Here is a 60,948-nt window from a genome sequence, read left to right on the forward strand (position 1 = left end):
AGGGAATGGAGAGAGACTACGTGACTTGCCCAAGGTCACACAGGACGACTGTAGCAGAGCAGGGAATTAAACCCAGCTCTTCTATGTCCCAGGCTAGTACTAGTCATTCCTCCATCCTTCTACTTTTGTGAACCAGGATGCTTTCCTGAATCCTGAGGATGAGGACAGCAAGTGTCCTCCCAAGGAACATATTGCAAAACTGATGCAATATGGAGTCATTGTAATAATACAGATGTGACCCACTTCCCTCTCATTGTTCCCTTTTGTCTTCTTTCGCTTTGTAATTATTCTGTTTTTTTTTTTGTTTTTTTTTTGGTGAGGTGAACTGGGCCTTTCTTATTGCTCTAGCTCCATTTCCTAATGCTGTTTTCAACTCTTCAAGGCAGGTTCCAATCTGCGGGTCTGGGAGTGCAGAAATGAGCAGGTTGTGTCAAAAGAAGGCGGTGTTGGTGGGAGAAACACTTTTAGTCATGAATTCTTCCTTTTCAGCTGGAGAAAGATTGTAGTTGCAATAGGAAGCAATACTCTACAGAAACAATTACACCTTATAAGTGAAAAGGAAGTGAAACACAGAGAATAGATTCAAGAGAGAGGGTGCCGGAGGCTGGCTTTCCTGTTACGCGTAGGACCCTGTTAGCAATTGTCTGTGTTTGAAGGTCTGGGTGACTCAAGAGCCTGGCAATGGAATACAGAGCCCCTAACATCTAAATCGCCTCAGGTTTGTATCCAGCCCAGATCAGTAGTGACTAAAAGCTATATCTGATGGTCAACTCAGTCCAGTTCCTACTGGGCTGGTGTGCATCTCATAACAACCACCGTCAAAAACTGGCAACCTTGTTGGCCATCTCTACAGAGGCAAAGGACTGAACAGGCAGAGAGCCTGGACTCCTTTATCCTGCTACAGGTGATCCTTCCAGTTCAGGGATCTGGTGGTAGCAGTCTTTGGGGTTGGCAATCTAGTACTGAATTTTCTTTGTTTCATGCACTATGTGATTCTGTAGAAATTTACCTCAGGGTGTTCTTCATAATTTTTCATTTCCAAAACCCAAAAAGTCATAAAACTATATTTGTGCACTAATCACCAGCCAGACTTCATTATTTGAACAGAAATAATTTTAAAATTAGCCAAATAGAAAATAACATTTTAAACCAGCGAGTGTAAATATATATATCTAAAATGTTATTTTCCATTTGGCTAATTTTAAAATATAATAGATATAGACAATCGCCTCATAAGAACAGACACATTTATTTTAAACTTGTAAGAACATTGTACTTTTAGGCCAAAAAGTCTAGAATAAGTTTCAGGCCTCTGCACGTTTATACCACCTTATATATTTTTGCAAAAATGAATCTGTGATGGAAGTGCTAATAGGTTTTCTAAACAGACAATCTGAATGGGATTTTGCCTGATCATTGGTGCTATCATGGCTTGATGCCATGAACTGGAACAACAATATGTTTTTACTGAACCACTTTTCAAACATATCAAAGCAGCTCCAGTGACAATGGCTGTTGACCACCTAGAACATAGGATTCTGTCATTTTACACTTTTTTTTAACTTCCTTTCTTTGTTTGCTAAAGTAGTAATGATTTTTTTTTTAATTTAAACATTAAAAAGAAACCATTTTCCTGGTAAAGGTAGGATGTGGTTTCTGATCTTTTAAAACATGTTGCAGTCAGCTTTGCCCTCACAAAACACCTCTGTTCCTTTGCATTCCCGTGCTCAGTCTTAACTCTTCCCCACTGCACCCAGGCTGAAAATCCAGTTCTCTTCCAAAAAGAGACTGTAAAAGTGGCCTGGCAGAGTTCCACATTTATCACTTCTCAGTGATTTCTACACTAAGCATGCTCAGTTTACTCAGATAATGATGGATTTACTGGCAGCCTTGCAAGGTCAACCTGGGACCTGAATGTCAAGCTGCTTTTTTTTCTAGCTCAGGGATCACCACCAGGAATAGAGTATCTCTTCAATTATTTGTGCAACCATGTTATCATCAGATTCTGCCCTCAATCTTCTACAGGGTTATAAATGTGTAATGAGAGCGGACTTTGTCTCTGCAGATAGCACTTTGTTAACTAAGTCTGGTAACAAGGTACTCAAAGGAGAAAAAAAAACAGCCAAAATGATATTCTAACATGCGAGACCTTGGAGTTCCTAACTGGGACACAGCCCGAGGCCCTCCATTTTTAATCAGTCCTCACTCAGGCAAAACTCCCACTGATTTTGGTAAGACTTTTGCTAGAGAAAGGACTTCAAGATTTGTCCCACTAGCATTACTGAGCTTTGTGATAATAAAATTCAGGTTTAGTAAGATGTCACAATTGTAAATAAAACCATAACGTTTTTGTAGTGTAAAGGAATATAATGAGGAAATCACATCACCATCTATGAATATTGCAAAAACAAATCTACCAGGACTAGCAATAGCTGTGTCAATACAGTAACATACAGCTTTACACTGTAAAGAGGAACTAGATTTACTACTGCAGTTTCACCTTACAGTATAGACAAAATCCTGTTATTGTCATATGTGACAAAGTGGGAAATAGCTGTACTATTTTAATGGATATGGTGAATATCTGTGTGTTTGTTTATGATGGGTTACTTGCTATGGAAATGGATCAAAGGGATTGGTAGAGGAACCAAGCAAGGAAAGTAAAACAATGACACAGATGAGCGTCCTTGAGGAAAAAATAGGGAAGCTGTTAATTGGGAAATACTTCCTACCTGGCCCCATTCAGGTTAGAACAGTTTTGTATATTAAACTATTACAGGACCCCAGCCTACAGGGTTTGAATGAGTTGAGAGAAGCTGCTCAGGGAGCATCGGTGAGTACTGATAGGGATACAAGAGACCCTCTGTCAATCCGAGTGTATGTCTACACAGCAACTAGACACCTGTGACTGGACACCCGTGGCTGGCCCGTGCCAGCTGACTCAGGCTTGCAGGGCTTGGGTTGCAGGGCAGTTGCACTGCTGTGTAGATGCCTGGCTCGGGCTGAAGTCCAGGCTCTAAAGCAGGGGTGCCAGAACAGGGGGGACCAGGGGCCCATAGCCCCACACATTTTACCATCCATAAGGCAAGTAACAGGCAGGGGAGAGGAGGCAGAGAAGAGTAAGTGGGGGTGGGGAAAGAGTGGGGCCACAGTTCGGGCCCCAGTGGCCTCCCCACTTTTAGGAAGCTTTCACTGCTCCTGCTCTAGGTCCCTGTGAGGTGGGAGGGTCCCAGAGCTCAGGCTCCAGCCCGAGCCCGGACGTCTGCACAGCAGGGAAACAGCCCCGCAGCCCAAGGCCCGCAAACCCAAGTCGGCTGGCACAGACCAGCCATGGGGTGGTTTTTTTGCTGTGTAGTCAAAACCTGAGAGCCTGGGTCTACCACAAGCAGGCTGTAACTTGGTCCCCAAGAAAATAGAGTGGCACCAAGGCTAAGTCATGTCTACCAAGGGGCTTGAGGTGAATGCCAAGCACGGGGGAGGGAGCAGGTGTTTAAGTTTCTTGTTTTAAATACACTTTGGAGAGTGAATAAATCATACTTTGTTTCAGGGATGCTGCTTCCGTGTCACGGCACACTGCTCCTGTCCACAGGCTCCGAAGGGAAGCTATTTCAGGTGCCACGCCCATTGGGGCTGCGAGGTGTCACAGTTGGCAACTGGGGGGCAGAGCCGTAACTAAGCATTTTAGCGCCCAGGGCGTGCAGCCATATTTTCACCCCGAAGCGGTGACGCGTGGTGGGGGGCATGTGGGGTCACATGGCCCCCCACCCAGTTTTCTGCCTCCTATTTAGCACAGAGATTTTCAAACTGTGGGGCACACCTTCCTAGGGGGATGCGCCCCACAGTTTGCAAATGGTTGCCTCCTGCCCGGAGCCAGCAGATCGGAAGCTGGTAGGAGCCGCTCGGACCCCTGGCTCTCCACACTGTGGGAGCCGGGACACTGGCTGGCTTCCCAGCAGCCCTCCCTGCCCTGTTTTCCAAGCCAGGCCAGGTCTGCACAGCTGGGCACAGCGCTGAGCAGCGCCTGGCACACTCTTGCCTCTTCCCTGAAGGAGCTCAGCGCTGGCTGGTGACACCCTCTGGAGCTGGCCGCTGCCCATGGAGCCTGGCTGCCATGAGATGCTCCCTATTCCCTGGAGGACTCATTCCCCTGGGGCACCTGCCTCTCAGCAGCCCAGTCACACCCTGCTCACTGCCCAGGGACCTGCCATTGCAGCTGCTCCCCACACTCCCTGCTCGCAGAGCAGAACCGACCCTTGCTCCCCTGTCCCAGCCCCATGGCTGCCAGGATCTCGGTCTCACAGCCCAAGCTTTGAGCTCAGCCGTGCAAACCTGGTGCCCAGCTCAGGTGCTGGGGGCAGGCGGCTGCTGGCAGGTAAGACTCGCTCCCGCCAGCTCCCAAAACCAAGGCTGTGAGAACAGAGCGACCCCTAGGGTTACCATATTTCAAGTTCCCAAATAGAGGACACTGGAGAGGGTATGTGGGGGGTGCTGGAGGGGTGTCTGTGTACTGGGAGGGATATCTGGTGGTGCTGAAGAGGGTATTTGGAGAGCACTAGAGGGGGTACCTATGGCAGGGGTACCCACTGGAGGTGGGCTGCCGGTGCTGGGAGCGGATGGGCCGGCTTAACAGGGGAGCACCAGCTGCTGCTGCTGAGAGATGCTGCATGCAGGGCTCCTGCTTTCCCCCATTCCCCCCCACCCCTTCCCCACTTCCCCATCCTCTCCCCTCCTCTTCCTCTCCCCATCTCATCCCCTTTCCTCTCCCCCCTGCCCCTATGCTCCTCCCCATCCCACATCTGCCCCCTGCCCCATCCCATTCCCTTTCCTTCCCCACTGCCTCTTCCCTCCACCTCACCTCCTTCCCCCATATCCCCACCCTCTACCCCACTTGTCCTGCTCACCAGAAAACTTTTAGTGTACGCCAGCATGGTCCACACAGGCTAGTTAGTGAATGATACACTAGGTTGCCCTAGAATTCACACCTTTCTGGTATGGATGAAAGTACGTATAGACAAGCCTTCAGGCATGGAGGCCATGCGTTCAACAGTGCTCTTTGCTGCTGCTGCTCCAAAATGGAGAGGCACATTCTCCATCCCCTCTTTCAGCTCCTGCTACCGATGGCAACATACACATGTAACCCTTCTGCCAGGTGGAGCCAGCAGCAACAAGGGCCGAGTTCAGGATCTAGGGGTTCCTTTTCAACAATACAACACAAAACCAGCTCGAGCCCCCACCAGTGACCTGGGACAATTACACACCACCCTCTGCGTGCCTCTAAGAGGCGATACTTCTCTCACAAGCACAGAGTCTGAGTATAGCAAAAACTTTTAATAAAAGGAGGAAATTAACCCAGCATTAATTTGGGAAAACACCACAACTAGGGCTCATCAACACAAACCATGAGCAAAAGACCCACCCCCAAGTAAGATGGACAGTGTCCTTTTCCCCTCAGGGTGTTAAGTCCAGCAACCCAAAAGTCCCTTTAACGTGGCTGTCCCTTTTCTGTACCCCATGTACAGTGACTGTCCTTGGCCAGTGCAACCTTAGAGTTCAGAGGTTCATCCGCAGAGTTCACATCCTACCCAGTGTGGAAGGCAGGAGGTGGAGGGGGGGGGGAGAGTTAGGGGGCACCTTACATGCTGCACTGCTCAGGCACTCACTTGACACCCCAACGGCCAATTGCCACGCCTCTGAGGGCCTCTGTTCTGGCCCTCTCCACCAGCTTCTGTCCGTCAGCGGCCCTGCTAGTCATGCCTCTCCATGAGCCACCCTGCTAGTCATGCCTCTCCATGAGCCACCCTGCTGGTCGCACCTCTCCACCAGCCGCTCTGCTAACCACTTGCCACGCCTCTCTGCCAGCCACCCTGCTGGTGGTGCCTCTCCTTCCTGTGAGGTGCTCCTCTCATCCCAATCTCTGCCACTGCTGCTTCTCCTGTTCCTCAGCTCAAGCTCCCATTAAGAGAGGCAGCTACCCTGCCCCTTCTGTCCATCAGTTTCCACAGGTGCCAAGGTTCTTCTTTGCAATGAAAAGTCTGGATGCCTGTAAAAGCAACTGGAAATGAGGCATAGCCAGCACCACGGCCAGTTGGCTCCGCCTGGTGTACCTGCCGGTTTGGGCACTGCTGGCTAGATTCAGTGAGCACAGGACTGGGATTCAGGAGACTTTTGCTGTATTCCTTACTGTCACTGACTCACTAGGCCATCTTGGATAAGGCACTTAAACTCTCCATGCATCAGATACCTCATTTGTAAAGTGTTTAACTAATGCTTGGCCACCTTTGTAAAGCTCTTTGCAACCTATAGAAGAAAATCATTATGTATGGTACATGCCAAGGCTGTTATTACTCTATTTTAATATCCTGTACATTGAATTCTGTCACCACACACTTTCAAGATCTATGTTTTGCAAAGGGAAGAGAGGCCATTCCACCTTTCTCCCCTGACCCGTAGCAAGCCGTGCGGTAGGAGCTGCTGTCCAATACACACATTCCTCAGTGATGGGGAGAAGCAGCAGGAGTAGTGTTGGCTGTAGGAGCAAGAAAGCCCATGGCCTTTAGACACCTTCGCTAACATAATTACCATCGTATTGGCTATGTTTATTTCTCGCCCACTTACCAGTTCTCCTTTATAGCTGCATCTGTAACACTGGCAGATCCCGGTCAGCGGTGGCTGGGATCAAACATGGGACCTCTGGAGCTTAATGCATGAGCTGCTGTTGCATGAGCTAAAACACACACATCTTTTAGCCAACCCGGGAGCAGGCTCATGGGTCTTTAGCTGGTCTAGCTGCCACGAGAGGGGGACAGAGTGTCACACCAAGCAGGCATGGGTTACACTTCCACAGGGAGGGCAGGATGGAGCAATGATATGTTGAGGCATTAGTGGTGTTGCAGCCTAGCTGGGACATTTGGACGATGTGGTATGGGGGAGGTAGGGGAAGGACCGAGACAGTTTAACTAAATAAATTAAAGAAGTCACAACAAATACACCTTTCACCTTTTGTATTAATGTCATTTGCCTATTATTGTCTCTTATCTATTTAAATTGTAAGCTTTTTGGACAAGGACCTTCTTCCTGTGTGTTTGTGCAGCATCCAGCACAGTGTGCTCCCACTCTTGAAAGGGGTTCTTCCTGTGCTTCCACAATAAAAATAAGTGTGTGCTTATAACAAAAATTGTTGGCGTATGAAGTTGTGACTTTTCTTCTTGGACAAACGGCAATACTCCTGTGACTAACATTTTATCACAGTCACAGTAAAAAGTTTTATTCACTATGAGTTCTTTCCTTTTTGTTTCTTACTGATGACATCTGCCTAGATACATGTATTTTCTTGACCTAATTTTGTTGCACTCATTTTTTTACAAGGCCTTGGGTATATAAATATTTTCACCATTCTCTTGTCTACTTTCTACCTTTGTTACACTCACATGGAATGTTTTGTCCTCAGTGGAGTAACAGGACAGGCAGATACAGACAGACACACACACACACGCGCGCACCTTACATTTACTATTTTCTATAGTAAGCAAATAGAATACCTTCTTGGTACTATAATGGTCCAAGTAGTCCTTCCAACCTGAATAAAATCCTGAATGTTGGTTCTGAATATGAAAAATAAATTTGAGCATCAATCTTTTCAGTTATTAACCATCAGCTTCAAATACCTTTATTTAATATTTTGAAAACAAGTGGTGGGATAAGAGTGGTGGGATAAGATTGTTTGAAGAAGAGAAAAGAGTACTGCTATTCTGAACAATATCTATGTATTAATTACAAGAAAGTCACATTCTAAAAATAGAATGGAACCTGAACCTAGCACACCATCATTCTAAAATGTAACAGCTTAGACTATTGTAAAGAACAGAAAATGAATGAAAACCACAATAGGACAGACAAGTCATATTATAGGTGGGGTTTTAAAGAACATCTAGAGAAGTTGTGCACCCAACCCCCCTTAACTTTTAATAAAAAGAACAGGAGTACTTGTGGCACCTTAGAGAGTAACAAATTTATTAGAGCATAAGCTTTCGTGGGCTACAGCCCACTTCATCGGATGCTTTGAATGGAACATAGAGTAAGAAGATAGATAGATATATACATACAGAGAAGGTGGAAGTTGCCATACAAACTGTGAGAGGCCCATTTAACTTTTAATAGCAGTTGAGTGCCTGAGTCCCTTTCATCCCACCCCAGGCCTGAATACTTCACACATTTATATTTTCTACCATTTCAGTAATAATTTCAAAAGTGGCATTCTTTGGCATCAGCGTCACCTCAGCTTTCAAGGCATATCATGTTATTTACTGGAAAGCAGTCTGCTTCAGCAAATTTCATTTTTATTTTAAAACAAAGCCATTCCCATGAAGTTCAAAACACATGTAGGCAGCCTGTTTATGGAAAACATTACAGGAAGAAATCCAATATATGTGTATAGCAATTTTAAGAGGCATTTTTTCATTTATAATTAAGTGGACTTGTTGTGGGTTAATGTTATGTATAAGTGGCCAGAGATCAGAATCAACATCAGCAACAAATTAATGTATTGAATCCTATTATTTAGAAGGGACTGGACATTTATAGAGTTCAAAAGGAACATGGGGCTAGAAGGATGAATGGTAAGACTGCTACTTCAAAGTGCATGGCTTGAGTTAATATTTTTAATCATAACGTATGTCTGAGACTCAATCTCTGAGCCTCTCATGCTATATGTGGAATAGACAAACCATGTCACTGGGCAGAAATAAATCGCTACCACATAAAAGAATCTTTATATAAAACAGGGAGCCCCCAACTATCTTCAGTTCAGGGAGATCAAGTGGAGTGCCCCAAGGGTCGGTCCTGGGGCCAGTTTTGTTCAATATCTTCATAAATGATCTGGAGGATGGTGTGGATTGCACTCTCAGCAAATTTGCGGATGATACTAAACTGGGAGGAGTGGTAGATACGCTGGAGGGGAGGGATAGGATACAGAAGGACCTAGACAAATTGGAGGATTGGGCCAAAAGAAATCTGATGAGGTTCAATAAGGATAAGTGCAGGGTCCTGCACTTAGGATGGAAGAATCCAATGCACCGCTACAGACTAGGGACCGAATGGCTAGGCAGCAGTTCTGTGGAAAAGGACCTAGGGGTGACAGTGGACGAGAAGCTGGATATGAGTCAGCAGTGTGCCCTTGTTGCCAAGAAGGCCAATGGCATTTTGGGATGTATAAGTAGGGGCATAGCGAGCAGATCGAGGGACGTGATCGTTCCCCTCTATTCGACATTGGTGAGGCCTCATCTGGAGTACTGTGTCCAGTTTTGGGCCCCACGCTACAAGAAGGATGTGGATAAATTGGAGAGAGTCCAGCGAAGGGCAACAAAAATGATTAGGGGTCTAGAACACATGACTTATGAGGAGAGGCTGAGGGAGCTGGGATTGTTTAGCCTGCAGAAGAGAAGAATGAGGGGGGATTTGATAGCTGCTTTCAACTACCTGAAAGGGGGTTCCAAAGAGGATGGCTCTAGACTGTTCTCAATGGTAGCAGATGACAGAACGAGGAGTAATGGTCTCAAGTTGCAGTGGGGGAGGTTTAGATTGGATATTAGGAAAAACTTTTTCACTAAGAGGGTGGTGAAACACTGGAATGCGTTACCTAGGGAGGTGGTAGAATCTCCTTCCTTAGAAGTTTTTAAGGTCAGGCTTGACAAAGCCCTGGCTGGGATGATTTAACTGGGAATTGGTCCTGCTTCAAGCAGGGGGTTGGACTAGATGACCTTCTGGGGTCCCTTCCAACCCTGATATTCTATGATTCTATGATCATAGAATCATAAAATATCAGGGCTGGAAGGGACCTCAGGAGGTCATCTAGTCCAACCCCCTGCTCAAAGCAGGACTGATCCCCAATTAAATCATCCCAGCCAGGGCTTTGTCAAGCCTGACCTTAAAAACTTCTAAGGAAGGAGATTCTACCACCTCCCTAGGTAACGCATTCCAGTGTTTCACCACCCTCCTAGTGAAAAAGTTTTTCCTAATATCCAACGTAAACCTCCCCCACTGCAACTTGAGACCATTACTCCTTGTCCTGTCATCTGCTACCACTGAGAACAGTCTGGAGCCATCCTCTTTGGAACCCCCTTTCAGGTAGTTGAAAGCAGCTATCAAATCCCCCCTCATTCTTCTCTTCCGTAGACTAAACATCCCCAGTTCCCTCAGCCTCTCCTCATAACTCATGTGTTCTAGACCCCTAATCATTTTTGTTGCCCTTCGCTGGACTCTCTCCAATTTATCCACATCCTTCTTGTAGCGTGGGGCCCAAAACTGGACACAGTACTCCAGATGAGGCCTCACCAATGTCGAATAGAGGGGAACGATCACGTCCCTCGATCTGCTCGCTATGCCCCTACTTATACATCCCAAAATGCCATTGGCCTTCTTGGCAACAAGGGCACACTGCTGACTCATATCCAGCTTCCCGTCCACTGTCACCCCTAGGTCCTTTTCCACAGAACTGCTGCTGAGCCATTCAGTCCCTAGTCTGTAGCGGTGCATTGGATTCTTCTGTCCTAAGTGCAGGACTCTGCACTTGTCCTTGTTGAACTTCATCAGATTTCTTTTGGCCCAATCCTCCAATTTGTGTAGGTCCCTCTGTATCCTATCCCTACCCTCCAGCGTATTTACCTCTCCTCCCAGTTTAGTGTCATCTGCAAACTTGCTGAGGGTGCAATCCACACCATCCTCCAGATCATTTATGAAGATATTGAACAAAACCGGCCCCAGGACCAACCCTTGGGGCACTCCACTTGATACCAGCTGCCAACTAGACATGGAGCCATTGATCACTACCCGTTGAGCCCGACAATCTAGCCAGCTTTCTATCCACCTTATAGTCCATTCATCCAGCCCATACTTCTTTAACTTGCTGGCAAGAATACTGTGGGATGAGATAGAGCAGTACTTCTTAAACCGTGTCTTCAAAAATAGTAGCATCCAGAGAGGAAAACTGGGCTATGATTCTACAGTCCTTATAGAGAAAAAACTCCCCTTTTGAACTCAGTGCAAGTTTTGCTTCAATAATGACTGTAGTATTATGACCTGTGATTCTCTTTCATTAGTTTCTTTTGCCATTTAGCTTTACAATTATGTTTCCGATAATGTCTTTCTAGTTTCCTTGTTTTCACTCAGTGTTTCCTTCACTTATTTTATAGTTCTTCACCCTCTGACTCATTCTATAGTTTTTCTTTCCACTTTTTCCCTTCAGTTTTTCTTTCTGTGCAGTTCTGTTTCTGCCAAGAATCTGAACCAGAGCTGAAGTGAACTGTGACAGACCCAGACCAGTGGGGTACAGGAGTCTGGTAGAAGGCAAATACACTGGCCACTGGATGAACAGTTTTCTGTTCCCTAGAGCAATCAGGAACCTGCTAGAACCAGTTAAGACAGGCAAGCTAATTAAGACACCTGGAGCCAATTAAGAATATACTAGAATCAATTATGGCAGGCAGACTAATCAGGACACCTGGTTTTAAAAGGACCTCCCATCAGTTAGGGAAGGGCATGCAAGGAGCAGGGAGTGAGAAGGTGTGCTGCTGGAGGACTGAGGAGTACAAGTGTGGTCAGGCTTCAGGAGGAAGATCCTCCGGTGAGGATAAAGAAGGCGCTGGGGGGAGGCCATGGGGAAGAAGCTCAGGGAGTTGCAGCTATAGCTGTCATGCCGCTGATATAGGAGACATAGACAGATGCTATCCACAGGGTCCTGGGCTGGATCCTGGTGTAGGGGGTGGGCCCAGGTTCCCCCCATCCCCCCAACTCCTGATCAGACACAGGAGGAGTTGACTTGGTCTGTGAGCAACACCAGAAGGGAAGGTCAGATGTAAGTTGGAACCAGGAGGATTTTGCTCTCTTTGCTCCATGCAGAGTTGAGGCGTCTCTTCTCGCAGCGCTGTTCACCCAGTATGGGACCGGTCAGCTGCTTTAATGCAGTGCCTCAGCCTCACTAGCTGCCCAAGACTCAGATCATCATCAAAATAGGAATTTGTCATTAGTTGGGAGACCCTGCATCACTCTCACTTATGTTCCCTTCAGCTTCCTTGTGTGTCCTAACACTATCGCCTCCTCTGACCTGCTCCGTTCACAGCAGCACCACAAGCCCAGCCCCTCGGCTTTTCAAAGTGGAGAGATCTTTATAACACAGTCAGCAAGACTTGGAATGAGGTTTCCATCAGCAGTTGTCTGTCTTCCTACCTGCTTCATCTGTCGCAGACCCTCTGCAGAGCCTGATGACCCGTGAGGATGAATGGCAAAGTGTAATTTCATACACACCGACAAACAACATATTGAACTGTGTCACATTGGCCTGCTCACTTTCAGTCTCCACTGGAGACTGGTTACCTTGAATTAAACTATTACTGTTGATATCTCCTGTCTTATAACATAGTAACAATGCACAGACATTCTGAGGAAATAGTTGACATTTCAGAAATAGCCCAGTGACATGACTGGTTTTCCCCTCTATATTACAATAAACATTCTTGAAAACTACCAAGCCATGAGAACCTGTCTGTCACTTTTTCACTGAAGCAAAGGAGTAACTGTTAAAGACCGTGTGAGAAAACTATTCAAACATGTTAAGAAAGCAAACTTTATTGAATGGAAATATGATTTCTCCAAGTTTGCCCAGAGTTCCGAAAAATACAACCCTTTTCAGATTGCTTTAGGAATAAACTGCAGCACGTTTTTCTCCCAGCAGAAGAAAAAGCCTTGGGTCTTTCAGAAGCAAATAGTCAGATCCTCAGCTGTCCACTGAAATCAAGCTATGTCAATTTACACCAGCTGAGGGCTTGCCCCAGAGGCTCTATATCAACTCAGTGGGAAAATTCAGATGACTGCAAATAGGAGTTGCAACTGGGGACTTGAAGGGGAGGAGGGAAGATGAGAAATACAGTGAAAAATCTGTTTATACATTGCGTATCCAGGAGCAGTGGCAGAGGAGCCAGCAAGCAGAGCTGAAAATGGGAGTCTGAATGGGAGTTTGTCCAGGAAGTTTGGGAAGGGTGTGTGTGGTGTTCTGTTTGGGTTTTCTGGGGAGGAGAGTTGGTTTTTTGGACAGAAGCTTAGGAGGGAAGGCTAGAACAGCTACAGACACAGCAGTGGTAAGGATCCAAGGAATGGAAGAGACAAGGGAGATGGCTGGGATGTGGAAGCTATGGGATGTGGAGGGAGTACCTGAAAGATGCTTTTTTGTATGAAGTGCCACCTGATAGAAGAGGCCTGATATGCCTGGCTAGGGAAAATGCTTAAAGAAATGGAGGCTCTGGTGATCTTTGGTGGGATTCTACCTATCTCTAAAGAAGGAGAGTGAAGGTGAGACAAGACGATGACGATGAACAACTGGCTCAGGCAGTTGTGCTGTAAGGAGGGCTTTGGGATGTTTGACCACTGGGAGGCATTCACAGAAAGAGGATTGCTCTCATGGTATGGACTCCACCTGAGTAAGGAGGGAAACAGACTTGTGGGATGGAGACTGGGACAACTGATTAAAAGAGCTTTAAACTAGGAATTCAGGGGAGATGGTTGGGAGATGCTCATGTAATCTCCACTCCTCATTCTAATATTGAGCAGGAGGAAAATCAAGTAGGATAGGATACGGCAATGGAGAAAGGAACAACAGAGGGTAAGAGAATGGATAACAAGAGGAAAGACAGTGCCAATACCAGTGACACTAACAGTCAGTCAGGTAGGCAATACTGGCAGTATAACAACTGTGCCTAATCGGGTGAGGAATCTGGGCAAAGCCAAGCAGAAACTACTAAGATCTCTGTACATCAATGCAAGGAGCCTGGTATCAAAATAGATGAACTAAACCTACTGATTTAGGAAGTGAACCCAGATATTACAGGGATAATGGAAACATGGTGGAACGGTAGTCGTGACTGGAATACAAGTATTGAAGGGTATGTGCTTTTCAGAAAAGACAGAAATAAAAGGTTTCAGAGTAACAGCCGTGTTAGTCTGTATTCGCAAAAAGAAAAGGAGTACTTGTGGCACCTTAGAGACTAACCAATTTATTTGAGCATGAGCTCACGAAAGCTCATGCTCAAATAAATTGGTTAGTCTCTAAGGTGCCACAAGTACAGAAATAAAAGTAATGGTGGTGGAGTAGCATTGTATATTAATGGTGAGGTAGACTGTAAAGAAATTAGAAGTGATGGAATGGATAAAACAGAATCTGTTTGGGTCAAAATCACTTGGGAAGAAAGTAACAGAGGTTCCCTTGCAATAGTGCTTGGGGTCTGCTACAGAACCCCAGGATCCTGTTTGGGTATAGACAGAGACCTCTTTGACATTTTTAATAAAATAAACTTGTGTGATTATGGAAGACTTTAATTTCCCTGATAAAGATTGGAGGATAAGTGCTATAATAATGGTTGGGCGCAGATATTCTTGGATGTGATAGCCGACAGATTTCTTTACCAAATAGGGACCACACCAACAAGAGGTGATGTTTGTAGAAGACATCCCTGGTTTGAGTGATCATTAGTTAATTCAGTTTAAACTAAATGGAAGGATAAACAAAACTAGGTCTGCAACTAGTGTCCTTGATTTTAAAAAAGTAAAACTTAAAAAAATTAAGGGAATTTAGTTAGGGAAGTGGATTGTACTGAAGAACTGGAATTACTTTAAGTCAAAGTTGCAGAAGTTATCTGAAGCCTGTATCCCAAGCAAGGGGGAAAAAATTCATAGGGAAGGGTTGCAGACCAAACTGAATGAGCAGGCATCTCAAACAGGTTATTAAGAGAAAGCAGAAAGCCTACAAAGAATGACAGATGGGATAGCTTTCCTTACCGACCTCTCTCTTGGAGGTCAGGAAGTGAGAACTGCCAAAAATCAAGCAGAGTTGGACCTTGCAAAAGAAATTAAAACCGATAGTAAAAGGTTCCATAGCCATACAAATAAGATGAAAAGAAAGAAAGAAGAAGTGTGCCTGCTAAACACAGAGGATGGGGTGGAACTTAAAAATAATCTAGACATGGCCCAACACCTAAACAAATACTTTGACTCAGTTTTTAAACAGTGTAATGAGGAGCTTGAGGACAGTGACAGGGCGGCCAATGGAATAGAGGATATGGAAACAGAAATTACAACGTCCAAGGTGGAAATCAAATAACTTAATGGGATCAAATCAGGGGCCCCGGATCATCACCATCCAAGAATATTAAAGGAACTGGCACTTGAAATTGTAAGCCCAGCAGTGAGGCATTCCTCAGGGATCGGTCTTGGGACCAATCTTATTTAAGATTTTCATCCATGATTCTGGTACAAAAAGTGGGAGTGTGCTAATAAAATTAGATGACACAAAGTTGGGAGGTATTGCCAATATCGAGGAGGACCAGAATATCATACAAGAAGATTTGGATGACCTTGAAAACTGGTGTAATACTGTGTACAATTCTGGTGTCTCATGCTTAAGAAAGATTAATTCAAACTGGAACAGATGCAGAGAGGGGCTACTAGGATGATCAGAGAAATGAAGAACCTACTTTACAAAAGGAGACTTAAGGAGCTTGGCTTATTTAAGCCTAACCAACCATAGGCTGAGGGAAGATATGATTGCTTTCTATAAATACATCAGAGGGATAAATACGAGGGAGGGAGAGGAGTTATTTAAGTTAAGTGCCAATGCTGGCACAAGAACAAATGGATAGAAACTGGCCATCAACAAGTTTAGGCTTGAAATTGGGTGAAGGTTTCTAACCGTCAGAGGAGTGAAGTTCTGGAACAGCCTCCCAAGGGGGAGCAGTGGGGGCAAAATCCTAATGGGCTTCTGTCAAGGTTCCTTCCCCACTCTGAACTGTAGGGTACAGATGTGGAGACATGCACGAAAACCTCCTAAGCTTACTTTTACCAGCTTAGGTTAAAACTTCCCCAAGGTCAAACTATTTTACCCTTTGCCCTTGGACTTCCACTGCCACCACCAAACGTTTATCTGGGTTTATTTATTAGGAAAGCGTTGTTTGGAAATGTCTTTCCCCCCAAAATCCTCCCAACCCTTGCACCCCACTTCCTGGGGAAGGTTTGGTAAAAATCCTCACCAATTTGCATAGGCGACCACAGACCCAAACCCTTGGATCTTAAGAATAATGAAAAAGCATTCAGTTTCTGAAAAGAAGGATTTTAATAGAAGTAAGTAAAAAAAGTAAAAAAGAATCACCTCTTTAAAATCAGGATGGTAAATACCTTACAGGGTAATTAGATTCAAAACATCGAGAATCCCTCTAGGCAAAACCTTAAGCTACAAAAAGACACAAAGACAGGAATATCCATTCTATTCAGCACAGCTTAATTTCTCAGCCATTTAAAGAAATCATAATCTAACGCATATCTAGCTAGATTACTTACTAAGTTCTAAGACTACATTCCTGTTCTGTCCCTGGCAAAAGCATCACACAGACAGACTCTTTGTTTTTCCCTCCCCCCAGCTTTTGAAAGTATCTTGTCTCCTCATTGGTCATTTTGGTCAGGTGCCAGCGAGGTTATCCTATCTTCTTAACCCTTTACAGGTGAGAAGATTTTTCCTCTGGCCAGGAGGGATTTTAAAGGGGTTTACCCTTCCCTTTATATTTATGACAGTTTCAAGACTGAGCTTCATTAAGTTTATGGAGGGGATGGTCTGGTGAAGTTGCTTATAGTGGCATATGGCCCATCTGTGACTGCTAGTAGCAGATATCTCCAATGTCTGGTGAGGGGACACTAGATGGGGAGGCCTCTGAGTTACTACCGAGAATTTTTTCCCAGGTGTTTGGCTGGTGGGTCTCATCTATATGCTCAAACTCTAACTGATGGGCATATTTGGGGTCAGAGAGGAATTTCCGCCCCCCATGCCAGATTGGCTGAGACCCGAGGAGTTTTTCACCTTCCTCTGCAGCATGGGCCATGAGTCACTTGCGAGTTTGAACTAGAGTAAATGCCGGATTCTCTGTAACTTAAAGTTTTTAATATCAAGATTTGAGGACTTCAGTAACTCAGCCAAAAGTTAGGGGTCTATTACAGAATTGGGTGGGTGAGGTTCTGTGGCCTGTGATGTGCAGAAGGTTAAACTAGATGATCATGATGGTCCCTTCTGGCCTTAAAGTCTATGAATCTGTATTCCAAATCTGTTTGGGGAATGTTAAACACCTGAAACGTCCCACATGATGATGAAATTTCAGAAATATTTAAATATTGCTCGACAGTTTTAATCTTATTTGACTAAAATGTAAGGTTTGCATGATTCCATATTACTCTCTGAGCATTAATGCCAAAAATAGCAATTTTCTTAAATGGATCCTGGGATTTGCTGAATTTTTATTAAAATTTGATAGCACAAAACTTTCCAGAATACAGCAGCAGTTCATGGAATCAGCCAGAAACTGAGCAGTTTTCAAACTTTGCAGCGTTGCGTTTTTATTTTCACAGGCCTTTGAATTAAAGCAATTTCATGGCTCTAGCAGGGGGAAAGGAGAATGGCATATAATTACCCACCACCCGCCCCCTTTTCTCAACCTTTGTTCTGTTTGTATTTTTGACCAAAGTGGAGAAAATTGCCAATATGCCTGTCAACTTCAAGAACTGGGAAATTGCTACAATACACATACCACTGAGAAAACCCAAACTAATACAATTTGATGTAAAGCTACATAAATGCTATATAAAATGTCCACAAACAATGGGATGGAAATTAATGCTACTTATACTTTCAGGACTAAGTTCTGTTTTTCCCACACAAGTGTTCCAGCCCATGGGAAAGAACCACTTTCCCAACCCCTCACAACACAACCAGGAATGAACCAGTCAGAATACTGCCTGTAGTACTCCCTGAGTGCATCAGGAGACAGGCTAGTGCACCCTGTGGCACTTCATGCTTCATCAGGAGTGTGGCCAGTGAGGCTAAGGAAATGGCCAGGACTCTGGCCCTTGTGTACCTCTTGATGCCTAAAGGCAGACATGGTAAGGAGCACATATTGCAGCTCTCAAGAAGGGGTGCTGTTCATCATGCTCACCCAGTGCACCTGAGGAATTCTTCCTACAGCTAAGTCAGACCGAATACCTTAAATCTCCTCCACTCAGCTGCTCCAGTGCTGCACCTTAATTAATCCTTATTGTATGCCAGTTACTTCTAACATTTTTAGAAGATTTTCAGCAGACCTGTGCAGAAAAATGCATTTGCGATTTAATGTCTATATTTGCGCAATGGACTCTGCCAGTTGGGTGACTGCATCCGCAGATAGCTATTTAAGCACCAAAAGCACCATCAGCAGCAAAGGTGTCTGTCGTATTAATCTGATATGCAAATGTAAGTTTCCCTTAAAGGCCTATGTGAGAAATTGCCTGTTCCTCATAATATACTGCTGCAGTTGTGATCACCGGAAGTATTTAGCCTGAGCCCCTCTGATTTAAAGGCAAGGGAGCTTCTTGCAGAGCTTTTCTCTATGAGGGCTTCTTGATATTGGAAATCATCCTCCCCACAAGTACGAAATAGCTGGTGGCTTTTAAACTTCAGGACATGCTGCAAGGTTCATCTCTGATGTCAGATTTATGGGGAAAAGGGGAGAGGCCTGGAGGTCAAAATGTTTGGGGAGGAAAGTGAATATTTAAGTTCTTTATTGGTAATTATTTTATTAATTAGTTATTTTTTCGTTATTATTTACTCTGCCAGTAGGAAAGCTGCTTAATTTGCATATGTATTATTAGTCCAAATAAATAAATAAAATTGTATGTGGACCTCTTGCCTCCCTTTTTAAGGACTGCTCATTGCTGTTACATCAGAATGACCATGTCTTTGAAGCACTACTGCTTTGCATTGCATAAATCATGCAAATATTGATTTCAAAAAATGAAGAGTTTGCATTTTGAAAATTATCTGGATGTTTAAGCCCTGCCCATAAGGAGAATCTTGATAGACAGATTTCAGATCCTGGCCTAGCCCCCTCGCCATGCGTTTATCCAATGCCCTACAGAAATTCGGTTATAGCCCAGTTCCCTGCAAATTCTGCAAACCATTTTATAATTAATATAGGACTTATCTACACTGGCCAGGGAAACTGGGGTAGGCCCTGATTTGGCCAAACACATGCTTAAATTTAAGCACATGTTTAGGTGCTTTGCTGAATCAGGGACATTGTGCCTTTCTTGCAAGAAAAATGTTTAAATACGTTTCTCTAGAAAGATGCTAACTTGTAGAAGACAAAGCCTGAGCAGCTACATTTATCCTATGTGTGGGTGAGGTGGACCATTCCCAAGTTTATATGAGACTAAAGCAGACTGTTCTCACTGCAGACTAAGGCTACGCTGAACATCAGGCAGACACCTCTGGTCAGGACACTCTTGCGATACAGAAGCAACAGGAAAAGAAGTGTTTAAAAAATCCACACCAAGCAAACAGTACAGTATAGTCAAGTGTAAGTAAAGTAAAGTTGTACCCTTCCGTAAGCGATATGTTTCTCATTAAACCGTCAGTTCCTAGTATGCACTTAATCAATCATTCTGGGCCAAAGGAGTTGTAGGGGCTCACCTCTCGGTATTTGACACAACTATTAGATTTTAAGCAAATTCTGATTATAATTACTCAGTTCAGGCCATGGCCTAATAAGAAATTCTGCACTGGGCTTTCTCCCCCCACCCTTTTACTAGGTTATTAAAGCAAATCATCTGTGAGAATACTGGTGATGAGTCCAATCCTCCTTCCATTGAAGTCCAAGGGCAAAACTCCATTGACTTTAGAGGGAGCAGGCCTGGACCTCGATTTCCCTGTCTTGCTAAATCATTTTTTAAATTTAAAACTACAAGAATATCTAGTTTAAGTTGCAAAATGGCCCCAGGAATATTCTTGAAGTGAACTGCAACATCCCACATGCCAATAGCATCATTCTGTGGTTTTGTCATTTACTTTGTTGCGTTAAAAAAGAAAATCACAATAAAGACACATAACAAGAAAATAATATGGGTACAACTCAGACTAGCTTTGTGGAAATCAAAATCACGACACATTTCCCCTGGCAAAGGAATGAGAATTAGGAATGTCGGGGGTGTGGGGTTCAATGGGTTTGGTGTGGTAGAAGAGAATGGTTGTGTGATTCTGCTGTCCCATTAAAAATAATTACCAGTAAAACAAAGCAGTGATGTGACCATTCATTGCCAGTGTCCCACGGCAAGCACAAAGCCTCCAAAAGTCAACCAGAGCCTAGTCCAATAGAAGTTCTTCTGCCCTTCTCACTTGGAAAACTGATTAAATACTTGGCCAAAGCTCTTTTATCATCTAAAGGGCAGCATGTGGCCCTCCACCCCCAAATATTTCATTCCAATAGCTCAGCTACAGCCAGTATACATTATAGCTTAGAATTTTAAACATTACATTAATTTGCAGCAAGTCAGAAATACCATTGAAAGATTGCTGGCACTGCGGCTACTTCTAGTGGATGAGGGTGATGTAGGGAAATAAAACTAGTGGAAAAAGAGGAAAGCAAGGAAAATGCTACCTAAACCTATGTCATAAATATAAAGGGAAGGGTAAACACCTTTAAATCCCTCCTAGCCAGAGGAAAAACCCTTTCACCTGTAAAGGGTTAAGAAGCTAAGGCAACCTCGCTGGCACCTGACCAAAATGACCAATGAGGAGACAAGATACTTTCAAAGCTGGAGTGGTGGGGAAACAAAGGGTTCTCTCTGTCAGTGTTTTTTTTTTACTGGGACCAGAGCAGGAATGCAGGTCAGAACTCCTGTAAAAAGTCAGTAAGCAATCTAGTTAGATATGCGTTAGATTCTGTTTTGTTTAAATGGCTGATAAAATAAGTTGTGCTGAATGGAATGTATATTTCTGTTTTTGTGTCTTTTTGTAACTTAAGGTTTAGCCTAGAGGGATTCTCTGTGTTTTGAATCTAATTACCCTGTAAGGTATTTACCATCCTGATTTTACAGAGGTGATTCTTTTATTTTTTCTTTAATTCTTCTTTTAAGAACCTGATTGATTTTTCATTGTTCTTAAGATCCAAGGGTTTGGGTCTGTGTTCACCTATGCAAATTGGTGAGGATTTTTATCAAGCCTTTCCCAGGAAAGGGGGTGTAGGGCTTGGGGGGATTTTGGGGGGAAAGACGTTTCCAAGGGGCTCTTTCCCTGTTATATTTGTTAGACGCTTGGTGGTGGCAGCAATAAAGTCCAGGGACAAAAGGTAAAATAGTTTGTACCTTGGGGAAGTTTTAACCTCAGCTGGTAAAAATAAGCTTAGGGTTTTTTTTCATGCACGTCCCCACATCTGTACCCTAGAGTTCAGAGTGGGGAAGGAACCTTGACAACCTATTTCAAGAGAGACCCAGAAATAACATCTCATACAGCCCAAATCTGATCACCTTCAGGGCTCATGGCTAGGCTCATCTTTTTACCCAGGCATTTGAAAATGGGAGCTGGGTTGGGAATTGTAACTCTAGGGGTCAGAGATTGTTCAAAGAGGATTTGTGGTGGGTTATCTTAAACTGCTGAATTTAGGATAATAAGTAATTCTTAGCTCTTCTTCAGCTCTTTTCATCCATAGCTCTCAAGGTAATTTGCAAAGGAAGCCAATATCATTATCCCCATTTTAGAGATTGGGAAACTAAGGTACAGAGAAGCAAAGTGACTTGCCCAAGGTCATCCAACTGGTCAGTGGCAGAGCTAGGAATCTTCTGAGTCCCAGTCCAGTGCTCTATACACTAGGCCACATTGCCTGTGTTTTAAAGGTCCCAAGAGCATATGGCTAGACAACCCTTTTAGCATTTCTATGAATCAAACAACATTTAAGAAGTAGGTTTTATTCCTAAGAGAAGTGTAAGGCTCGCTCATTTTATGCAGTGGGTGTTTTGCCCGCATGAGGACTGCTGGCTCATGCTTGGTGTAGATTTTGTTTAAAAAAAAAAAGAGAGAGAGAGAGAGCTGTTACTGATGCATTTCATCCCAAGCATGGAGCAGAGTACTGTACAAGTTCATGAGGGGGATGCACCTGCAGCAACAAAATTGTGAATCCCTTACCGCACATGGGAGAAGTCTTGCTAACACACATACACACCAATGCTATTCAAAACAAAGCACTTCATTGGTTTTTCCACTAACCTATGTGCCACCCATAGGGAGGGGCTGCAGCGCCATCAGCAGTAGCTCCCAGCGGGAAGTTTACGGGGTTTATATTCATCCTGGCAATTTTTCTTTAAGTTGAACAACTTACCCTTCTTGGAGCGTGTCCATCGTTACTGAAATATTAGCAGCTTGAACTGCACACAAGGGTAGAGAACAAACACCGCTAATGAGCTTTGGATCCAAATTCTTCTCTCCCTGGGAGGTTTCTGAGGACCCCCACTATTTTTAAGTTAATATGTTTCTGTTAGAAGGGTTGAAATATGAAACTAGGCTTGAAGTAGAGAAATTATTTCCTGGTTATGTTGGGATTAATGGTCCCCCCTTTATTTAACACATGGCCATTGGAAGGGTTCTCTGTATGGTCCCCTAGGTGTGCAACCTGCTTCTTTGGCTTCCAACTACACAAGGGAGATTTTGAATGTCAGTTGCTTCACCTTTCCTCCCTTCCCCTAACCCCCCCACCCCCCGACTAAGGGGGTAAAAAAAGCAGGAAGGGCTATGACTTCATGGACGGGTGCACCCATTATACACACATGCTCCTCAGAACACCAGAGACCTTATCCATCAAGTACCTAGAAAGAGAAACAATGTAAATCAATCCATTGTTTAGAGAAGCGTGAAACTGCTGGCAGAAGAGCCAGTGCAAGCAGATTCTTATAGTACTTCTAACCAAATTCTTCATTTTCCCAGCCAGGTGAGGAGAAAAATCAGCGAAGGGTTTGTGCTTGAATTGCTCTCAGCCTTTCTTTCTGCAAGCTGAGCTCACTGGGCTTTAACAAAGCTCCATTTCTAACAAACATCATGGGGTTAAAAAAGCAAATGTGTGTGGAGGGGGGGCGGGGGAGCCATTTTCGGAAGAGGGCCAACAAAGACAGTATGGTTAGGAAGGGGGAGGAAAAAAATCTACATCCTTGGAAGAAAAAGTGTTGAATGCCAGCTGCACAGATCCTAAAAGAAGGAGTGTTTCTGATGCTTTTGTCTCCTTATATGGTAAAATGATACAGAGGGGTTTCACTAGACTCTGAAGGCAGCAGCCTGCTTCCACACAATACTGGCTGCAGAGCAGAAATCAGAAGAGCTGTCCTTCACAGGCTGTAGAAATCCCTGGTTACCTGTGCAGCTGTATTCTACAAGTAGGGCCAGGTGCTCTCCTTACATATTTGTTAATGGATGTGACTCCCTGTCCTGCCTGGTCCAGGGAGAAACATTGACTGCCCGCTTCTGCTCTGTAAGTAGATATCCCTTCCCCCCCTCCCGCCCCCACCATTGACTATACCTTAGGAGTTATTGATTTAAATAACAAAGGGTGCAGACTGAGAGATGTTTAATCTTAAAAAGTGTTCTGTATTGGATAAGGATAGGAGCAAGGGGAGATAGTTAATCCCCCCTAAAAAACACAGGTAGGGCTGTGAAGAGGCTAGGAAGAAGGGTTTTTCATAAAAGCAGATCCTTCTGTATGTCCATCTGTAAGTGATATCTTAAGCAAGGTGATGAGGCATTGAGCCATTTTATTGTGTTACTATTTTTACTATTCTATAGGCTATTGTATGTTTATCTGATCCACAGGAGAGGTCGTAAAAGTAGGAGCTCAGTTTTGTTTTGTTTTTTTGTTGAAAAAACACCTCCATTAATACTTCCTAGCCCAACAAAAGAGCTGATTATTTTTGCACTGTAGCAATAGCTGATGCACATACAACAAAGGTAGCTTTGCCTATTTGCTATCCCACACCAGGGACAAAATGTACACAGGAAAAGGGTGTACTTTTTTATTTGGAGAGATTTGATTGGAATGAAAAGCAATAAATAGCTCTGAATTTTTTCCTTTTGCCATATATATGTATAAAATGTGTATGAAACCACAATCATGTAGGTGGATTATCATGGATTTTTCTGTACACATAAGAGAGGAAAGATCATTTCAATAAATAATGTTAACTTTCATTTTTCTGCTTTAATTATTATTCTAAACCCTCGCCCTCTCCCCAAGGTAATATTTGGGTTTTGATATATTGTTCACAAGACAGCGTCCTATTTCCATATACATAACAAGGTTCATACTGAGACCCAGTTACAATTCCAAAGAGGAAAACCAATAATAGAAATATACACAAGAAATGTCATTTTGTTGTTCAACAACAACTAGAGGTATGCTGATTAAGAGGATTGATTACAAATAATAAGCGTTATAACTAGCAAAGTTGGATTAGGTAATGATAATGTGACAAAATCTTCCCTTGGATATGCATATGCAGTTTCTGTTGACTTCAACTGGAGTTGGCTTAGGCATATCAAACGAAGAATAAGGACCATCAAATAGCTTATTGCAGCCAATTGGTAGGGAATTTTGTAATTAAGTTTGCAGTTAAATTTCTATTATGATCCCTTATTTTCATTTGTTTCTACATTTCAGAAGCTCTCTCCTTTAGGGCTAACATCTTTGATTTCTTTTTCCTTAGCCAAATTATGACTTTTTGGCTCCTGAAAGTTTGAGAAAAATTGATTCAGCCATTTGGATTTGAAACCCCGGCCAGCACCCCCTTCCCCCCGCCTCACTTTTTTCACTGTATAAAAATTATTACCCGTTTCCCCATCCCGGGCAGATAACTGAAAAAGGGTGGGCTTTGAAAGTTGGCTTGTAGGTAGAGCTCATTTTAGAGTTCTGTATAGCCTTGACCAAGTTTGAAAAACAATTAGCTGGATACTAATAAAATTATAAATGATTGGAGGGTGGGGGAATTGCTGTTGAGCAGGTGTCATAGTGGAGAAAAAAGTGGGAGTACTTCACCATAATCCCACAACATCTGGATGTTTTATACTAAAGTTATTAACAGTGAAACAGCTAACAATGTTAGTATTTACACTGTTATCATTAGGTTGAGAATTAACACTTCATTGAGATGAATAGGGCAGCTCAGATGGTTCAGCTCTTGCTGAACATTCAAATCTTCCATGGTCACTATGGGCTTGCATATTTTAGCAATCATAGGGCTAGATTTTCTGTTTAAATGAAGATTTACATTCTGCAGAACATGATGTGGTCACCAGACAATTAGCAGTGTTCATGCCACTATATACAAGCTAGGTTCCACCTCTGCTATGATTTTTTTTGTCGATTATCACTGCTTGCTACTTATACTCTAGGAGAATGTACATAGACGCTCCAAAACACAGTTCCTGTCCTGAAGACAGGGTCAGGCAATCAGGGTGGCTGCTTTGGATGCCAACACTTAGAGGTGCCAAATCCGCATTTTGGGGGCAGGTACGGAGAGGGTGCTTGACAGTTCTGCTTGGATTTTTTGTTTGTTTGGGGTGTGAGGGAGGTTGGGGTTTTTTGCTTGCAGCACCTTTCGGGTGAGTGGGAAGCACTGAACACATTTTCCACCTTTGGCAGCAAGACACCTAGGCTAGCTCTGACTGAAGAGTTTTCAGCTAAGATGCTATCAAGGATACTGGACATAGACAGGGCCTGTACCCTCTGGCTTTCCGGCTTCCTAACTAGGGTGTTATGATTTTTAAGCGAGCTCAATGAAGCCTGGTTGTGAAATCAACATGGACATTTTCCCCACCCACAGAGACAGGCACTCAAGCACAGGGACTGGAGCTGTAACAGTTTACATGATGAAGATTTTAAATGTCTCATAGAAACTTGCATGACACTGTCCTAAAAAAAAAAATCCACTAGGTTTGAACATCAGGAGCTGGAGAAAATCAGGATTATGACAAAAGTTACAGCTCTTGCAATTATAAGATCTCATGACAAATTTTGTTGCAGTCTGTAAAGTCAAGCTTTAATTTCAGAAAAAAATTAAGATCCAGTTCCAAAACCCATAACCACCTAAGTAAGTCCATTTGGCTCAATTCTCCATTAAATAAGCTGAACCTTGTGTAGTCATTTACTCCTGTGTAAGCTGGGTGTGAAACACTGTCATATTCGAAGGACAGCATGTTATCTCCAGCTCACACTGATGTAAATACCTACACCAGATGGAAGGTGGTAGGCTTTGAAGTTCAACTGGGACCATTTAAGAAGAGGTCCTTGCTTTTTCTTCCCTGTAAATGAGCCATAAAGCTGCCTTAATAGCAGCTGGGGGTTCCCCCATTCTGGGAATCCCCAGCAGGCATAAGGTCTGCTCAGTGCCATTCCTCCAGCACCCAGAGGCTGGTTACAAACTCATGTAGGTCAGAGCAGGCATGAGGCTGTTTCACCTTGTGCTGGGGAATAAGCTGGTCCCGGGTAGCTTTAGCATATGGGTGGAGGATAGAAAGATGGCAGCTCAGTCAGCCCCAAGGACTGGGGACCTTATTTACATTTTTTGCCTGATTTAAAATTGCACAATTAAAATTATGTTGCATTTACATATACTGAGTTATTTGTGATGCAATTTTACCCCAAATGAGGGTAGAAGATAGTAGGATATTGGCAGCCTCCAGGGAATAAATCAGAGGTACACCAACAGCCACAGAGAAATCAGAATATCAAAAGTATTTAGCTATGTATGTGAGTAAGTATATAGAAAAAGGTTTAATCAGGAAACACTGCAGGTTTCCTTCAAAGCTGAATATTCAAGTACCCCTGCCTGTCACAAAGCTAAAAAATGATGGTTCTTATTTCATTGTTAATTTGCACGTGCCCCTCTCTATAGAATAGTTTATTATAATAATTAGGCTGCTGAGTAGTAACGTACACACTAATAATAATACAAGCAACTTGAGTGAGTTTAACACTGCAATAAGAATGTAAACTTCTGCATTTCAGGGCTTATGTGAGTTAATGCTGCATCACCATGAATGGAACAAGTCACTCTTTCTCCCTCTTTTTTAGTATAGTTTTTCATCTCATCCCAAAGTCTTCTTCATTATGTGTTTAATTCTTAAACATTTTTGTTCAGCAGAATAGATGATCCATTATTTTCAAAGTCTTATAATTTTAAAAGTAGACACAGAATTACTTGAGGTGTTAAAATGGATTGTAACTTTTTAAAATAACTTACGTTGAGATAAAAAACCCGCACAGAGACTCAACTGGGATCTGGACATCCAGCTGATATGTCATTAGACTTCTAGCCTACGTCGTAGGAGGCTGGGTTCAAAGACCATGGTCTGACAGATGTCTGGTGTGACCATGGACAAGTGACTAATAGTCTCAACACCCTGTGAAGTAGAGAAGTACTATTATCCCCATTTTACAGGTGGGGAACTGAGGCACAGAGAGAGTAACTACATTAACAATTGTGAGGTGTTCAGATATTATGGTATTAGGGGCTATATAAATACCTTGATATATAGATAGATCATTGTTATTTAATGTTTGTGTAAAGTACCAAACTGAGAAACCTTCTATTTATCTATTGGAGAGGTAGAGTGATGCACCCTTCCATGCTTTCCCTGGTTTTGCTGAATGACTTCTGGGAGGTCTTAAGAATGCTTTTTGCAAGCTCCAAACTCTTTGTTTTATTCTTGGAAACACACCCCCAGGCGCATGAAGCAAGGAACAAATCCACAGTTAAAAGATAAAGTTAAAAGTGCTTTTTTCTATCAGCACTTACTGGTCAAGATCACAGTCTGACTACAGTCATGGGGTTTGAGGCTGGGCATGTTCTGAAAGAGAGCAACAGCATCTCTTAAGATGCTTTGGTTTCTCAAAGGCACAGTACTGAATTTTCCCACTAAACCCTTGGGTCCTGCTTACAAGAAGATCACTGTACCATGGTATTAGGAGGCTTCCCTCCCTTCCCCTTCAAAAGAAATGACAAAAGAAAGAAGAGGTGGACAACCAGCCAATTGAGAAAGAAAGTTAGCAGCAAAGTTTACACAGAGAGTGGTTAAGCACCCGTTAACAGAGTTAGTACAGCTGTCATTATACAGGATACACAGGTCACCAAATGGAAGAGATTGTTGAAGTCATGCTTCCCCATGATGAAAGGAAGTGCAGAAGAGGAAGCTTCTGCCCACTCCCCTCTAGGAGTCAGTGACCTTCAGAAAGATGGGATGTCTCTATGCTTGGAATGGGGTGTTGGTACTCAGGTTAACATCGAAGTATCCTTGAAAAGTTCTTCTTCTTTTTCCCTCCCCCTCAGCCAAGGACGGGAAATGTGCACCTTCATGGAGGAGAAGTACAACACCAGCCACTCTGAGACACTGTGCTTGTGGAATACGCACAGCAGTGCCCACTACTGCACCTTTCCCCAGGGTGCAGCACAGACCAGTGCCCCGCATCGATCCATTTGTGAGTCGAGTGTCATTGCCGGGGCTAGACTTCCTTGGTCCTTACATGTTAGGGATGCAAGGTCCAGGACTATACCTAGCCCTTGCCCAGGGGCAAAAAGCAGGAAAAGCCCCTTCTGCCCTCTTTCCACACTGGACTAGGTACAATCTCGCCCCAGGTGTTTTAACTCTCCTGTTGTCTTTATTAGCTCTGTAAAGCAGACTAAATCTGGAAACCTTTAGAGGACTGCATGCCAGGAAAGAGAAGAATCACATGAAAGCGACACTACCACATACTAGAAACACGGACAGTTAATTGCCAAAAATGCCACAAAATCAGCCACCTCTGAGACAACACACAGGAGCACGTGCAGAGAACTGAGATCTTTCACTAAAGATGCATAGCCTGACAGACCTTCAACTTCAACATATTTTAGCCATTTGTGGTTCCTCATACTGAAGACCAGACTAACCCTCCTGAGAGCCACATGGGTGCTACCGAAAGCCCTAAAATAGACTTTAAAAAAAGCAATGGTGTGCAATGACAAAGCCCAGCAAACACGGAAGTCCACCTCCTCAGCCAGTGCAAATCGGCATAGCTCCATCTGGGCCAGAACAAGTTACAGCAAGACAGTCAGCTCCTCTTCCTGAGAATCAGGCATAACACTCACCATAAACGAATACTCCTTGCCCAATGGCTATTTAGAACTCAAATAGGCGCTCAAAGGTGAGCAATCTTATCTCCTTCTCCCCATCAGCCAGCCAGTCCATAGAATCACCCTAGTTTATTGTACAATATCTATTCCATATTAGGGTCCATACAGCTCAATTCAGGTGGATTTCCATCTGCCCTTTATGCCTTCTTTTCCAACTAATGCTTCTGGCAAATGTTCATTTAGTCTCTTCTTCAAATAAACAAAAAAAGTAATAACATTAGCCTCTGATGCCTGCATAGAATTATGGTCTTGGTCAGAAAAATTATTAGATCTTGGAAAATTCGCAGGCAGATGGTGCAACAAGATGATTGATAACGATTGTGCCCATAACTGCTAAGTTACGGGAAAGATCATCTCTTGGCAGTAAATCTGTTGTATAGTTCAGACTGGTACATCGTAACTACAAAGGACATCATAAATCTTTACAGTTTAGCCTTTGGAACATTAACATAAATAGTTTCCAAATGCTCCGTGTCTGCATGGACTTTGTCAGTGGAGTTGGCAGACAGAAATCTTCCTTTTTTGAATGAAGGAAAATAAAAGGTTTGAAAAATCCTACATGCACACAGCGGTTTTTTAAAAGAATCACATGTGTGGGAAGTGTCTGAACACCTCCAAGGAGCACTTAATTTCTAAACAGAGGGTTAGCAGAATCTCATGCTCACAGGAGTACAGACTGTGGGTGGAATCCTGGCTCCACTGAAGTCAATCGCAAAGCTGCCACTGATTTCAACAGTGCCTGGATTTCATTCCATATCTCAGTATGCCATTACAGTGAGAGTTAAAAGCTTTGAGTCTCTTAATATAATTTGTCTCCTACATTTTATAGTGAGGATATTTCCCTCTTGCTTTTACCATTGTTTTTCTTTTTAGTGTTTCTCAGTGTGGCAGTGTAAATTTTAGTAACCACTTCTCTTCTAATGAGCTTACTCAATGGAAAAAGGAAAGGAAGCACATTGTAAAGTTAATGTATTAAATTATTCTTTGATTATTGTCTTACAATCACTGCCCTACTTGGCATGGCAGGACCTGGACATATTAACATTCTGGGCATGCTGAAGCGTCCATCTTTTTTTCCAGGCCTGTGAAGAAAAGGTTGCCTGAGAATTTCTGTATTCCTTTGGAGCTTTATTTATGATGTGGATCATGGCAGAAGTGAGATTTTATGATGGGATAGGCTTGTTTATTACTAGGATTTTGATGAGTACTGATGTAAATAGCAACGGTATTATTATTAATTTGTATTATGGTAGCATAGGCGCTGACTCCATGGGTGCTCCAGAGCCGGAGCATCCCCGGTAAAAAATTAGTGCATTCTTAGTGCTCACCGGCAGCCCTCCCCATCTGCCAGTGGCCCGGCCGATCAACTCCTCCCTCTCCCAGTGCCCCCTGCCCGCCGCAATCAACTGTTCTCCGGCATGCGGGAGGCGCTGGCAGGAAGGGGGAGGAGCGGGGATGAGGCATGCTCGGGGGAGGGGGTGGAACTGGGCAGGAAGTGGGAGGGCAGGGGATTGAGACCCATGGGGCTCGGAGGAAGCCGGCACCTGTGTATGGTAGCAGCTGGAGGCGTTGTTGTGTTACGCACTGAAGAAACACAATAAAAAGACAGTTCCTGACCCAAAGAGCTTACGCTCTATCCATGATACCAGCCAAGAAGAGGGAGTTCTAGATAAAGAGTGAAGCAATCTGATTAGTTTATTAAGGCCTGGTCTACATGAAGAAATTAGGACAGCATAACGATGTCGCGCAGGGGTGTGAAAAAATCCACACTCCTGAGCGATGCAGTTAAACTGACCTAAGCCCTGGTGTAGACAGCACTCGGTCAATGGGATCTAGCTGCTGCCTCCTGGGGAGGTGGAGTACCTAGGCCGATGGGAGAACCCCTCCTGTTGGCATAGGTAGCGTCTTCACCGAAGTGCTACACTGCACTGCTGCAGTGTTTTAAGCGTAGACAAGCCCTAAATAGCGTCTAGGCCAGAGGTGGGCAAACTTTTTGGCCTGAGGGCCACATTGGGGTTCCGAAACTGTATGGAGGGCTGGTATAGTGTATTAAATTTCTCCCCATAGGAATGTGTTACTTATGGTGTACTACTTATGGCTGCCAGTCCTGGTGCTCTGAGCGGCATAGTAAGAGGGCGGGGAGCGAGGGGTGTTGGATAAGGGGCAGGGAGTCCCAGGGGGCAGTCAGGGGTCAGGGAACAGGGCGGGTTGGATAGGTGTGGGAGTCCCAGGGGGCCTGACAGGGGGCGGGGGTGTGGATAGGGGGCGGGGAAGTAAGGGGACAGGGAGTGGGGGGTTGGATGGGGGTGGAGTTCCGAGGGGGTGGTTGGTGGCGGGGGGTCCTGGGAGAGGGCGGTCAGGGGACAAGGAGCAGGAGAGGTTGGATGGGTCAGTGGTTCTGAGGGGGGCAGTCAGGGAGCAGGAAGTGGGAGGGGGCAGACAGGGGATGGGGGGCCAGGCTGTTTGGGGAGGCACAGCTTTCCCAACCCAGGTGTAGTGTATTAAATTGCTCCCCATAGGAATGTGCTACATACGTGCACTACTTACGACTGCCAGTCCTGGTGCTTCATAAGTAGCACATTCCTACGGGGAGAAATTTAATACACTACACCTGTCCGCTCTTAGATTCATAGATATAAAGGTCAGAAGGGACCATTATGATCATCTAGTCCGACCTCCTGCACAACGCAGGCCACAGAATCTCACCCACCCACCCCTACGAAAAACCTCTCACCTATGCCTGAGCTATTGAAGTCCTCAAATCGTGCTTTAAAGACTTCAAGGAGCAGAGAATCCTCCAGCAAGAGACCTGTGCCCCATGCTACAGAGGAAGGCGAAAAACCGCCAGGGCCTCTTCCAATCTGCCCTGGAGGAAAATTTCTTCCTGACCCCAAATATGGCGATCAGCTAAACCCTGAGCATATGGGCAAGATTCACCAGCCAGATACTGCAGAAAATTCTTTCCTGGGTAACTCAGATCCCACCCCATCTAACATCCCATCACAGGCCATTAGGCCTATTTACCATGAATATTTAAAGATCAATTAATTACCAAAATCATATTATCCCATCATACCATCTCCTCCATAAACTTATTGAGTTTAATCTTAAAGCCAGATAGATCTTTTGCCCCCACTGCTTCCCTTGGAAGGCTATTCCAAAACTTCACTCCTCTGATGGTTAGAAACCTTTGTCTAATTTCAAGTCTAAAGTTCCCGATGGCAAGTTTATATCCATTTGTTCTTGTGTCCACATTGGTACTGAGTTTAAATAATTCCTCTCCCTCTCCGGTATTTATCCCTCTGATATATTTATAGAGAGCAATCATATCTCCCCTCAACCTTCTTTTAGTTAGGCTAAACAAGCCAAGCTTCTTGAGTCTCCTTTCATAAGACAGGTTTTCCATTCCTCAGATCATCCTAGTAGCCCTTCTCTGTACCTGTTCCAGTTTGAATTCATCCTTCTTAAACACGGGAGACCAGAACTGCACACAGTATTCCAGGTGAGGTCTCACCATGTTTTGTTGGTCTTTTGTTGGTGAGGTCTCACCACCCAGTACAGTTGATGGTGTTACTGTGTTAGCAGCTCTCGGTTTCTGTAATTTCAGATAACGGAGGACAGACTTTGGGAGGTGGAAATAACTGGCCTGGGCCAGTTATTTCCACCTCCCAAAGTCTGTCCTCCGTTATCTGAAATTACAGAAACCGAGAGCTGCTAACACCGTAACGCCATCAACTGCCTGTAATCCTGTACAAAATATGTGCACAGAGAGTTCAGTGAGGAAAATATGGTCAATAATAATTCATGTTGCTAGTTCCAGTTTCAGGGCTTTTGATGAACTGATTGTTTGTCTTTTAACTAAGCGAGGAAACTTTATTTTCACTTCCATCTTAAGGAAAATCAATTCTTCTGTATTTTCCACAGTATGCATCCGCTGAAGTGAGCTGTAGCTCACGAAAGCTTATGCTCAAATAAATTGGTTAGTCTCTAAGGTGCCACAAGTCCTCCTTTTCTTTTAGGTAAGGAAGATGGTCATTTCAGTTATTAGGACCCAAACCATTTAAGGCTTTATAAGACCAAAAGCAGTTTAAATCTTCATCTGGTAACCAACGGGCAAACAGTTCGAGTATGGTGCACAGGTATACTGCAGTCCACATGGGAAACCACTTCCCTGGCAGACAGTTACACACTCTGAAGTAATTTTTGAATGGTTTTAACCCTTATCCTATAGCTAGTACTGTAATTAAGCAAAGGTTATTAACATACATCAATTGAATTACTATGGTTACCTGTGGTTAGGCATCTACAATATTTCCTCAAAAAAATACTCTAAAACTGGTAGGTACAGACTGTCTTCTTGCAACGCTTGTGATTGTTCCAAACCAATGAACAGAATCTTATGCCATCCTGTGACTTAAGATCACCGTTAGTTTACTTACTTATGCTAGCTTATTGAGTAACTGCTGTTATGCAGGCTGAAAGGCCTTATACTTATGGTAACTGCTTAAGCTATTCTTATAGCTCTAGGCCTACAGATCTCGCATTTGTGCTATCAGTTCCTTACCCCTTTATCTTATGATTGCTGCTATAATTACTGTACAGCTACAGGAGCATAACTGAATTCCCAGGTTGCAGTCTGCACACCATTCTCAGGACTTTTGGCAATGGCCAGGCCACACCTCACAGAGAAAGCACTCTGTCTCCCCATCATATTTGACTCAACTACAGTACAGACCCATTTACGCGCGGACGTCGGGAGTCAAGCCATCATGACCACGTGTTAATGGACTGTGGGTTAAGAGGGCCATACTGAAAAAAGTATCTATGATTCACTTAGAAAAAAACACCGTTATTTTCTGCTCTTTCTGGCTCGCATTTTCTCTCTCTCTTATGCAGTCTGTCATTCGCTGCAGATGAATGATTTCGATATTTTCTACATTTTGCTCCTCCATAAATCTTACAACAGTTTTTACAGCACTGAGGTCTTCTGAGGGCGAAATTTTGACCTTTTCAACGACATCCTCCTCCTCCTCATCATCGTCATTTAGGGCCTGCGTTATTAGAATTCTCACCATCACTTTTGCGGTCTGACGTAGCCTCGCAGCCCGTTAATATTTCTTCTTCGGACAGAAATTCTGAAGTCGGGCAATCTTCATCCATCTCCAGCCACTCGGTAATGATTTCCGGTGACATATCCAAACTAAAATTTTTTATCATTTGAAAGAGAAGTTTACCTTTATCCTCTTTTGTCTGTGTGCGTGTTTGTAGGACATCTTCTTCCAAAAATCCTTCAAAGTCTGGCTCTGAATCAGTGCCTCTGCTGGAGTTTTCCGAGTCTGAACCGTCTTTGACAGAAAAGGCATCACCGAGAGCCTTTATCCAGCAGTTTTCAATGGACTTTTGTTTTACTCCATCCCAAGCTTTCTTAACTAAATAAATAATTTCCTTCATGTTTAACTGTTTCAAGGATTCGGAAATGCCTGAAGACGTGCATGACACAATCTCCGAAACCAGTGATTCGGCTGGAGGATGGGATGGACAATTGTCAAGTAGCAAAAGTGCTTTGGCTTAGAGTTTCTTCAACCGCAGATGCTTACGAACAGCTGGAACAAAGCTATTGTGGAACCAGTTGTTGAAAAATGTGTCTCGTCATCCAAGAATTTTTGCTGTTAGCGTATATTATTGGTAGTTTGGCTCTATTGAGATGATTAAAGCAGTGAGGGTTATGAAAGCGGCCAACGAGAAGAGGGGCAAGCTTATGGCTGCCCATCTTATTACTACAAAAAAGAAGAGTTACACGATCTTTTATCTTCTTAAATCCAGCTGTTTTCTGTGTCTCGTAATTAAAGGCTAAAGTCTTATCGGGTAGCAGTTTTGCAAATAAAGTTGTTTCATCACAATTATAAAGTTGTTCTTCATGGTAGTCTTCATTTTGTAAAGTAGATTTTAACTCGGCAGGAAACGCGTTCGCAGCTGATTCATTGGCTTTCTCCAGAAATAGATACCTGCGCTATGCCCTGATGCTTTTTAAAACGACTTATAAACCCCTTGCTGGATTGGAATGATTCATCCCTCATTACATTTCCATATTTTGTCGCTTGGGCTTGAAGGATTGGCCCACTTAGCGGCATTCCTTTCAGCCTTTCCTGAGCAAACCCCATGTGCATGGCTGTGTCTGTTGTGGGATTTGCTGAATAACACACATGTTTTCACTTAAGCCCCGCTGCAGAATCGATATTTAGTACAAAGCCATTCCATTTAGATTCATTTTTTAGCCATCCTCGGAGAGTTGCTTCGGGAGTCCCAACATCTTTTGAAACTTTGGCCTAGGTTTTTTTAGTCGATCTATTGCAGCTGGCTTTTCTTCTGCAGTGTAGGAACGCTGACACTTGCCCTCTGCCATTGTATTAGGCCTACAGTTAAAATTTTCTAATGTAGTATATAAATTACTATATAAAACTACTATATATTATATATCTCTCTAGTGTGACAATGACTAAGCATGTGTGATAAGTCTTTTCCAATATTGGTAAAGACATACAACACGTTTCCACTCCGCACTTCCTGTCGCTTTCTAGGTCAGTGAGTTAGTGAGCAAATTTGTAGTGCTACATAGCAAGTTCCTGTACTGCGTGTTAACGAGTCTCACGTGTTAAATAGGTAGCACTGGGAGGCATGGCACTAAGGCGCTTTAAGCGGATTCACGCATAAACGGGTCTGTACTGTATTTCTATATGTGCAGAAAGCTCACTTCAAATCTGAATGATATAATCCACAAAACAACTTGAAAACTCTTCACAGCAAGAAATGCTCAACTCGGACACTGGATGAAACAGCTCAGATTAACCAGGTTGTTCACCAAGCAAGACCATTCTGCTGAATCAAACTTTGTAAGCATTATTGTGGAAGAAAACTTCCTGTGGGCAGATTATTTCATTACTGTCCATTATGAGGATGCTTGCACCTTCCTGTGAGGCATCTGGCACTAGCCACTATCAGAGACAGGGTGCTGGACTAGAAAGACCACTGGTCTGACCCAGCACAGCCATCCTTATGTTCCTAATTTCCCCTCACATGAGGATTTAATTCATTAATTAATAAAAAGGTGTTGAAATTACTTAGCATCAAATTAAGTATAGGTGTGGTACAATGCAATAGGTCTGAAGGGGATCTATGCCATCTTGTTGCTTTCATTGGAGTTCAAGATAATAAGTCATAAGTCTGAACCTGCTTGTTTTCTTCTTCATGACAGGTCAGGATTCTAGACACCAAAATGACTGAACGCTTTGACTGTCACTACTGCAAGGAGTCCCTGTTTGGCAAGAAGTACATCCTGAGAGAGGAGAGCCCCTATTGTGTGAAGTGTTACGAGAGCCTTTACTCCAACACTTGTGAGGAATGCAAAAAACCAATTGGCTGTGATTGTAAGGTACCTTGGACTTGTGTTTCATTGACATCACTTCTGTCAAAATAGATTGGATAGGTCCATTCCCTGCATAAAGCATGCACCCCTCCACAAGGGAACCCCACCACATTATAGAGGGATCTGGGTGGAAGATGTCTGCTCCATAACATCTTATTGACTAGGTAACTAAGAACCTGACCTTCCAAAGTGCTAAGCACCTCCTTGGAGATCCAGGGGAATTAAAAGAGCTCAACACCTGTCAGGAAGTGCTTCGGTCCAGATTTCCAAGAATATCCAGTAATGTTGGATGCCTAACTTGATTATGCCCAGGCCCACTTTTCCAAGGCGCTGAGTAATCACAGCTCCCATTGGCTGGCGTTGCGGATGTTCAGCACCCCTAAGGCTCTAGGGTTCCAGTGCTGGACACCCAAAAGAGTGAAATACCCAAAATTATAGGGTCACTTTTGAAAACTTAGGGTTTAACCTCTCTGCCTCAGTTTCTCTATGGGTTATAAAAGGGCTAGTAATAATTACCTGCTTTACACAGCTGGCGTTGTTTGAATGGAAGTGAAGTGCTTCAGGTGAAAACTGGAGAGTATTTTTTACCATCTAGGGGAAACTTAGAACATCAGCCTTGTGTTTAATAGGTTAAAAATGTTACTGAGTTTCTCTCCAAGTGATAAATGTTAATATTTTAGCTGTTCATTTAACAATAAAAACACTACCCAGGTAACATGGGGAGGAAGGGGAGTTATGAAACAGACAACATGCATGTCTCATACACTCTTGTAGCAGAAAGTGTCCATAAAACTAACAACTGGCTACCCAGGAATTCCTCCCTGTAGTAGAAGCAACAAAGAGTCCTGTGGCACCTTATAGACTAACAAACATATTGGAGCATAAGCTTTCGTGGGTGAATACCCACTTCATCAGATGCATGTAGTGGAAATTTCCAGAGACAGGTATAAATATGCAAGCAAGAATCAGGCTAGGGATAACGAGGTTAGTTCAATCAGGGAGGATGAGGCCCTCTTCTAGCAGTTGAGGTGGGAACATCAAGGGAGGAGAAACTGCTTTTGTAGCTGGCTAGCCATTCACAGTCTTTGTTTAATTCTGAGCTGATGCTGTCAAATTTGCAAATGAACTGAAGCTCAGCAGTTTCTCTTTGAAGTCTGGTCCTGAAGTTTTTTTGCTGCAGGATGGCTACCTTTAAATCTGCTATTGTGTGTTCAGGGAGATTGAAGTGTTTTCCTACAGGTTTTTGTATATTGTCATTCCTAATATCTGATTTGTGTCCATTTATCCTTTTACATAGGGACTGTCCAGTTTGGCCGATGTACATAGCAGAGGGTCACTGCTGGCACATGATGGCCTACATTACATTGGTGGACGTGCAGCTGAATGAACCGGTGATGGTGTGGCTGATCTGGTTAGGTCCTGTGATGGTGTCGCTGGTGTAGAAATGTGGGCAGAGTTGGCATCGAGGTTTGTTGCATGGATTGGTTCCTGAGTTAGAGTTACTAAGGTGCGGTGTGTAGTGGCTGGTGAGAATATGCTTCAGGTTGGCGGGCTGTCTGTGGGCAAGGACTGGCCTGCCTCCCAAGGCTTATGAAAGTGAAGGATCATTGTCCAGGCTGGATTGTAGATCACTGATGATGCATTGGAGAGGTTTTAGCTGAGGACTGTATGTGATGGCCAGTGGAGTTCCGCTGGTTTCTTTCTTGGGCTTGTCTCGCAGCAGGAGGCTTCTGGGTACACGTCTGGCTCTGTTGATCAGTTTCCTTATTTCCTCGTGTGGGTATTGTAGTTTTGAGAATGCTGGTGAAGATCTTGTAGATGTTGGTCTCTGTCTGAGGGGTTGGAGCAAATGCGGTTGTACCTCAGCGCTTGGCTGTAGACAATGGATCGTGTGGTGTGTCTGGGATGGAAGCTGGAGGCACGAAGTAGGTATAGCGGTCGGTGGGTTTTCAGTATAAGGTGGTGTTAACGTGATCGTCACTTATTTGCACCATGGTATCTAGGAAGTGGACCTCCCGTGTAGATTGGTCCAGGCTGAGGTTGATGGTGGGGTGGAAGCTGTTGAAATCGTGGTGGAATTCGTCCAGGATTTCCTTCCCATAGGTCCAGATGATAATGATGTCATCAATGTAGCGTAGGTAGAGAAGGGATGTGAGTGGACGAGAGCTGAGGAAGCGTTGTTCCAGGTCAGCCATAAAAATGTTGGCGTATTGTGGGGCCATGCGGGTGCCCAAAGCGGTGTCACTGGACTGGAGGTATATATTCTCACCAATTTGAAATAATTGTGCGTGAGGATAAAGTCACAGAGCTCAGCAACTAGTTGTGCTGTGGCATCATTAGGGATACTGTTCCCGACAGCTTCTATTCCATCTGTGTGTGGGATGTTTGTGTAGAGAGCCTCTACATCCATGGTGGCTAGGATGGTGTTTTCTGGAAGATCACCAATGCACTGTAGTTTTCTTGGGAAATCAGTGGTGTCACGGAGATAGCTGGGGGTACTGGTGGAGTAGGATCTGAGTAGAGAGTCGACATATCCAGACAGTCCTTCAGTGAGAGTGCCAATGCCCAAGATGATGGGGCGTCCAGGATTTCCGGGTTTGTGGATCTTGGGTAGTAGATAGAAAAACCCCGGTTGGGGCTCTAAGGGTATGTTGATTTGTTCCTAGGTTAGTGTAGGGAGTGTCCTGAGTAGATGGTGCAGTTTCTTAGTGAATTCCTCAGTGGGATCTGAGGAAAGTGGCCTGTAGAATTTGGTATTGGAGCGTTGTCTGGCAGCCTCCTTTTGGTAGTCAGACGTGTTCATGATGACAACAACACCTCCTTTATCAGCCTCTTTGATTATAATGTCAGGGTTGTTTCTGAGGCTGTGGATGGCATTGTGTTCTGCACGACTGTAGTAGGGGACTCACCACTCAGATCTCTTTGCATGATGTAGCAGCTGTTTCCTCTCTAGTCCCCTCTGGCAACGGTCACTATGGTGCTGTGGCAGTTTGCCCCATCTCGTGACTCAGCCCTCTGGCCATGTATCATTTTAGTCCCATCCTCTTCTGGGGTAACAAAAAATATAAGAAGTAATTCCAAGACCAGGTCTCTGGCCCCGACCCTAGGCCTGATGGTCCTTACATCCTTCAATCATGGTTTTAAATCATCCTTATTCCCGTATGTCAGGGGAGCTTCATGCCACCTTCTCAAGGCTGGTAGAGGAACCCAAGTTCAGCTGCTGTGCTGGCTTCCAGTCCAGGGACCCTAGGATCAGCAGCCAAGATCTGCTTTGCCAGACATCTGATCACAGCCTCCCTGGATTCCTTCCTACTATTAGCCTTTCCTCCGGCCTTTCTCCCAGCCCTTTCCCAGGCTCTTTGTAATGAGCAACACCTCCCAGAGCTCCTTCCCACAGGTCCAGTTCCTGCCCTTGTGACAGAGTCAGCCACAGGACCTTACTCCAGTACTGTGTCTTCCAACCATCTTCTCTCCCTGGGCTTCCTGCAAGTCTCTCTACCCTATAGTTCTCAGAGAGTGATAGCAAAGCTCTTATCTCTCTCCCTGCAGCTCCAGACTTCCTTCCTTTGTAGCACCACCTAGCTTCTCCCCATCTGGGCGTTATGCAACCAGACAAGTTAACTGGTCTCTCAGACCCACACTAATCCTTTCACCACATGTGTGAGGTAGATACGCGCCCATTGCACCCCTGCATAAATGTATTCTCTCAGGAACACCAGCTCTACACCCCACCCCCCAGGTTAGCAGATGTGATCAGGGGCAAGGGATTGGCTAGAGTGCTCCTCTGTTCCAGCTCTCTGGTGACGGCCAAAATGACTCCTTCAGGACACAGGCAGCTCTTAAAGCAGCTTTAAGGCTGCTCTCCTCTAACTTACACTGGAGGCCAAATTCATCACTGTCTGGCCCTGGAATCAGAGAGCTGCAAACATGGCATAAGGTCATCTTTCCCCATTCCCCTCCGATTCTGCACTGAGCATGGCTCAGCTGAACCCAAGAGTGGTGGCCTGTATTTTCAAAACCATATTGAATAGGGTACAATCCTGCAGTCTATGTATAGGACCCCAGAAATAATCTCAAAACCTTCCTAGTCCAGTTTAGAATGTAGTAGTTAAGCCACTTACCTCAGACATTCATATATACATTTTCCATGTCCAAATTGCTCATGTAACAATCACAAACCACTGCCAATAAGCAGTTTGCACAATTATGATTTTCATGGTGGAATTACAATGGAGAGTTGACCTAGGGTGGTGGAAATGCAATGGGGGGGGGGCATGGAAGTGCACTGGGGGGGTCTAAGGACTAGGCACCTATTAAGGGGTGCGGTCAGGAGATTGGACTCTCAAAAATTGTTACAAATGCCAGTTCTTCTCTTCCCAATTCATTCACCCGCTGTGACGCTTTAGGGTTCAATGCAGACCAGTAAGGGGTTATGTCACCATCTGTCCTGCCACTCTGTGTGCTTTTAATGCTATAGTGCTGTGGCGAACAGCCCTAACACCAACAGACAGCATGCAAGCATGCAGGTCACACCATGGCTTCCAGCTCCTTTTTGCAGAGTAACCCCATTCCCCCCCACCCACCCTGCCCTGCATTTCCCCAAAACTGTCTGCCCTGCTGTGTCCAGCCCTCTCCTGAAACACACAGAAGTTAAGTTCACTTCTCCTTTAATGAGACAGTGAACAGCAGCTCATTCATTTAACTGGGATTTGACAAACACTATTTTATTCACAGCACTGAACTGGTTTATCATAGAAGTAACACATGTTTATTAAACAAGAAGTCCTCTGTTTAAGTGATATCAAGTATCACTAAGCTAGAAGGGTTCACAAGCAAACAAAAGTAAAAATACGCTTCTAAGACTAAAACTTAATTTCAGCAAGTTTCTCACCTGTGCTCAATTCCCAGAGACTTCAACCCCCTTGGTTGAAGGATCCAGCGTTCTGTGATTTCAAGAGCTCTGACCTCTTTAATTCCTCAAGTGATGGATGCCAAAATGTCCTTTTCTCCCTGCTTATATCTTCCCAGAGTTCATTGGCCCTGCTTCAAGAGGCAGGAAGGCTTCCTGGGGGTGCAATCTCCAACCTCCACTGAGATTGTTAAGTAGTTAGGGCTCACCTGGTGGCTTTGTTTACCTTGCATGTAAATGTGTTTTTCTTTGTCTTTGGTCACACCTTACTTAATTTACATTGGAGACAGCTAGATAGCTGCCTTCCCTCCTGTCTGGGAGAAAACTTCTTTCTCCCTTTGGTCACAGACTCAGTGAACATCCATAATTCCTCAAAAAGTGTTAACACGCACATTTCACAATTATATTAATCACCAGTGTGTCATTAGTTCTCAAATGATATATGACATCTTCTAGATCCAGATTATGACACCAGTGTGTGAGGTGTAGTGAGTACATTAGGCCTGACAAGAGTTGCTGACGCAAAGTAGTGAATCCTCAGTGGGCCTCTGTGTCATACCCAGCCCAACTGAAAAGTCACTGGGAGGGCCCCTTTAGGAGATAGGAGAGAAGGTTTTGCTACCTATGGCAGGGAACAGGCAATAATCTATGAAATGGTAAATTCAGTGCCAACTTTTCTATAGCTCATAAACACACAGAACAGGGAAGGGAGAGAGTCTGATTGACCTGATAAACTGAAATCATATTTCTGCCCCTCTCTAGAATGCACTTTTGTTCTAATGTCTCTTTCTAATACCCTGAGAAGATATTTCCATGCGTTGACATTCAAGAATCCCAAACCTTGGACTGAATTCAACAAATCTCAGACAAAGTATTCAGGAATTATTCAGGCTGAACTTTTCAACTCAGTTTTATGGATTTAGGGAGTGTGGGTGTTATCCAATATACTTATCTTCTGTGTTTTTAAACTAGATGCTCTTTAATGGCTGATAAAGGTAGGTAGTAACATTTTAATATTTCAGATGACTGGGGTTTTTTCGAAGTGTAAGGAAAAGACAAAACTGTCTTTGTGGAGAATGTAACTGCAGTATTGCAAATGAAGGTGAGAGTTTCTCAGTGAAGATTTGTTAAAAGTTATTGGAAAGAATAACAAAACAGATAAATCATTTCTACTATTATAGTTTTCTTTTTACTGCAGGATGGATCTATCCCACAGGTCTTAAAACAGCCCCCTTCCCCCCCAAAAAAACACAAAAATAACAATATTGACAAGAAGAAAAGGAGTACTTGTGGCACCTTAGAGACTAACCAATTTATTTGAGCATAAGCTTTCGTGAGCTACAGCTCATTTCATCGGATGCATACTGTGGAAACTGCAGAAGACATTATATACACAGAGACCATGAAACAATACCTCTTCCCACCCCACTCTCCTGCTGGTAATAGCTTATCTAAAGTGATCACTCTCCTTATAATGTGTATGATAATCAAGTTGGGCCATTTCCAGCACAAATCCAGGTTTTCTCACCCTCCGCCCCCCACACACAAACTCACTCTCCTGCTAGTAATAGCCCATCCAAAGTGACCACTCTCTTTACAATGTCTATGATAATCAAGGTGGGCTATTTCCAGCACAAATCCAGGTTCTCTCACACACACACACCCTTTTTTTTCCCAAAAACCACACACACAAATGACAGGTTTCAGAGTAACAGCCGTGTTAGTCTGTATTCGCAAAAAGAAAAGGAGTACTTGTGGCACCTTAGAGACTAACCAATTTATTTGAGCATAAGCTTTCGTGAGCTACAGCTCACTTCATCGGATGCATACTATGGAAACTGCAGAAGACATTATACACACAGAGACCATGAAACAATACCTCCTCCCACCCCACTCTCCTGCTGGTAATAGCTTATCTAAAGTGACCACTCTCCTTACAATGTGTATGAAAATCAAGGTGGGCCATTTCCAGCACAAATCCAGGTTTTCTCACCCCCCCCCCCCCCCCACACACACAAACTCACTCTCCTGCTGGTAGTAGCTCATCCAAACTGACCACTCTCCCTACAATGTGTATGATAATCAAGGTGGGCCATTTCCAGCATAAATCCAAGTTTAACCAGAACGTCCTGGGGGGGGGGGTAGGAAAAAACAAGGGGAAATAGGCTACTTTGCATAATGACTTAGCCACTCCCAGTCTCTATTTAAGCCTAAATTAATAGTATCCAATTTGCAAATGAATTCCAATTTAGCAGTTTCTCGCTGGAGTCTGGATTTGAAGTTTTTTTGTTTTAAGATAGCGACCTTCATGTCTGTAATTGCGTGACCAGAGAGATTGAAGTGTTCTCCGACTGGTTTATGAATGTTATAATTCTGGACATCTGATTTGTGTCCATTTATTCTTTTACGTAGAGACTGTCCAGTTTGACCAATGTACATGGCAGAGGGGCATTGCTGGCACATGATGGCATAAATAGAGACTGGGAGTGGCTAAGTCATTATGCAAGGTAGCCTATTTCCCCTTGTTTTTTCCTACCCCCTCCCCCGACGTTCTGGTTAAACTTGGATTTATGCTGGAAATGGCCCACCTTGATTATCATACACATTGTAAGGAGAGTGGTCACTTTGGATAAGCTATTACCAGCAGGAGAGTGAGTTTGTGTGTGTGGTTTTTGGAAAAAAAAAAGGGAGGGGGGGTGAGAAAACCTGGATTTGTGCTGGAAATGGCCCACCTTGATTATCATACACATTGTAAAGAGAGGGTCACTTTGGATGGGCTATTACCAACAGGAGAGTGAGTTTGTGGGGGGGGGGGGAGGGGGGGGAGGGTGAGAAAACCTGGATTTGTGCTGGAAATGGCCCAACTTGATTATCATACACATTGTAAGGAGAGTGATCACTTTAGATAAGCTATTACCAGCAGAAGAGTAGGGTGGGAGGAGGTATTGTTTCATGGTCTCTGTGTATATAATGTCTTCTGCAGTTTCCACAGTATGCATCCGATGAAGTGAGCTGTAGCTCACGAAAGCTTATGCTCAAATAAATTGGTTAGTCTCTAAGGTGCCACAAGTCCTTCTTTTCTTTTTGCGAATACAGACTAACACGGCTGTTACTCTGAAACCTGTCAATATTGACAAGCATCGTGATGTGAGTTTAGAATGAAGCTGATTTTAATCATTTTATCTACTGCATATAAAATAAAAACCGAAGGCCAATGAAGGATCTGTATTTGTTTTCTTATTCAGGTATAGCTTCTATACAGCTGAAAATTTTCAAACTAGAATTTGATACATTTAAGAAACACCCTATGGGCCTGATTCTCCTCTCACTTATGCCAGTGTAAATGAAGAGTAACTTCATTGAAGTTACACTGGTGTAAGTGAGAGTAGAAGCAAGACAACCAAGTAAGATTACTTTTTTCCCCAGTCCTCAATGTCACTGATGGAGTCCTGAGGATCTCTATTTGTTTATGGACTTCTGATACTCCCTGTAGGCCCTTGGTCATAGCTACTGCCATGCTTCTAAACCAAGGAGTCTCTCTGCAGCTGGCAAAGCGTTCATTTTTGCCTCATGCACAGAGCTGGATTAACATATAGGCAAATTAGGCACATGCTTAGAACCCAAATTTGGGGAGGTGGTGAGTAGGGGCAGTTTGGCTCAAATATGAGCGGCACTGGGATTTTTTGCACCAGGTCACAACGCCACTCACTCAAATTATGGAGTGGCACTGGGCTAAATTTGAGTGAGTGATGTTGTGACTTGCTGCAGGGAGTCATATTAGAAGGTAATGGCCCAGAAGTGTATGCGTGCCTAGGGCCCAGTGATGGGTTAATTCAGTTCTGCATAGCACTTTTCTATTATCAATGGCCAAGTGGCTCAGTTCATTGTTTCCTCAGACTCCTACTACCCGATAGCCAGGTAGCAAGAGGCCAGAACTGGGATAAGGATTTGGGTGCCTCATTCTCCACCGCTTTGTACCTTGAGGGGTCTTTTTCAACTGTGGAAAGTGGGTGTAAAATATTACCACAAGTACAGTTGACGTATTTGCTTTGGTAACACTTCATATCCACTGTGCACAGGTGTAAATGAGCACACAATGTTCAAGGCAGTAGGGGCCTAATCCTCCTTTGATTTACACCAGTGTAAGTCAGGAGTAGCGTCTATGGAGTCAAAGCGGTGTAAAATAGGTGCCTGTGAGAGGACAGGAGAGGCAGGCTCTGGGTCTCCAGCACAGCAACGCAGAACACAATCCACTAAACCCTCTCTGTAAGACATCGAGGCCATGTCCACACTAGTGAGTTTACAGCAGCACAGCTGTACCAATGTAGCTGGGCTGCTGTAAGATCACTTGTGTAGCCACTCCATGCGGATGGGAGAGAGCTCTCCTGTCGACATAATAAATCCACCCCTAACAAGTGGTGGAGGCTGTGTCGTCAGGAGAAGCTTTCCCACCAACATAGCGCTGTGCACACCACCACGTATGCTGGTGACATTTATGACACCCAGGGGTGTGTTTTTTCACACCCCTGAGCAACATATGTTTTGCCGACATAAGTGGGGTAGTGTAGACAGGGCCTTACACTGAAAAAAAAAAAAGGTTTTTTTTTTAAATCTTGCAATCTCTTTATAGTACTTGAATGGATGACTATGAATATAATTCACAAATTATACAGACTGGTACTTTATTGAAAATTTTGGTTTTCACAGAAACACAGTTAACTAAATGACACCATGTGATGTTAACAATACATCTGGCCTGAGGCCATCGTGTTAACTGTAAGCATTTCTAGCTAATGTTTATAAAACTCTGACAGGCAGATTAAAAACATTGTGTATTGAATGGCAGGAAGCACTAGTAGACATTAAAAAAATACCCCCGTGTTGCTTTCAAAGCCATTGCACATTATTCATATGCCAACAGCTTCCTAGGATCATCTCTTAAGAAAGAATGAATTTGTATCAAAACCATTAGGTTTCAAAGCCCAAGTCACTGGTGGACTTGTGCTGCAGCTATTGTTCCCCACTCTTGCTTGCTTGAAACTCTGAACATTCTTTCTGGAAATTCCTCTGTAAATTTTCAAAACCTCAGATATTCACATTTGCTTAACGGCTTAAATTTGACTTTTGAGTTGATCTTAGCATTCTTTACAAGTTTTTAAAAATAGTTTCTTTGCAGTCTCTTTGGCGCAGAGATCATCATCAATACAGGAAATACCCACAACTCACCTTTCTAATGCAGACCGTAAGATGATGTACACAGGAATGAAAAAATTTGTTGGCAAAATCTGAGAAAAAAATTAAAAGAGGATTGTTGTGGAAGGCTATTCTGGCAGCAGGTGGGCCAAAAATTAATCAAAATGATCAATCTTAAATATGCACGGCAAACAGAAAATGGAGCCAACAGTAATATATGGAACAGGATGGTTATCTTAACAACACTTCAATTAAATCTCAATCCTTTGCTGAGCTGCAATTCTTATTTTGCTTTGGCACTGAAAATCTGACTTGTCTGATATCCTGTGTTATGTTGTGAAGGGAAAAAGACACCAAGGACCTTCACCTGTACATTTTCTAAGCAGCGAGGTGCTGGTTTTAGTAGTGCATCACTCAGCCACAGGACCTGCACACCAAAAATTTACACAAAACTTTGAAATTGTATCCTACTCTTCCTGCCTTAGATTCTAAGGAGAACATTGTTTCTAGTAAAAATGCTGATGTTTTCACTAACTCATGAACACAAATATATTTGGTTACTTTCCTGTTCATAACCTCTCTAATCTCCTTCTTCCTACTGTGGTCTCTGAGGAGACCAAGTTCAGTGGAAAACACAATGGCTTGAGTAGTAAAGCCTAACAAAAAAACAATACTGTTTCAGGGCAATAAGGGATTTATGCTTATAAAACCGAGTAACTCTAATCTTACGATTTTGTTCAGTTAAAAAAAAAGTTATTCACCTACAGTCATATCACAGAAGAGGAAAAATAAATTGTCTCCTGAATGAGTAAATTTTGGAAGAATTATGGAAAAAATACGATCTCACCCTCACATAAGAAGGCTTGATTTGGAGAAGTTTGCTTTGAGGACAACATTATGTAATGCAGTACTGACCTTTGTGGAAAGATCAGGCTGAGAAGCGCCCCCATCCTGTTTCTAATTCAAACAAGTTTATTAAATTAGGGGGGTTTTATTCATCAAATGAAACCAGCTAGGGGAGGAAAATTATTTTTTGAGCTCAGAAGAAAAGTAACTTACTTAAGTGCTAAATATTTTCCCTGTAGATTCTGCTATAGGCTTTTTTTTAAGCTCTGCAGAAGCATGCAATTTCCCCCTTCTGCTTTAACCAGTAACACATATCCCTCAGATTTGGCTAGCGTGCTCTTTCTTTGCATAGGCTATACAACATTCATACCATAAACAAATGTGCATGTGTACACTTTGGGTCAGAGACCCATGATCCATCCAGGGTAATCCTTCTACATTTCTCACCTGTGCTTGCTTCCCATATTAACAGGATAACAGGATCTCTTAACTGTACATCAGTTGGCACAAGCTAGCATACATTTTCAAAAACAGCCTCTAAAGTTTCACCCACAATATTGGAGGCTGGTTTAAAAAATCAGGGTCAATGGACACGTTGGGACAGATCCTCATCTGCACTCTGGCTGCTTTGCTCCACTCGGGTTGCACAAAGCAGGTATGAAGCCAGCTTAACCAGTCTCTTGAGGATGCCTTCTAGTGCTGGGGGATCCTTGAATGTCATACTACCATGGTAATGGTTTTATGTCTCCCTCCTGGCCTCATCCATGCAGTGAGGATGGATCGAGTGTCTTTATATCCATGATCCCTGCTGCTGGAACAGCTCCTCGCAGTTGTGAGCAGCCAATGCAAATTAGAGGAGGTCTGAGGCTGCTCTAGCTTGCACTGGAGACTGGTCCAGCGGTAGGACATAATTTGGCTTCAAGTCACCATTGCACACCATTGCTCAACCACAGCTCAGCAATTTCTCTAAGCCAATAGGTCTACATTACACTTCAAGACTTAACCTAGCTTTGTTTAGCTTTGATTACTCTAGAGGCTTCTGGACAAAGAACATTCTACTGTTAAAAAAAAAGGAAAAGGCATGGGCTTCATTATTTCCAACTTTAAAAAGTACAAGTTACATTTTTGGCGAGGCTTATATAAGCAAAAAGCGGGGGGGAAGCAGTTAACAGATACCCACTTTACCAACTTTGGAGGTAAAAAATACTTTGAAGAGCACAGCAAAAAAAAAAAGAAAAAGAAAAAAGAAGAGATAAATTCTTATTTTTCCAGTTTCCTAAGTTTAAAAATGCCCCCAGTTTCACAAAAGACAACAATAAAGAACATAGATCTGCAGTCATTCCATTTTCCAGCAAGCAAGTTTCACATTTTGGAAAACTCCCTGTTGGCTCTAGGTTACACTTTTTCAGGAAAAATATTATTCCTTGGAGATCATGATTAAGTTGTTCAACTTCCTTTCAGGAAAGTAATGTAAATATCAATCTCTTCAACAAGATAGAGTTTTTTTTTTTCATTTTGATGTTAGAAAATCTGATATTTAAGGATCAGAAACTGGTTTGTTTCAGAAGGTTTTGTCTGACGTGAACAGAGCAAGTTGTATGAATAACTCTTTGAAAACAGTGAAATAGGAATCTCTATGGGTGTTACACTTTGTGTGACCTCAAGAGTTGGAAAAAACAAGAACATCCTCAATGACTACTTGAAAAAAAGATTTTGAGGGAGTTGAGGTGAGCAGGGCAGGTGTTCAAACAAGATTTTCTCCCTGTGCCACTGTTAATGTTCTGTCTCACTGATGATAGAAAATTGCTGACATTCCTTGATTCATTCTTCTCTCTTCTGTTCACCAATATAATTTAGTGTAAGCAGTTTGTCAGTTATAGGTAAGTCTTTAAATGGAAAGTGAAAGGTTAGTTTTTCCAGTGTATTTTAAAAATTGCCTTTTCATGATACAGGAATCAATGCAAACTCTGAGATCCTATACATTTAAGAGGCAGATGCCCTTGGGTAAGTCAAGAATTCTGATTATTCAACCTACGCAAAAATGCAAAGGGGTTGCACTCTCCTTTCTTTTCCTTTCTTTTTTTTTTCCAAAACCTCTTCAGTTGAGATTTATTTTGTAAAACCGGGATGGTTTGAATCTGGGTTTTGTCTGAAACACCAAAGACTTTGGGAGTTACAGTGGACATGGGTTTTTAATAATTTCTAAAAGGACAATCCTTTAAAATAATTTTCTGCACTGACATTTCAGTGGAAGAAATATTGTTTGGAACTGTGATGCCAATCTTAGTATCAGACAATTCTAGAGTGGCACCTACAGAAATGATGTGACATTGCGTCTATATGGGGTGCCCATGGCAAAGTAGCAATGTAAGTAGCAGCAAAGTGGTAGTAACAGTTCTGACCCATATTTAGCGTCTTAGTAAAACTGAACTAAATCTAGTCCTAAAAAATGGAGAGATACATGGCCAGTTCAATCCTCAGTGTAAATCCATTAATAAAAGGAATTAATACCAGAGATGAACGTGGAACAGAGATTTCTACCAAGACCCATGTTAAGAAGGAATGACCTAGAAGACAACAATGGCCAAGACAGAGGTAGAAAATATATTATATTTCTGTTAATGACTTAATTCTCAGGGAAAATACATAAATGAGACTACTTGTTTCTCTGCGATATTAAAAAAAAAAAGGTTACGTGGTTTGGGGGGTTTTGTTTAAAGCCTATTAAAGAAGATGGAATTGTCTTTTGCCCTTTTGAGTAACCACAGCAATTCAGTTCATTGTCAAGCAAGACAATTTGTTTTCCTGAGCTGTATGAATGAGCCTCAACACTTGGCTATGTGATTCAGACTTGAATATGCTTGGCTATTCTCCCAACTTACAATTGTGCAAATTATTCATTCTGTTTATTCTGTGGTTTTGGATTTCTATAGGATCTGTCCTACAAGGACCGGCACTGGCATGAAACCTGTTTCCACTGCTTCCAGTGCAAGAACTCATTGGTGGACAAACCTTTTGCTGCAAAAGAGGAGCATCTACTTTGTACTGAATGCTATTCCAATGAATACTCTTCCAAATGCAATGAGTGTAAGAAGACTATCATGCCAGGTTAGGATATACCAATTTTCATTTGTCTGTACTTTAAGGCCTGCCCCAAAGCCCACTGAAGTCATTGACAGTCTCTCAACTTCATTTCATTTTATATGGTTTAAAGGCCAGAAGGAACCATTTTCTGTATATCACAGGCTATTCATTTTCAGATGCCCCTATATTAAGCCCAAAGACTTGAGTTATACTAAAGCATTTCAGTCCTCAGGAAATTAAACTATGTGCCACTGGCAGACAGAGGGAGAGATGAAGGTGTCCAAATGCCAAGGCTGCTGCAATGGCAGGAAATTGGATGAGACCAAAAAAAAAAAAAAAAGAAAAAAAAAGAAAGCTGGGTCAAATATCAAAACTAACCCCAGCCTCCTTTGTAACAAACATCTTTACAGTACTGAATGTCCTAATTCATAATCTGATGGGCCATTTGGGGATTTTATAACCTATGTTTTAAGTTATCCAGATCACCTAATTCACATAATAGATTTCCATACATCAATTATACAAATGAGATGTATTAATACAAAGAAAGGGGGAAAAGTAAGTCTCAGTTCTATTTTTAATTCAATTTTTGATAAGCATTCACATCGTGCCATAATCAATTTGTACACTATATATGCAGCCTGGACAGCCAAAGTTCTTATACACCTTGTCTGTCTAGTGTTGTCTTTCTTTCTTGTACGCTATCTTGACTGGCTGCTACCATCTGAAGAGCAACAGGGTGCTTTTAAAGTTTAATTTTTTACTTAAATAGCTAAATTGGGAGCTAAATACTCCCCATTTAGCTTTTCAATGAAAGGTGAAAAAAAGCAGCCAGGCTACCTCCAAAGTGCTGTTGAGTCCCTGAGTCTGAAACGAGGGAACCAGTTCCCTGTCAAGTTTGGCTATCCAAGAAACAGCTGCCTCTTAACAGCTGACACTTGGGCACATGGTAAGAGACCATTAAACATGCTCTGTTGTTTACAATGCCATAACATTCCATAACAATTTGAAGGCTTAAAAGGGCAGAGGTTGGGGCTGGGTCTAGAAATAGATAATAAAACCAGTTTTTACTCTTAAAATTCAGGAATCCATTATGTATGCCTGGTAATGATCAGCGATAGGATGTTATTCCAGCTGAATCCTTTCTGAACTGGCACTCTCATGTTAACCACGTGAAAATTGGCATGGGTGCCTGACAGGCCATGACATAAAAATTGCAGGGGCTTGGGATATAAGATAGGATGTACAAATAGAAATAATGCAAAAGTCTTTAAAAGCAGATGGCCAAAATTGCTTAGGGTTCCACATTTGTACTCTCTTTCCCCTTTTCAGGAGCATAGATACATTACTTGTGTTTTATTAGTTGAGAACTATAGTTAATTGACAGGTTTCAGAGTAGCAGCCATGTTAGTCTGTATTCGCAAAAAGAAAAGGAGGACTTGTGGCACCTTAGAGACTAACCAATTTATTTGAGCATAAGCTTTCGTGAGCTACAGCTCACTTCATCGGATGCATAGAATGGAACATATAGTAAGATATGTATATATACACACATACAGATAAGTTGGAAGTTACCATACAAACTGTATGTTAATAGCTAATTGTGTCATTTTTAATTGTGAGGAGGAGTGTTCATGAACATTATTTTAAATTAGTCATCTCCTAGTGTTTGGTGTGCTCCATTTATTTTAAGCGTACAACCCAGACAGGAAATCAATTAATGAAAAATTTTGCAACCACATCCCTGCCTAATGTATGCAGTGAAAGCCACCAGCACACTTGGTAATCAGGCTGCTCTACACCAGTGTTTTTTAAAGTTCAGGTGGTGACCCCCTACTGGGTCATGGCACGTCAGGCGCTGGGTCACTCTGGCCTGCACCACCAACCGGAACATTAGAAGTCCTGACGGGGGTGCTGCCCAGCTAAGGCAGGCTAGTGCCTACCTTTTCCAACACCGCACTGTGCCCCAGAAGCGGCCAGCAGTGGGTTTGGCTTCTAGGCAGGGGGCTCATGGGGCCACACTGCCCAAGCCCTGCACTCCCCTGCACCTCAACCCCCTGCCCTGAGCACCCCAAAACCCAGAGTCCCTCCTGCACCCCAAACCCCTCATCCCCAGCCCCAGCCCAGAGCCCTGACCCCCTCCTGCACCCCAACCCCAGCACAGAGCCCCCTCCCACAACCTGAACCCCTCATTCCTGGCCTCACCCACAGCCCTCACCCCAGCTCCCCAGCCCTCTGCCCCTCCCACATCCCAAACCCCTCATCCTCAGCTCCGTTGGGTCGAGGGCATCAACAATTTTCCTCTACTGGGTCCCCAGGAAAAAAAAGTTTGAAAACCACTGCTCTACACTGCATGCACCATTGTGAGCAGAGAGCTACACGTGCAGTATCCATCTTCTTCCTTAGTGTGCTATATGAGCGGTGATGCAGCAACGGGGTCAGCGCCCAGGTGGATTAATTCAGGAAGACCCTAGACAGACAGGAGAGAGTAGATACATGTCTAGATGGTTATTGATGCTGCTCTTGGTCTTTACTTTGCTGCACCGAATGTTCAATTTAGATGTGATAAAGCAGTTTTGTGACATTACATTAAACACTACAGTAATTACAAGACTGATCATGCAGTCTCCACACAGCCTAAACTTCCACTGATTTCAGTCTGGCAGATATAAAATTAACAAGGAAACCTCACTGGACTGTGTTTCATTGTCATCACTACCTCAGTTAGAGCCCAATGCATCTTGCCTCCCAACCAAAGATATGAAAACAAATATTTTGCTCCAGCATGCAACCCCTCTCAGATTCCAGATCTCCTCTCATTAATAGCCAGATATTTCTTTTCTTTAGGGACTGATTCTGTTGCTCCTTTGTCTCATCTGAAAATTATTATTAATGTAGTGCATTAATAAAATAAGAAACACTGAGGCACTGAAGTGTCATGAAGCAAGATAATTGTCAAATAACATATTTGCTATGAATCAGTTATTTCTTTATTTAATGTTTCATTTTTAAAACATGTCCTATCATATGTCTCAGGACACATTTTAGAAATATAAGAAGAGAAAAAGTAAGTGAAGGAATGACACACTGGGCTATTAAGGGAAAGATCTAAAATCTGGGGAAGGAGAGGTGGGAAGATCCTTGGATAAATGCTTTTGGCATCCACTGAAATCAGTCATCAAAGGGCAGAATCATGCCTTTAGCCACCAGCTAATACCTGATCAGCTTGTTGCAAATTGATATTCTTTTAAATGTAAACATATGATCTATACGTTTTGTTTGACAATACAAATGGTAGTAATTTCTTTTGTAGTTATATTTTGCTTCTGGCCTGGATTATTCCTGTTCTAATTTGCTGACATAGAGAAAAATATGCGTCAGTACATGAAGTTTGCACGTGAAAATGTGGCATCTGTGATATTGTCTGGAATGCTTAAGAACAACCTCTGAAATGCTGGGGCAAGAAGAGGGCTTAGGTTTCTGACTCCGAAGAATTAAGATTGTTTCAAGTTTTTTCTCCTTTTCTCAACAAAAAGCATGGTTTAAAGGCAACTGATCTCAGAGAAAGTTTGAATGGGCATGCAGCCAGCCAACAATGCTCGCAGGGTCAGATGCTTCATTGTTTAAATCAGAGAAGACTGTTATCGATTTTGTTATAGACTTCAAAGGCATAGAGCGGATGTGATGGGTATGTCCTGGCCCAACTAGTATATGTTTTATTGGAAAAATCCCAGGCAGTTAAGTACCAGGCAGACTGCGAGAGCTACAAAAGGATGTCACAAAACTGGGTGACTGGGCAACAAAATGACAGATGAAATTCAATGCTGATAAATGCAAAGTAATGCACATTGGAAAATATAATCCCAACTATACCTATAAAGTCTAAATTAGCTGTCACCACTCAAGAAAGAGAGCTTGGAGTCCTAGTGGATAGTTCTCTGAAAACATCCACTCAACATGCAGTCACAAAAAGCGAACAGAATGTTGGAAATCATTAAGAAAGGGATAGATAATAAGACAGAAAATATCATGTTGCCTCTATATAAATCCATGGTACGCCCACATCTTGAATACTGCATGCAGATGTGGTCACCCCATTTCAAAAAAGATATATTGGAATTGGAAAAGGTTCAGAAAAGGGCAACAAAAATTATTAGGGGTATGGAATGGCTGCCGTATGAGGAGCGATTAATAAGACTGGGACTTTTCAACTTGGAAAAGAGACAACTAAGATGGGATATGATTGAGGTCTATAAAATCATGACTGGTGTGGAGAAAGTAAATAAGGAAGTGTTATTTACTCTTTCTCATAATACAAGAACTAGGGGGTCACCAAACGAAATGAATAGGCAGCAAGTTTAAAACAAAAAGAAGTATTTCTTCACACAACGCACAGTCAGTCTGTGGAACTCCTTGCCAGAGGATGTTGTGAAGGCCAAGACTATAACAGGGTTCAAAAAAGAACTAGATAAATTCATGGAGGATAGGTCCATCAATAGCTATTAGCTAGGATGGGAGGGATGGTGTCCCTAGGCTCTGCCAGAAGCTGGGAATGGGCGACAGGGAATTGAACACTTAATGATTACCTGTTCTGTTTATTCCCTCTGGGGCACCTGGCTTTGGCCACTGTTGGAAGACAGGATACTGGGCTAGATGGACCTTTGGTCTGACCCGGTATGGCCGTTCTTATGTTCTTATGTAAAAGGGTCAGGGAATAACATAACTGGCATTTCCATCAGACTCGTCCGCTTCTAAATGAAAAAATAACTGTAGGACTTTAATAAAAGGCGTGGAACAGAGCAAAGGTAAGGCTAATACTGCAGATTTCACAAGAATTCCTAATGAATGAATTCTCACAGTGCCATCTGAAGGAAGCCTGTGGCTCTCTGTAGCTACTCCTCTCTCCTTACCATAACTCGCAAACTCTGGAAACTTCCTCTGTGAACAGCACCTAACTCCTTGCTATGCTAGCTAATCACTACACAAGTTCTAGCAATCAGTAGAACCAATTAAAAACTACAATGGTTAAAACTGCTATAACTGTCAGCATGAAGGGCTTCATTTTGTGCTTTGATCTCATGACAGGTACGCGCAAGATGGAGTATAAGGGCAACAGCTGGCATGAGACCTGCTTTATCTGCCATCGTTGTCAACAACCAATTGGAACAAAGACCTTCATTCCCAAAGATAATCAAAACTTCTGCGTACCCTGCTATGAAAAGCAGTTTGCCATGCAGTGTGTCCAGTGTAAGAAGGTATTATTCTTAATTTATGTATCTCAAATTTAAAAATTTGTCATACCTACCAAATTGGTGGAGGGTTTTTTGTTTTTCCTATGTGTGAGATAAATTGTTATGAAAACAATGATAAAATCAACTGACCTTAGGAAATGCAGTACAACTTTAGGGTCCAGCCCTGCAAACCCTTATTAACAAGTTCAATGCTCATTACCATGAGATGTTTCCTACAAGGTGATGACATCTTTAGCTCTGAGTGTGGGAAAGGCATGGAGGGTGAAATTTTCAAATTAAAGCACTCCGCAGTGGTCCAACCCAGCTCCCACTGAAATCAATAATATTTTCCCCTTGACTTCAACAGGAGCTGAGTTAGTCTCATGCTGAATCCTCTTGGAAATCCCAACCATAAAGATCAAGAGGAAAAAAGAAAAAAAGAGTTGCCATGTTTATAGCATATATTTTCTGAAATCAACATTTTTGAAGTCACTACTCAGTAACAAGTCACAGGTGTTTGCGGGATCAGGTCAATTGTTTGCACAACATATTTCCTACAATTCATATGCCACCATTCTATAGTGAATTAGAATTTAAAAATACCAGCAGAAGAAATAAATTATGACTTGATCCTGCAACCCGAAGGATTGATTGTGGTTGATTCCTTGCTCACATAATTTAGTATCATTGACTTCAGTGGGATGGTTTGAATGACTCATTATGTGATGGATGTCCAGGACTGGGTCAAAGAGATGCAAGCAAAGGAGAAGAGAGACATTTTCAGAAGAGATTTGAAATTAAATGTTTTGTTGATGAGGAGGAAAAATTAAAGAAGGCTGTTTCAGACAGCAGAAGCTTCAGAGATAAATTATTTCACCACCAGGGATGGGATTATGTGAAAGCATGGAAAGGAGGCCAACGTTGAGATGAGCACAAGGAAAGGAGTAGAGAAAAACATGGTAATGAAGCAGAATGGTGTAAGGGTTTTATATACAAAGCGGACAAGTTTGAGCAAGATTACAAGATGAAAAGGGAGCAAATGAGTAGTTTAAGGATGAGACTTTGCATAATTGGGCACAATAATCACTTATCCCAAACCAAGTCTTCCGTCTCAAGGTCAGTTCCTGCCAGCAATCATAAATGTTATACCTGGTTTAAAAATAAGTCATCCTCAGTAAGAAGGTGACCTCACAAAACCTCTTTTATTCTTGAAAAAAAAAAAAACAACAACCCCCCAACCCCACAGGCTATCACGACAGGAGGTGTGACGTACCGGGAGCAGCCCTGGCACAAGGAGTGCTTTGTTTGTACTGGATGCAAGAAGCAATTGTCTGGACAGCGCTTTACCTCCCGGGATGAGTTTGCATATTGCCTGAGCTGCTTCTGCAATCTCTATGCCAAAAAGTGTGCGGGATGCACCAACCCCATCAGTGGTAGGTGTCTTACCACCATGATCTTCCGAAAGCAATTAATTTTAAAAATATTTGTGAGCAATGTAGTGGTCAGCTTAATTTAAGAGACAACAAGTATCCCAATCTTATCATATCCTGAATTTGAGCACTTTTACTTGAGCAGTCTTTGGGGTCTTGGAAAAATTTGAATGAGTCCTTACTTTGAATTTTTCTCCTTTTCATTTGAGTTCCAGGGAACATGTAGACATATCCTAAGACAGCTTTGCATATAGTAGGACATACATACCCCATATGGTATTATTTCTGAGACACTACCGTACTTACCAACTGTAGTTTCCCTCCCAATAGAAAGTACATTTAATTACGTCTCATATTCGACTGCAATGGGGTTTTCCTGGATTTTCAGGATAGGTGCCTAGAAATCACAAGGCTTTGAGTCACTGCCATTCAATATAAAAATATTAAAGAGAACAATTATATAGTGCTGAATTAACATCACTAAGCATAAAAATATAACCCTCCATGTGAGGTGGTCAATGCTTTAGACATGTGAGTTATACAGTCCAAGACTGAGGTTCTGAGCCACAACTCTGAGTCTCTCTCTCATCTGACACTACCACTGCTCTGCTCCACGCCATTATTTCACTCGTTGCCTGTCTGCTTACACCTCTCCTGCCATTACTAATAGGCCACTTTGGATGGCACACTTAGCACTTCTTTGCCATCATGGAAATTCAACATTTCCTGTCTATCTTTATGCTGCAATCTCCCCCCTTTGAGCTTTTTGATACTAACTTCACTTCCCTCCCAACTGTCCAAAATACTTTTGCCAAAATCATCTCTCACCTGTCAATTCAACCACGTTGCACACATCCTTTCAGTCTCTTCTCTGACTGCTCCCTCAGCATCAGGTTCAAACAGCTTGTTCTTGCTTCCAAGGTCATGCAACACATAGCTCATCCTGAAATCTGGGCCCTTGTCCCCTTTTACATTCCTCCAAACTTCTGCTTCACCAATGAGGCCATCCTCAATGGCCCCTTCACCTCTTTCTCTCAAATATTTTTGCACTTTCTTCTCATGGTTCCACTTTCTTGACACACCCACATCAAAACTGTCAAACCATTCCCTTCGTTCTACTCAGATCACTCAATCCCAGTTCTGCAATGTCACCTTCACAATTGAGCAAGTTCACATTAAAAAAAAATTAAAAAACCCTAACCTTTCAGGACATATGTATCCCTGTACTGAATAACCGTGTTATCTTATTTCTGTAACCCGTATCTTTCCTCTCTGTTCTGACTCCCTCCTGTACATTATACCCCATTTCTCTGTCAAATCCATCAGTTAAGGCTCAAGTCCATCACTTAAGGTCCAGTTCATACTCACGCTGAGTAGCATGAAGATTAAAGGCTGGTCTATGCTAGAAAATTACATCAAACCAGCTATGTCATTCAGGGATGCGAAAAATCCACACCCTTGAGTGACATAGTTAAGCCGACCTAAATCCCCCTGTAGGCGGCACTAGGTCGATGGAAGAATTCTTCCATTCATCTAGCTACTGCCTCTCTGAGAGGTAGATTACCTATGCCAATAGGAGAACCTCTCCCACTGACAAAGGGAAGTGTCTACACTGAAGCTCTACAGCAGCGTAGCTGTAGTGTTTTAATTGTAGATAAGCCCTAGGATGCTACTCAACAAGTGTAAGGATGGCAAAATTAGACTAACACAAAGCAGGAATGGAATTCTCTCTCACAAAAAGTTTTTCATTGCCTTATATCTGATATCAATAGTAGTCCCCAAATACATTCTTACACTAAGCCACCTGATGACTGGTACTCCATTGTTTTTCCTTATCACTTTTGGTTTTTAAATAGGACTCGGAGGAACCAAGTATATCTCCTTTGAAGAACGGCAGTGGCATAATGACTGCTTTAACTGTAAGAAGTGTTCTCTTTCATTAGTGGGCCGCGGCTTCCTCACAGAAAGGGATGACATCCTTTGCCCCGAGTGTGGGAAAGATATTTAAAGTTTAAAACAAGGAGGAAAGCAGAGCTGTGCTTGCAGACAAAATGTGCAAGACATATTTTTTGAAACATGCGATGTTGTGTACTAGCTTTAGTCAACCATATGAAGACTCTACTCTTCTGTGTTTCTCAGTACCATTCACATCACGTAACCTTTTTTTCCTTCTGACTATCTAAATCCAAAGGTGGACTGGGAAGGAGGCAACAAATGATTTCAGAATCTCTAGATGGATTGTTGATGGTTAAGAATTTACACTGTTAACCTAGATCAGTGCAAGACTTGAGATATGAAATGTTTTGGCTGTTATTGACATTTTCTTTTCTTCACTGAATATTTGAATTTACAAACCTTAGTCTTTAAGGGAGTGATATGTTTGAAGGATTACAATGGCTATGTGCTATAACTTCATAGATAGAGATTCAGGGTGAAATCTTGAACCACTGAAGTAAATGGCAAAACTCGGTTTGACTTCAATAGGACCAGGAGTTCAAGCCTAGTGTTCTTGGAATGTGTAATTGCAGTGTGCTGTCAAGTGTGTAGAAAGATGAGAATGTAGGGCGTGTATCAGTGTTCAAGGATCCGTACCATGCCTTAACTAGGAGAAAAGGATTATTAATCATTTAAGTGGGAGTGTTCTGTAACAAATATTTTATTGCATGACTAGATGATCATTGTGTGAAGTACAAATTGTGATTGTCAGTATCAATTGAAATTACACTGCATATTGTATTTCTTAAAATAAAATCATTTAATAAATTCAATTTTTTTGTGATTTTGATTTTATTACTTTTAAAGTGTCAACATTTGCTAAAGTAGAGTGTACATAGAACATTTCCAAAGTTTAAAAAAATACAACATAAGCCATATAAATACAACTCACTTCCCTGAAGTACTAGTGAATTTGCAGGGTTCTGATAATTATCCTCAAATGGACACACCAAAATAGCAGGTAATCTCCCATGGATTTCAATGGGTGGAAGGCTCTCCAAAGAGAAATAAATAGTAACTGAAATGTGCAAAAAGACCAAGTAATATCACCCACTACAATAATTAGTGTATGCTCAATTGCTGTATTTAAAAATATGGTAAAAAGGATTCTTCTAAATTGTAGTTGATGTAAAAACTTTATTTTCAGGACAGGTGGTCAATTTAGAATCCGCATGGCCTTATATAAAAATATTGACCATGTCCAAAACATTGTATGATTTTATGGGTAAAACACAGCAATTTTTTGTTTTGGTTTGGTTTTCTCACCTAGTTTATCATGAAATATCTGAAAGCATTTGCAGACATTGATCTCCAGAAGTGTTTTAGCCCTAATTTTTCCTAATAATGGTTCACAATTACTAGGGGTATGTTCTTATATAATTGAGTCTCTTCTCTGGAAGCTCAGAGTGCAAAGTTCTTGCCTTTAGCCAGAGCTAGTTGATCTATTCATTACAAACTGGAAACCCAAAATTAAACAAAAAAGCAACATGAACTATGGTTAGGGGGATATTTGAAGAGTAAATAGCCAAAGACGTAATGAACAGCTTTCAGATGGTTGAAGGCATTCTGCTTTTGGCCTCATCCCTCACAACACATTCAAGTCATGCACCCAATATTCATCTAACACACAACTTATTTTGGCTTCTGATCTATAGTGTTCTTAATCTCTTTCTGATTTGAAATGTTGTAGTCTTTTAGCCTAATTTATGCTGCCAGGTAGTATTTTAGCATTACCAGGATGGGACCTTGCTCCAAAGGGAATAGGTCAAATCCTTCCCTGGAGTATGAGTAGTGTATCAC

The 60,948-nt window shown here is 42.8% G+C and overlaps 1 protein-coding gene across 1 annotated transcript; it reads left to right on the plus strand.

Moving 5' to 3' along the window:
* The first annotated feature begins 36,310 nt into the window (after positions 1 to 36,310).
* Positions 36,311 to 59,161, plus strand: FHL2 (four and a half LIM domains 2). Its single transcript, XM_077807090.1, has 5 exons — positions 36,311 to 36,466; positions 50,342 to 50,516; positions 55,578 to 55,747; positions 56,970 to 57,156; positions 59,010 to 59,161. Exons 1-5 carry the CDS (start codon positions 36,311 to 36,313, stop codon positions 59,159 to 59,161), a joined length of 840 nt encoding a protein of 279 aa, XP_077663216.1.
* Positions 59,162 to 60,948: the final 1,787 nt, after the last annotated feature.

This window comes from Eretmochelys imbricata, chromosome 1 (assembly GCF_965152235.1).
Source record: "Eretmochelys imbricata isolate rEreImb1 chromosome 1, rEreImb1.hap1, whole genome shotgun sequence".
Classification (NCBI taxonomy): domain Eukaryota; kingdom Metazoa; phylum Chordata; order Testudines; family Cheloniidae; genus Eretmochelys; species Eretmochelys imbricata.

Coding starts and splice junctions, on each gene's coding strand:
- FHL2 (XM_077807090.1), top strand. CDS start 36,311: ATGACTGAACGCTTTGACTGTCACTACTGCAAGGAGTCCCTGTTTGGC. Junction 36,467..50,341: donor CAATTGGCTGTGATTGTAAG/GTACCTTGGACT, acceptor GGATTTCTATAG/GATCTGTCCTACAAGGACCG. Junction 55,748..56,969: donor AGTGTGTCCAGTGTAAGAAG/GTATTATTCTTA, acceptor CCAACCCCACAG/GCTATCACGACAGGAGGTGT.